The sequence below is a fragment of the Thermobia domestica genome, chromosome 1 (assembly GCF_964235325.1).
Source record: "Thermobia domestica chromosome 1, izTheDome1.hap1.1, whole genome shotgun sequence".
Classification (NCBI taxonomy): Eukaryota; Metazoa; Arthropoda; class Insecta; order Zygentoma; family Lepismatidae; genus Thermobia; species Thermobia domestica.
In genome coordinates, this window is record NC_137454.1 from 283,933,291 (window position 1) to 284,005,379 (window position 72,089).

The window sequence follows — 72,089 nt, forward strand, 5'->3', positions numbered from 1 at the left end:
TATGGCGATATTTAAGAAACAAAGCTTCTAATTACCAAAAATATATTACGGCAAACATAAAAGGTAAAAACTAGAAAAATCAAGGTTTAGAACATAAATACGAATTTTTCGTGCGCCCCCTAATTACTCCATTGTAACGATCTGTACTTGCGTTTGTTAAGTAAGGACAAATGTTCGATTGGCGTAAGTTGACTTGCACTCAGACGTATAGGTACGGATTTATAAACAAAAATCTCGAATTTTTTGCCCAAATTTAGGGAAGTTTTAATTTTCCTAATTAGCAACACTACGCGTAGGCGAGTCCAATTGACATCAACAGTTAGGTATCCATCCGAGGTATCTATCTGGTAAGTTTTAAGGAGGTCTTTCTACAATGAAGGAAGCTAGCGGGAAAAAGGAGTAAAGGAAATTCGAAATTAGAAAATTCTCGAATTTTTGACGGGTGAAATTTGAGATGGCAATTCGACACCAGAAGAAATTAATATGATAAACTATGGTCCAACCATATTTGACAAGAATAATATATTTTAATTAGTGTCCACACAGGAGCGGATTGAAAAAGTGACACACTCGTGTGTGCCACTTTGGCCACCTAGAGTACATTCGATTACATTTTTTTGTCTACTAACCCGTGTTGTTGTTGTAGTTATAGTCTCGACTAATAATAATATCGTTGTTGTAAACAATAACTTTATAAGGAAAATTTCTCTCCTTAGTTCCAACACTGTTGGTGAGAAATGCACGATGTTTCAAAATGAATATCGGGGTTTTAAGTCTTCGTAGTACTTATTACATTTTACGTACAATTACAAGCAATGCATCAAGTAAAAGAGCACCTCAAACAGTCTTTGCTACAAGTGTCCGATGTGAGATTCATTCATCACATGGTACACATCTAGTCGATAGACTAGAAAGACCCATAAACCTTCTGCCATATGGCACAAAACACATTCAATTTAGGGGAGTCTCGTTTCAACTGTACCATCTCCTGAGGATTTGCTGACGGCCAGATGCAAACATTATGAGTGTTCACATTAGCTCTTAGGTGAAATGTCGATTTATCACTGGAGACGACACGATCCAGAAAATCTTCATTGTTATGCAGCAATATTTCACTTGCGAAATTGGCACGTAAACCGTAGTCTGTAGGCTTTAGACTTGTAGCAACTGCAAACGATAAGGACGTAGTTGCAAGCGTCTCCTTAATATTCTTCACACAGACGGTTGCACTGTACAGATTCAGTCTTTATTAGAACACAAAAAGCTTTCTGCTCTCTAGTCTCAATCTTGCTCTTTCTCTCTTGCTACTTGCTCTTTCTAACGGCAGACAGAAGAAACAATGCATGTACATGCGTGCGTACATAACTGTTTGAGTTGCTCTTTCATTTTATATAATATTTATAATTGTAAGTTAATTGTAATAGATACTACAAAGTTTCAAAACCTTAATATTAATTTTGAAACACCCTGCATTACTTCAAATTCAGTCATCCTATATTCATGTCTTGTATATACATATACAAGAAGTGCCATTATTATCAACTACTAACTTTCATCATCATACACACGGCCGGCCCTAGGCAATTTGTCGTCCCGTGCAATGGCATAATTTGCCGCCTCCCCCTTTCTCCAGAAAGAACAAATCTTAAAAGTCATGATTTCAAGTATTCTACTCCAGCATGAACAACGAAGGGGAGGGTAAGTGTAGTCGCACTCAGAAAGGCTTAAATACTAAAAATGCAATCCCGTTGTGTCTGTTTTTTTTTTCCTTTAAATATTAATCTATTATGTTAGTGAAAGATAAAGCAAACACACCTGCAGAAGAAAGATGGTAATCCTTTATATAAAATTCAATATCGAGCTTCAATCTCAATGTATCGGTTTGCAATTCCAATGCAACTGGTTCTTTTATCTTTATTTCTTGATTTTTCTTCTACATCTGTTAACATTTTTTAATAAAAACAAACTTGTTTCTATCTTCAATGATAAGGAACTTGTTTCTGACAAAAACAAGACTAATTGTCATATCAAAACTGTGATAACTTACTAAATGGAACAGATATTCGCTACTATTCGAGAATTGAATTCTTGCATTTGAAAACAATCAAGCAATTTGTGCTCGGATTGATTCGACCATTTGCTTTAGCATTGTCCATGTAACCTTAAACTAATGCAACCTAAACATAATTTATGAATGTAGTATTCAAATAGGTCAGCTTAGTAAATGTAACTACCATCATCATGAAGTCTGTTTCCAACAAGAAATATTTAATTTAAATAATATACTTATAACTAGAGACCGGATGTTAGGCAAAATGCCTATTCTTTAATGCTAAAGATATGATCAAAAATAATGTTTTAAAGTTTATATCGGGGATTATAGTTTCGATTTAAGCCAACTTTATTTTGCCTATTTCGCCCCTCACTGCCTAAATAATTGCTTTAGTGCCTAATGTTGCGTATTGTATGCATTTTCCTTGAAATAAGATTTAATTGGGAAATATATATATTTTATATACTGTAAATAACACAAGCACATGGTACATTACAATATGAAATACATATCAAGCTTCGTTCTTTACATATAGAATGAAAGAAGACATTAACAAACAGAAGACATTAACAAACAGGTATGTTGCTATATTCTTTGAACACTATTTATGACAAATACTCAATACAATTTAAAAATAGATTAATCTTCATTATTTCGAGTTACCTTTTATTGCCTATTTTACTGCTTATTTTTTTTAAATTTTAAGTGTCTATTTGCCTGCCTATTTTTCAAGTTTTTAATGCCTTAACATCCGGTCTCTACTTACAACAGATTTTGCCGGACCCTCCAAACTTCCCGCTCCATGCAAATGCACGTGTTACAGGTATGGTAGAGCCGGCTCTGCATATCATATATATCTAGTCGAAAAATTATTTATATATGATATTTAGAAAACTACTATTAGACAAATTAGTATTAGTTTTTACCTTTACACAAGTTATTTGAATTTTATACTGTTTGTGACATTATTTTCGTGCATATTAAAGGCCTGCTTTCACGAAAAAAAAAAAACGAATTTCATTTCTACTTTTATTTCTTAGTTGATATTGATGAAAACTGCTGAAACCCGAATTGTTAATAGGCATGGTATTCATGTAAATTGTAAAATATTTGTAGCGTATTAGTATCTAGCGTTTAATTTATGTTGCATTTTATGGTGATTACACCTACATAAAAATATTTCATACTTAAATAGGCGTAAGATGCATTACAAATGACTATTTGAAAAAAAAAACGAAATTTAGAAAAAAACGAGAGGCAATGTTTTTTTCTAAAAAAACGTACATTTCTGAAAAAATACGAACGGTGTTTTTTTTTTCTATTTACAACACTAGTTGTTATCAACTGTTTTTCACACAAGGTAAATTTAACCCTCCAGAACTTGTTTAATGGTACCGGTAACACTGCATTACTAGAAGCACAAACAACAACGTCGCCATTTGTAATTTTAAGAATGAAAAGTTTTAACAATTGTGAATACATCCGAAGGAATAGGAAAACAGTTATTAAAATATGGATTCTACATGAAATAATAGAGAAATGTAAAGGAAAATTTATTTATGGAGGTTTATGCATTTTCTGACAATTAAATGAATATAATCGTAAGTTGATAGTACAAATAATCACACTAGATGGTAGCACTACTAATCCTGTAACCAGGCCCGTATCCAGGGGGGTCTAGGCCGGCCCTCCCTATATTTTTGCTGGACCCCCTAAAATTTTCACGGTAGGCCTGCAAATTAACTATAATATGGCGATGAACTATAACATGGATGGATCGGCCCCCCTACATTTTTGGGCTGGCTACCGGCCTGCCTGTAACTGCCATCAAATAATTCATACACTCATAACTAACACGTATCTATGCGTATCTAGATTATCCAAATGGGGCATAATACACATAATAATAATAGTAATTGTTAAAAGTAAAACACTGCATAAGTGCGTTTCGCATCCCAATTGGGTTTTTTTTTTTTTTTTTTTTGTTAGTGATGCTCTCTATTAGCAAAAACAAAAACTGCAGTGTTCGCTTAATACAGAAGTGTGTGTGTGTGCTTGTTGCATCGGTACTGCTCATATATTTTTGTGGTTATTTCTAGTGTAAAATACCTCACGCTGAGGTTTCCTGTGTTAATAAATATTCATGTAACAAAGACTGTATTCTTCCTTTTTTTTTATTTTAGAGGTTATGGGCCCAAGCCACGAAGTACATTGCGCATAGTTAACTGTTAACATCTTTGTGCTTTTCTTAACGTGAAAAATGACTTTTTCGAGTGAATTTAAATTAACTTCGGACAAACTTGAAGGACCTGATGATTAGGCTAAGTGGAAATGACAGATGAATATGGCATTACGTGCACACGAACTAACCATTGTTGATGGCACAAGGAAATGTATAGAATTAACAAATGATGCAACTCAAGCACAAAAGCTGGCGTTCACCGAGTGGCAGAAGGACGATGCAAGGGCAGCAAGCATTATCGCGAGTGCGTTAAGTAAACCTGTCGCGGAGTCGTGTTAACGTGCAATCATTCAAAAGAACTATGGGACAAATTGTGTACCCGTTTCGAGCGCAGTAGTACACAAAGGTTAAATATGCTGATTGAGTCATTTTTGCGGGTTCGGCGGGATGACAAAGAAGATATCAGCATGCATGTGGCAAAACTGCAAAAACTTTTTGTCGATTGACAAAACACGGTGAGAATACGTTATCAGAACGCATGCTAAACGGTCGGATCTTATCCACGTTGGGTAAGGAATATGACAATTTTAAAGATTTGTGGGACACTATTCCAGCTGATGAACAAAAACTTAATTTGCTGATTCAAAAGTTGTGTCCGATCGAGTTACGTGAGATGCAGAGTGACCAAACTGTAACCGACTCCAAAGCTTTTTTTTTTTTTGTGAGCAGTGAACGCGGTAAAACTAAGTTCTCAAACTCTAAGAAGGACAACTCGATTAAAACCGGTAAAAGTGACCTCAGTCGTGCAAAGAAGAAGTTCCCCTGTAAAAAGTGCAAGGAACTAGGGCACTGGGCAGCCGAATGTCCACAGAAGAGAACTGCACCTAGTAACGTTGCTTTCCTATGTGCTATGGGTGCGTCAGAGACAAATTACGTCAGTGCAGATAAGTGGGTTTGTGACAGCGGTGCATCAAAACATCTGACATCTAATAAACAATATTTTTCGTTATACACAAACTTTTCTGTTCCTGAAATAATTTCGTTGGGAAAACAAAATGTTGTTATGAAGGCTTATGGAAAAGAGACACTCAAGATTCAAATACTTAATGATGATGTGTGGTATGATGCTGAAATGACTGATGTGTTGTATGTTCCTGATGCTAGTGCGCATTTATTTTCTGTGAAAGCAGCTGCACAAAATGGGTATAGTACGACAATGGACAGTGAAGGTGTTACTATTCGTGATGTAAACACTGGCAATATTGTGATGAATGGATGTGTTGGCAACGGACTGTATTTTTTAAATATGCGTGTTATAAAGCCAGAACAAGCTGTTGAAGTGCATTTGGTTACCCGTAGTGACACACTACAGGTGTATCATGAGCGTTTTGCTCACTGAAATAAAAAAACATGTGAAACAGGTATTAAAACAAATGAACATTGATGTGGATGAGGACAGTGAACAATTTTGTGATGGGTGTGCTTTAGGTAAAATGCATCGGTTGCCATTTAAATCAAGAGTCTACAGAGCCGAGAAGGTTGGTGAAATTATTCATGCAGATGTTAATGGACCAATGAACATTACACCTATGGGCGGAGCACGGTATTATGTTTGTTTTAAAGATGACTTTATTCGATTTCGTAGACTGTTTTTTTCTAAAGCATAAAAACGAAGTTTCTGATGTTCTTGAAATTTTTTAAACGAAGCACGTACAAAAGGTCATGTCGTAAAATATTTCAGGTGTGATGGGGGAAAAGAGTTTGACAACAAAAAGGTTGCAGAATTATTGGCAAGTCATGGTATTGAGTGTCAGATTACTCCACCTTATGCGCCTGAACAAAATGGAGTTGCTGAACGGGAGAACCGTACAATTGTCGAAGCAGCTTGTTCTATGCTTAATACTACGAATCTACCGAAAGCACTGTGGGCTGAAGCTTGTAATACTGCAGCGTACATTTTAAATCGTACCAGTAAATCATTCATTAATGGTAAGGCACCGTACGAGTTGTGGTACGGAAGAGAAGTTGGCAAGCTTAACCATTTGCGAATTTTTGGAACACAATGTTTTGTTCATGTACCAAAAACCTTTCCTTCTAAGTTTGATAATAAAAGTATTTCCGGTTATCTAGTTGGCTATGTCAATGACAAGGATGGTTATCGTATTTGGGTACCGTCACAAAAGAAAGTAGTTCTTAGTCATGACGTGAAATTTAAATCCGAGGTTGTGTATAACCTGCGCAATGATGACCTAGTACTAGAAGGAACAATCGAAGCTGATAGCGATCAATACAAGAAGAGCATCGATGTTATAGTAACGGAGAATGTGGAAAAGAGAGGTCTGCAAACAAATGTTGATCAATATAATGAAGTAGGACGAGAAGCAAATAATCCTGCATCCACATTCGAAGGAAGAGAAGGCTTACCAGCACAGAACAATGAAGACAATCAACGGCGCAGAAGTCAGCGAGAGAAGAGAAAACCGAAGTGGTTGGAAAGTGGCGAGTTTGTATTAGAAAATGACGAATTTGTGTGCATGGCTGATTTTCAAACTAAGTATTGTTCAGATCCACAATCGTATTGTGATGCCATTCGATCTAGTGACAAACAAAAGTGGATGGAAGCTATGCGTGAGGAATTAGAATCACTGCAAGAAAATGAAACTTGGGACTTGGTTGATCCTCCATCTGGTGTACAAGTGTTGAAAAGCCGTTGAGTTTTCCGTCGGAAGACTTCAAACGACGGTACGATTCGGTTCAAAGCTAGGTTAGTAGCGAAAGGCTTCGTACAGAAGGAAGGAATAGATTACGGTGAAACCTTTAGTCCCGTTGTTCGCTATGACACAATCAGAATGTTGTTAGCATTGACCGCAACAAGACAAATGAAATTAAAACAGTTCGATGTAAAAACTGCATTTCTGAACGGTACTCTTGAAGAAGATGTATATTTGGAGCAACCGGCAGGTTTTGATGATGGTAGTGATCGTGCATATCACTTAAAAAGAAGACTGTATGGGTTAAAACAAGCCCCACGCTGCTGGAATAAACGGTTCATTAAAGTCATGACGGACGCCGGTTTTGAGAATAGTTCAGCTGATACGTGTCTTTTTTACCGGAAATAAGATGGATGTGAGTTGTATGTTGCACTTTATGTTGATGACGGACTTGTAATAGGAAGTAATGACAAGGATATTGACGGTTTCATCAATGAGTTACAACTTGAGTTCAGAATCTCGATTGGTTCCTTGGAGAATTTTCTGAGAATGGAAATAAAATGTGCGGATGACGGATCGATCACTGTAATTCAAGAAGCATATACCAACCGAATTTTGGCACAGTTTGGAATGTGACTGTAATCCTGTTTCAACACCAGTTGGTCGGGAGGAAGGCAACAGCTCTGAAGATTTTACAGGAAAGGTTCCTTACCGTGAAGCGGTAGGTTGTCTTATTTACTTATCAATGGCAACTCGTCCCGACATTGCATTTGCTGTAGGTAAGGTCGCAAGAAAAATGAACAAACCATCGGGATGTGATTGGGGTAATGTAAACGAATTTTCAGATATTTGAAAGGTACTACAGGTTTCGGTATTAAGTACAAGAAAGAACCTGCGGAACTGAAAGTTTTCAGTGATGCCGATTTTGCTGGGGATAAAAACACAAGACGTTCAACTACTGGTGTTATTGCTACATTTGCTAGTGGAGCCGTAACTTGGACAAGTCAGCTTCAAAAGGTAGTTGCGCTCTCTACTACAGAAGCAGAAATAAATGCTGCTAGTGAAGGGGCTAAGGAGCTGGTGTGGTTGAAGAGACTTTTAAGAGAACTGTAACAGCTTTCAAATTTGAAATCTTCGCCTACACTCTATGCGGACAATGCAAGTGCTGTGAAGTTGTCGAAAAATCCTGAATATCACAAACGGTCAAAGCATATTGAAGTCCGTCATTTTTATTACAAATTACGTGAACGAGTTTTGAACAATGATATTCAAGTCGAAACATTAGTGGGAATGATCAGTTAACTGACCTTCTTACAAAAACTCTTGAACGTGTGCGATTTAACAAGTTGCGTGTAAATATTGGTGTTCATTACATTAAATGTTTATAAATGCAATGCTTTGAAGGAAGTGTTGGAAGTAAAACACTGCATAAGTGCGTTTCGCACCTCAATTTTTTGTTAGTGCTGCTCTCTATTAGCAAAAACCTTATTCAGGGTGGTTTTACACTTTTTCGACCGAGTGCTCCCACCGGGAATCGAACCCGGGATCGCTCGCACTGAAGGCGAGAGCGTTAACGACTACGCTACGCGGAGCCACTTATCCAATTACGTGTGTGAGGGAGATCGGGGATTTTAATAGTTCTAGAGTAGTTCAATAATCACAATCATTCCTAGTCAAACAGTTTATTCTGACATATATACTAATAAGACAGAGTAGGCTAGATTGGTTCTCACAACAAATTCAGAATATAGACAATGATCCGAGACATGAGAGTCTGCATGAGAATTGAACCAATCAGCTCAGGAGATTACATGAACATCTACAGAAAGTTACATAAATCAATTAGAAATCAAAGTTACTTGTTAAATTCTGTCATTCGCAGTGAATTCTATATTGATTTAAGTGAAGTAATTATAACCATAATTAAACCAAGAGTTAACTTGTAACAACATATGTAAATATAAATAAACATAAGCATGAATATGAACCCTGGCACAAAGGCCTAAGGTGCGTGAGGAATATAAATCGGACCAATGCTACTACTGGTAATAATTTTATGCTTGGTAGAAAACAATAAAGAATGATTCCAACTTACATTATTGTATCCATACAGAAATCCAATAGTTATACAACAAGACTCACGACTTAACGGACTCGGTTAACGCGACTAGCAAGGTCTCGTCGATTCAAGGCAACTCATCCTCTGGTGGAATTTACCAGAGCTTATATACATATTTGTTCTTCACTTACATCTATCTGTTCTCTATTTCTGGACTATTCTACGACAAAAGGTTGTTTTCTGTTACGTCAATACGGAAGTCATTGTTACTATCGTCACAAATATTTTGACAAAGGTATACATTTCTGTTACATAAATAGTTTCTGTTTTCCCTTTCACTTCAAATGTTTGTTTCTAGAAGTGGTTTGTATCCTTGTTGTATCCGTGAACACACTTTCAATACTCTTTTTAAAATAAATTGTTTAATGAGAAACTAAAAATTTTGGTCTAGTATATATTCACGTAACATTACAATAATTTCGTGATGTTTACAGGGGCAAGCTTTACTTTGACTATTTCATTCAATTGAATCGTTCAATGAACCGATCCATAAAGAACCGGTTCCTTGGAACAGTTCGTTAAATATAACCAGGAAACAGTTCCTTACGAGTCCAATCGGTTAGAAATCATGGTGGTTCTGACTGCAATGATTCTACTATTATTTACAACCAACGGCGCCGATTTCTCTATAACTTTGGGGAGCCCATTCATAAAAAATACATACAACAATACATATAACAATAAAAATACATATTCATAAAAATACATGGGGGCCCACATGAGCTTTGGGAGATTCGGGCCCCCCAGGATCGGCGCCCTTGTTTACAACATTTCATATTTCAAGTATTAATACATATAGAATTAATCGAACTTCGTATCATATCAGTCCTAAATGTAGCAAAACTTGAAATACATCATGTATTAAATAATAGATGAAACTACAGCACAAACCACCACACTTCCATAATGAAAGAATACAGACGGGGAGCCCCCAATCCCTCCTCTTAGAAAGAGAAATTATATACATGAGGGGAGCACGCCCTCCTAACGCCATTACAGTTTTGAAAAGAGACAATTAACGTACAGTGAAAATTTCACAGAACTATATACTTCAAAAGAAACAACAGCAAACGAAACCAAATAAATATTTTACAACTACGGAAAAAATAATAAAAAGTAAATACCTGATATTTTAATGCTGCATGTACAATTCCACAGCGTGCCACATAAATAATACTTTTGCCCAATGCTGTAACCGGAACAAAATTTCCTATTCCATAAATAATATCGAAACTGCAACATCAAACTCACGTACTTCCAACCTAGATCTACTGATAAAGCTGCCAGTTCGCACAGACAACTGCTTCAAGTAGGCCTAATATGAACATTGCCGGTTATAACACAGAAAAGTACACTTTTAACGGATTATGTCGAACTGTGCTCAATAGCTTCTGCTCCTTTTCACAAACACTGAAACTTCCCTTAAGGTTCAATAATTTCACAGTGACACAAAATCTACAAGTATCAATATCACTTCTGCAAATTAATGTCGATAACTTATAAAAATTTAGATTTCCTATGACTTCGTCAAAAGGAACTCTATGGCATTTGACATGACAGAAAGACCACAGTAATGCAAACGAACAACCCGCACAACAAACCACCTCGCATCACATCTTGATCGAACAGAACCTCTATGGCATTTGACATCATACGAAGAGCACAGTAATACAAACGAACCACCCGCAACAAGCCATGTGAGACTGCAGACAATGACACAAGCTTACGTCACATTATATCCATAATTATCAGTTCAAACAAAACAGCATCAACATACCAACATCACGTACCACATCACTTGATACCAGCAATCAAGTTAGCGGAACAGGTAAATTCTCAAAACCGGAACCGAAAGATCAAATCAATGAATCAAAGAATCGAAAAAATGAATGAAATGGCCAAAGTAAAGACTTGCCTTTACAGGAAAATAACATTTTGTACACTGCTTTACGGTACAAATACCAAAAACATTGTACAGGTTTGCTTATAGGAAAGGGTAACATCCAAACAAATTCTCACTGTTAGTTGTTAAATACTTCTGATATGGGTAGCCTAAAAGGGTAATAGGCTAAAAGGGGAAAAGACTCTATAGGTAGCGACAATGTACAAATCATAGTCGAACTTCACTGTTCTCCTAACACTCAGCCTAAGCCCTCTTCTAAGAAGGTCTACTGCTACAACAAGGCAAATTGGAACCAATATCGCTCTGACTTAGACGATGCTGTAACTACGCTCACTATGCCTAGTACATAATACAAACTCGATAAAACAATAATTGCTCTTACTACAGCCATTCGGGAAGCAGCACAACGTTCAATTCCAACAATCGAAGTTCAGTTACATAAACCTAAAATACCTCCGCAACATTTACCATTTATTTCAGCCTCACGCAGAGCTTTCCGTGAATATATAGCTACGGGCAACCTTGAAGCGCTTCGACTACGTCGCCAATACCTGAGGATTACTCATAACTATATTGTTGCCTTTAAGAAATGTCACTGGATCGAAACTTGCAACACGCTTGCTAATGAAGTACATCCTACGAAATATTGACACAAATTTCATCAACTAACCGGCAAAGTTTCTCGTACGCCATACTCCATTGCTCATAACCATCAAGCAGTACTTACGGATACAGATAAGGCCAATATATTTGCTTCTTATTTTCAAGGTATTTTACACCACTACCCGGCTGTCATATTCCAGATCGCCTACAATCAGCTATCAACAGACATACTGATGCAGCTTCTGCTTCCTTTGGACCATCTGCTGATCATACTTTAGAACCAAATAATCCTCTAACCACGGCGATTCACCCCGAGACTATTAGTAATACACTTCTAGGCAAACGGAATACTGCACCAGGCTTTGACTCTGTTACATATGTTGTCGTCAGACAGGCGTCTCATTCTTTTCTCATCTTTCTTAGCAGCATCTATACTTTTATTCTCCGAACTGGATTTTTCCGCTCGACTGGAAATACTCTAAAGTTCTTCTTTTTTCCTAACCCAAAGAAACCTCCATCAGAAGTCATCCTGCCATCCTATTCACCTCACAAGTTGTCTCTGCAAAATCTTGGAACGAATCCTTGTTCGTCGCATGCACGATTATCTTAAGTCATATAACCTTCTTCCAATTCACCAAGCTGGGTTTAGACGACAATTTAGCGCTCTAGATCAATTATTCCGTCTCACCACAGCCATTTACAATCAGTTTAATACAGGCTTTCCTTCTTCCCTTGTAACATTAGATCTAGAAAAAGCCTTTGACAAGGTTTGGCATCCTTGCTTACTATACAAACTTCGTAACTACCTGCTACCACCTTCGTACATCCGATTCATACACTCCTTCTTACTAGGGCGACTAGCTTATATCTCGATCAATGGAACGCTATCTCATCCAATATTCTTGAGTTGAGTTGATTTTTAATTTAGCGTCCCGTTCAGCAGCGAGGCTATATGAGACGTGGACCTACTGATTAACGTGGAATCCGAACCACATGAGCTCCCACCGGGAATCGAACCCTGGTCTCCCTCCAATATTCTTACAATCTGGGATACCACAAGGCTCATCCTTGTCTCTTTTATTATACTTATTGTACGTCTCCGACCTAGTCGTTCCTAATACCACCACAATATTCCAGTTTGCGGACTTAACTGCTTTTTTCACAACAGCTCGCACAGTAAGATCTCTTAATAAAACCATACAAGCAGCCATTGATGCATTCGTGCGTTGGTGTCATATATGGAGGTTGAATATTAACTCTTCAAAAACACAAGCCATAGTTTTCTTGCCACGTAGACGCCGCTCTCGAATATATCGAAACTCAAATCAACTTCTCCTTCAGGTTAATCTTACGCCCGTTCCCGTGTCAACTACTATTACGTATCTCGGTGTCATTTTTGACACTCACCTGGACTCCACGTCTTACTAAACTCATAGGCCAAGCACAGAAAGCACTTAATCTTCTGAAAAGGTTATAGTTGGTACAACATGGGGGCTACGAGCACGTGCTGTAATCAATACATATAAAACATTCATGTACATTCAGAGTACATTAATATATGGACATATAGCTTGGATATCTGCATTCTACCAAAAACTCGCTATCCTTGAGCGTCATGCTATACGCTTAGCATATCATATAAACCTGCCACATCCAACGAGATTACTTTATGGGATGATCGACTTTCCACCATTACTAAATCATCTTGAACAACTTCGTATACGTTATATCTGCAAACGATTTGCTCTGCATCATCCTCTGATGCTTGAAATCCTCCGCTACGGCCGTGATAACGATGCACTGCCCAATTGCGTGAATACTCTCCTTCAGCACTTTATGATACTATGTCATTTACAATTAGATGACGATATGATGGACTCCGAAATCTTTGCAGTTTATCGCCTTCATGAACTTTCATCTCATATCTATCCATCATGTAAGTACTTATTAACAAGGGCCCCTCTGTCCTCAATCGCCCCAAGAACAGAAGATAACTACATTCGTCTGAACTAACATAACATTGTGATGTGACGTACAGAGCATTTCATTTCATACATTTCATTTATTCCATTAACTACATTCGTACCTTTATTTTGCATATTTACCTTTTATTCCACGCTTTGTGTTCATGTAATACCTGGTAATGTTACCATGTTCATTTATCGTACCTAAAAATATTACTGTTCATATATGGTGTTCTTTTTGTTTTGGATTCATATCACTTAATCCATGATTAAAATTAATATTGTAATGTCCCACGTGGTATTGTGTATAAACAACTATTCACGCTAATGTTTACAAACACCACCACATGGTTTAGCAAGAGGATTCTGCACACCAGATGGATCCACTATCACCTGCAGACGACGGACTCCTGGCTCCTCCCACGGAGAAGACGATGACAACGGAGCATCAGCGAACCTATATAAATTTGGTGGACGACAGCAACTTGGTACCAGTTTTCTGGTTTCCCTCCTACTGTTTGCCACGGAACATTAGGAGTAACCTAATCCCAGGGCCTCAAGTCTGCTTCTGAACTACGCCTATCCTTTCTCCTAGCTTAGCCTGCTTCGGGGCTCTGTCGGGAATCCCAACCACAGTGGCTTAGCCTGTTTCGGGGCTCTATTTGCCACCTAATCTCCTCTGCTTGCCACGGAGCATTGGATCCCTAATTCCACTCTGCTTATCCTACTTCGAGGCTCTGTAGAGATCCTGTCGGCGACCTTACGGTCAAAGACTACCTGTAACAAACCTTGCAAAACTTAGAGAAATTATTTGTATAGTATTTTTGTAAAATACTGTTTATAGTTGAGACATTTCTCTGCAAGTTCTTAGAAAAAAATTCGAAGAACTTTGGACATTTCCGATCAGCTGATTAGTTAAATAAACTTGTGTATGGAAACATTGACTCTGTAGGTCAATGCCAGGGTTTTGATATTCGTTTGTTCGAAGTGATTGAAACGCCATCTATCTTGTGTAATCTACCCGTAACTATTACGTTTCCATTAGAATGAAACGTGAGGTAAGCCGGAGTAGGAGCATATAAATTTTGTTCGTCAAATTGAAAATTAGTACAATGTAATTTCGGTATGGTTTTTGTCTTAAAGTGCTCCTAGACGTAAGGTAGACGAACGTATAGTGTAAGATTTTGTAAAGTGAACGGGGATATATTACTCGGCGAGAATTTGTAAGTACTAAATTTTAATCTATTATTTTTCTCTCTTTTTGGCCAACTACTGCAAGTTTTTGGTGAGTGGTATGTCTTTGGTCACTAGATTAATCATATGTTGTTAAATATTTGGGGAATTAAATTCACATTAAGAGTAATTTTGATATGAGAAATCTTCCAAAAAGAATAATTTGTAAATTCCATTTAGAATATTGGAAAGTAGAATGCTAATGTTGAATATCTTCTGGACTGCCAGTCAAAAATGGGAAAGGGTTAAATTTGGTTTGAATAATGTTGTTTGTGTCAGCACCTTTATTTTGTTACTGTTAAATTTATATTCATGTTGAATTATTTATATAATAAATTGTTCATGTTGAAGGAGAATTATAATTTATATGGAAAAAGATTACTTGCCCAAATTGTTCCCCATTAAGGGAAAGATAACTGACCCTTTCATAGGTAGTGGTTTACTTCGTTTCAAGATTGCCGCTACATAGTGAAGTTTTATAATAAAAGCCAGTAGTGGGAGTCGATTCCGGCGAAAATGAACCGATTCGTGCATATATTTTTTTTTTAAGGAAATTAAGAATTATCCGACAACTTCTGCGTCAGGCTACCGAGGAACAGAAAATAAATTATTTATCATTAGGATTAAAGAAAAACTTTTTACAAGCTGGAAAAAGCAAATGACCTAATGAAAAAACGTGATTATGTAGAGCTACAGCAAGCAATCTGTTCACTTTATGATCCACCAGTCAGTAATTTATATTCTTCGGCACTTGCTAGTGCTTCCTTACCCACACATCAACAACCAACTTATCCGTTATGTAATCAGACACCTAATTGGCATCAATACCAACAACCTACCCCACTATTTCCTGTACATTCAGCACCACAGCTACAGGGTGCTTTACAAAATCAATTACCTTCAAATCCTCCCTTTCAAGTTGGTAATACGCAACCCCCCCCGACCCCCCTGCGCCAAGCACATCTGGTACTTCTAGCGCCAATAATTCATTAGATTTTAGTAAGTTAGCTCATCAAATGGCCAAATTATCTTTCTAGTAGTCCAAAATGCTATTAAAAACTCACAATTTAGACGGGGCGGCCGTAATAATTACAAGAAATACGAATAATGGCAATCATAACCAACATAAGAATGGGAAGAAAAACAATTCTAAAAATAACAATAAAAATAATAATACGCCTAAACCAGAAACAGTCACAGTTTGCGGTACGTGCTATAAACAAGGACACTCTTCTAGCACATGTTATAAGAAAACCAAGCAGAGAAACATTTAGGGGGTCCCCAGGGCAATTTTTCTCAAGAACGTGTTCTGAGGGCCGAAAGTCAGGAAGTAAAGGGACAACAAAAAGTCGTAAGTATTAGCTCTAATAAACAGTTAATGACATCACTTTATACAATGGCTCCGGTAACCGATAGGAGAGAGAACAACTTGTTAAATCAAGAACACAAATGGTTAAGTAATGTAAGAATCAACTAAGAAAAATATCCTGTAATAATTGACACAGAAAGCTCGTTGAGCCAATGGCCTAAATCTTGGATTCCGCCAAACACAAAATTGATTCCTTTTAACACCAATCTACGAGGAATTGAGAATTCTATCGTAAATTTGCGTTACATAGCTCTAATTAAATTCAAAATTTACTCAACATTTTCTCACTACTTTCGAATTTTAGAACACGGAGAATTCTTGCCATTATTTGGAGAAGATATTCTAAATTGTTTACAGGCCAAAATTAACTTGCAAAGTAATACATTATCAGTATACAAGAAACTACGGCCACCTCCGTATCCAATTGAAGTTGACGCTCAGGAAGAATTATCAGCAAGTGCAATTCATTCAATAAAACAGCATAAATTGGCTGATGTATTTACTACTCGAAAGGTTACCATACCAGCCAGAACACATTTCTTTTTACCCATTAATGTCAAGAATCGAAAAATAGATACAGAGTATTTTATTATCTCTCCATTAGAGAATTTATTGGATAAATACGGGTTACAGTCTTTGCCTACTAAAGTATCTAGGAATAATTTCACACTATTAATATCAAATCTAACTAACAGGCCAGTCACATTAGCAAAAAAATACACCGATCGCATATGTTGAGGAGAACGTGCAAGAAGTTGATATACAGGGTGATCACCAAATAGACGAATTAAATGATGAACCTTTTTATAGATCTGAACAAGAAATTCAGGATAGGCTGGACAAAACCAAATCACTTTTTTGATATTAAATTATTTGACATAAGCTCGGACTTATCGGATGAACAGAAAAAGGCTGTACATAATTTGCATTTTAAATACATGTATGTCTTTTCATATTCGCCAACCGATATAGGATACTCTCCTGGCTATGTCCATAAAATAAGAATAGACAAAGGAGCTTCTTTATATCAGAGGTCACCTTCTATTCCTTTGACGGTAAGACCGCAAATTAATCTGCAAATTAAACAGCTTTTAGAAGCTAATATCATTAAAGAGACTAGTGACAGCTCTTTTTCGTCACCACTTCTCATAGTTCGCAAACCAAGTACTTCAGAATTCCTTTTAAGTTTTGAATCTACAGGCATGCAATAAGTTTACAAAATATTTGAGCATTCCATTCCAGTCCACATAAGACATTTTGCGTCTACTAAGAGGCAAATCTTGCATTACAACCATCGACATAAAGTCGTTATTTCCAGCTATTATTGCATCCTGAAAGCCAAAAGTACATGACTTTTGAACTTAATCGTACTAGAAAGGCATATCAATTTCAACGCTGCGTTATGGTTCATTCTACATCAGCTGGTGGGCTGACTATAGCAGTACGCCTACTTTTAGAGGGTTTACCGCATCATATAACTGCATTTACAGATGACCTCATTATAGGAAGCAAAAATTGGAAATAGCAGTTGCTAGGAGATGTGTCAATATTGTCATCTTAATTAATTTGTCATAACGGGCCCAGAGGCGTAACTAACGGCTCCGCAGACCGGGAGGGTCCATAAAGAGTAATAGAAAGATGGAAAGAGGGAATCCAAGAATTAGAAAAACAACATTTTCTAGAGGGCCCAAATACGCGTGTTAATGCTTGCTCCCCCTCAGCAAAAAATCTGAGTTACGGCGCTGAATACATACTTTTGTAAATTTCAGTGGTTGATTTAATTCCATTGAATGGGTAAAATATTGCTAAAATTATATTTTAGAAGTGTGTATTACAATTTATAATAAAAATGAAACGAAATTTAGTATTTCAGTTTAATGTCCCAAAATTATGCCCTTTAGACTAAAGGAGATCTGTAATTAAGGCAAGTGAATGGTGATGGAAGAATTGGTGAAATAATACTGTGGGAAGAAACAGGAATACTCCGATGAATCCACAGACACAACCTTGTCCACCACAAACTTACGTGGCCGGAATTCGAGTCAGGGAACATATGCACATAGGTAAGCGCTCTACCACTGAGTCATCATGCTCTATTATAATTCTTTTAATTTGGGAACTACGTAATAGTTTATGGTGCATTCAATGTTAGGTCCCTAGATGTATTTAAAAGTTAAGTATCCAACACAGGTCCATGGTACCAGATTCTACCCTTGAATAAGTACAAAATTGTCAAAAATAATAATTGAAAGAGAATTTTATGATTTATCGGAACTATATTATAACTAATGGTACATTTGATGTTATAAATGCATAGACTCATGGATGTATTTGAACAATAGCCATGCGTCACATTATCCAAAGTACCCTTTCCAAAATTTAGAAACCTAATTTAATCACTCTCTTAAATTTTACTTAAGTTGATAAGAGTTGTCACCACTAAAAAAGTTACAATATTTTATGGATCATCTATATGATCCATGAAACTTATTCGATTATGAAAGCAACAGGCGACCCAACAAAATCTTCATAATTTAAAGGCTAATAGAACAGGAAGTATTGCAGAATGAAAGCTATTTATTTAAAAATATAAAATGGTATTCAAAACATTTTGTAATTACTCTATTCTGTTCCGTATTGTCTTGACTTGTCTTGTCTGGAACCACAAATGTGGTTATAAGAAAAAAGTAGCAGCCTTGGTAACTAAGTCTACTATTGCACTGAAAATTGTTAGAAGAATCATTTTGAACATTGAAATTGTTTACACTGAAAAACATGGACATGACATAGCCACAATCAAAAGTGGCGCTGGTGGAAATCCAAATTCCCCCGTGTTATTCGATATTGTTATAAAGTGAAACCATTGTAGAAAAACAGCGACGCTAGGGATGTCCATGCACTATAAAAATTGAAACCAATTAAGAGTAATAAAAAAAACACTTGTATTAAACGAAATAAATGGTATGAAAAACTGAAGCTCTAGAAATCCTGTCCAAGCCGGACGCCGAAGGGCCTCGAATTCCTCTGTTGTGTGCTGAAATGACACAACTGACAATACAATTTTATAGGTAATATCCAATAAAACTTACTTTGATCGGATGTAGCGCTGTCTGTGGAGGGATGAGAGTAGTGTGGGTCATCGCTTACGCTCACCACTCTCACGCCATTTTCAGTCATCATTATGTTTAGTCAGGAGTTCATTGCGCGTACACAGTCGAAATGTTTTTCAAAAGCAGCAGTTCTGTTATTACAGTGCAAAGAGATTTCTGCTGGAAGTTTGCTATTCCATGTAATGAAAATGTGCAGTGGGTCGGAACACTATCTTACAGTGGGTCGAGAATTTCCGAACAATGGGTCTACCGATGAAAAAGAAATCATCTGGTAGATCAAAGTAATTACAAATTGTTTTCCATACCACTTTCTTTGTTTGTAAATGAACTACTTTTATTCTGCAATACTTTTTGTTTTATAGTCTTTAAAATGTTAGAAGTTTTATTGGATCATTCTGTAGTTATATAAATTGAACTATTCATGTGCTAAAACATATCATGTTGACCGTTCTAGCCAATTTATAAAGTTCGACAAATGTTGTCAGTGGTGTGTGATGTCACTTTCAGGCGGGGAACAGACCATGAAGATTAATATATCCCTTCTCTCAACCAATTGACTCTTATACAGTCAAATAGTTATCACCTTTCTTTGTTTTACAGGACTTAATGCCAGCTGAAGACAAAAAGTTTCAATGATGATTCAATATCATTATACAATTGAGAAAGTACTTCGTTCTTGAAAATAGGAAATAATAGCATTAGAATTTGGTTTACTGGTCTTACATTTCTATTCAACGTGCATCATATTGCCAGGCTATATTGACAGGCTTCTAGACTATATTGCCAGGAAGTTTCAAATGACCCTTTTTGAGAAAAGAACTAAAGCTGATAAGAAAAAGATAGTCATTTTTTTAGGTTTAAGCTTCTAATCGAAAACTTCTGCTCTACTGCAAAATTTTAAATTAACATACACAAACGTGTTCATACAGAAATGACGCTAATTATCTTAAAAATTTCATATTTGCTGGTTTGGAATGAAAAACGTTTAGATGCTAAATATGTACAACTGGCAACTCTGTTTAAGACAAAACCATAGGTTATGAATTGGGACAGCCAACATCTGTTCCATTATCTTTTTTAGGCAGATTTAAATGTAAAACTTTCCGATCTTTTATAATTGATAAAATGCCACACATATTTTTGTACAAATAAGAAATAAATTACTTATTGTTTATCAAACTATCATAGTATAGACAAACAAAACTGAGTAACTACAATATCCATTACATTGCAGGGAAGAGCGCAAAGACAGACCTGTGCTTGGCACGTTATTGCCGATTCAGTTCATACTTGGGTAAAAACATCTCTACTAGCTCAACAATCAGAAGTTGAACACGACTTTAGGCGACAAAAAGGAAGGCACTTGCTAGTAGTAGTAAGCTAATTTTCCAAACTTGAAGCCATTCTAAGAAGTTTTAAAGCAATATAAATCTTACAAGTTAAAGAAGCAGTAGGGAACAGCTTGATCTGTCTGTTCTATGAACGAATAGCTGCTGAATGCTATATATCGGTTCCAAGCTGAAGTAAACACGCAAAAAATATTTTTCTCCTCTTTAAGTATACTTTTTCAAAACACCAAGTACGTATGCCCCACTGCAATTATTTCTTATTCTTATTCTTATTCTTATTCTTATTCTTATTCTTCTTCTTATTATTATTATTATTATTAGTAGTAGTAGTAGTATATAAAGGCATATGAAATTAACGACCTCTATTGTTCTCAAATAATGAATGAGGATATTATATGATGATTTACACCGAAATCATTTTTAGTAAAGCACCAGAACACCTTTCAAAGATAAAAGTCTTTATTCCAAATTTTCTCAGACAAATCAACATCAATAACAACTAATCAGTTCAACCTTCTAGCTATAATCTGCGTATGTAGTGACATTTCCAAAGTTTGCCTTTTAAACTAATGTATTACTTTTCTTCAATAATAACCCACTTTAAAAACAAAATCTTTACACCAAGACTTCAAAAGCAGCATATTTTCTCAAGCTGCCACAGATGTAGGTTAATAAACAGTCGATGTATGTCACAAATAGCGATCTTACAGCTAACTTGATCAACTGCAGGAGTTAAATATCTTTAAATAATAATAATAATAATAATAATAATAATAATAATAATAATAATAATAATAATAATAATAATAATAATAAAAGATAATCCTGGCTACTGAATAAGCAGTGTGCACAACTCGTGACAACTTTAGTTTTCTGAAAGAACGAAAAAGTAACCTAATACGTTTTTGTCTTCTTTTTCTTTAACTTTTCCTTTCTGCTCTATTCTTTACACATATTTTTCTTAATGTTGTGCATTTACAAATATTTTTTCCTATACTTTTCATTTTTATATCATTTTTCCTTTTTTTTCTCATATTGGTTTATTAACCAACAAATGTCTTCTAACAGTAGTAACAGCTCGCTCTAAGGGTATAGTGTTCGTTCTTCTTTCGTACAACCCAGATTTTTAATATAGTTTAGAAGCAACATTGTTTTTTGGGGGGTGGGGGTGGGGGGACAGCAATTTAATGTAAATGTCGATGTCGAATGAAACACTGTGTTACGATGAGCATTATAAATGTGACCTGCAAAACAATAGTGAATAATTGAAGTAGTCACCCTACACGTATCTCAGATTCAGATATATGGTTTGTCCGGAAAGTAGTAGGGCTGATTTTTTCAATATATATATAATTTTATTATTATTATTATTATTATTATTATTATTATTATTATTATTATTATTATTATTATTATTACTTTTTTTAAAAAAAAGTCAGTCCTACTACTTTCCGGACAAACCATATATCTGAGATACGTTTAGGGTGACTACTTCAATTATTTACTATTGTTTTGCAGGTCACATTTATAATGCTCATCGTAACACAGTGTTTCATTCGACATCGACATTTACATTAAATTTCTGCCCCCCCCCCAAAAAAAAAACAATGTTGCTTCTAAACTATATTAAAAATCTGGGTTGTACGGAAGAAGAACGAACACTATACCCTTAGAGCAAACTGTTACTACTGTTACAAGACATTTGTTAGATAGATAGATAGATAGATAGATAGATAGATAGATAGATAGATAGATAGATAGATAGATAGATAGATAGATAGATAGATAGATAGATAGATAGATAGATAGATAGATAGATAGATAGATAGATAGATAGATAGATAGATATAAAGATATCGATATATCAATATGTGCGTATGTTCATATAAATTTAATAATAAAAATATACACAAATGCCTATCTACAATGTATTATATATATATTCACCGTATTTTACAGTATATATGATATGTACCTGAGTATAGGCCGTACCATTAAGATCGTAAAACCATAATTTAAAAGAAACAGCCTCACTGAAAACCATTATTTGTAGAAGTATATATATAGTAATAAAATGTACAATATAATAATTATGTTTGTTATATTTATTATTGATTTATTTATGATATTAATTATATTTATTATTAAATATCTATTATATTGTATATACTATTACGAACAATAATATAACAGTATTATTAAAAACAGTATAATTTCCTTAATGTAAACTATTGACAACAGTTCCAAGCAAATCTAAAGCTCTTTCCATGTATTATTTACAACTTAATAATAATAATAATAATAATAATAATAATAATAATAATAATAATAATAATAATAATAATAATAATAATAATAATGCAATTCCCAGTACATTAGTTTATAAAACGCCGAATTTTTAATAATTCTATTTACTGTTTCCTTAATATGGAATAAATCATACGGCTGTGCAATTTTAAGATAGAAATTACGTCAGTTAAGTCTCAAAAATTGTGATATAATTTTATAGCACATTATGTGCTACAATAATTCCTAGAATACACTAAGTAATTAAGAAAATAAACTAGTAAACCATTTTGTTATGTAAAATATATACGTCACCACATTGATTCATATCTAATTCTTACAAGTAGTAGTATCAGTTATAATAAATATTTAAATGTAATTCTGTATTGTGATTCTTTCCAGAATTCCTTCCATTGTAAGTATATGTATTTTTGTGATATGTAGATTGAATTTCTAAGTTCTATCCTTCTTTTATTTGATTACTCTATATTCGAATATGGCATAATTAATAATGTTTATTTTACAGTAATTATGTCCTTGGAAGAGGAGATGCTACATGGGAGAATTGGGGAGGTTTGAGATGGCAGATAGTACTATGCAATCTACTTGTATGGATCCTGATTGTTGGATGCCTTATTAAAGGTGTCCAATCATCAGGGAAAGCAGTTTACTTCACAGCTATATTTCCCTATGTAGTTCTTGTTGCATTACTTATACGAGGTAAGAGACTTTGTGTTCGTTATACATTCAAGAAAACTTTTACTTTTAGATTTCATTTACAGGTATCCATGGCGTAACAATTCTCCTCGGAATGTAAGAAATTTCGGTAAAAGACATTACATGACTTCACCAGTTAACTTTACACTTTTCCCTCTTAAACATTAAAAATTAATTTGTCACTCAAAGATAATTATATTGCTTTCTTTTAGATAGAGGAAACTACAAAGATTTGAAAATAACATACGAATTGTCCAATTAATTTCGAGTATACGTTGGAAGCTGACCTCTGATTAAAGCTGAATTTGTCTTTAATATAATAATCTATTACAAAGTAGGTACCCTAAACAGTTCTGTCGAACTCTTCGTGTGGTTCGACTGCACGTTTACTAGACTTTCGTTTCGAGGTTAAAGAAACAAAAAGGTAACATGTTAAAGAGTGTTATCTTTTGTAGCTTCCTAGTTGTGGTCGCCACAGTTAAAAGACTGATACCAGTGAAAGCAGGTCAAATATGAAAGTTCCAAACACTGAAGTGTGTGCATGTGTGCTTTACGAGTTTAAACGCTTGTATAAAGAAAGAAAAATGTATCAGGCATTCGATAAGAATGTGCTAAATGAACATATAGTACAGCAAACTTATGGTCAGCGATGAATCCTTCCAGTCCCTCTGCGACGTTCGGAAAGAGAGACACGCAATTCAGTTATTCAGTCCGATAATGACTAAACACATGGTTCACTTGGAAGAAGTATTGAATTCTAATACGGAAACCATTCGCCAACACTTCCATAAGCTAGAGAGAAACGAAAACCACCTGAACTGCTACCACATGTCCAGACAATCAATTCAATTATATACTCGCAACAACTGAAATGTGTTCACGAAAAATTTACAACCGTGAAGAGAGTACTTGTGAATTGCAGAGGTGTTACTTTGCTTCAAAACAACATAAAGTCACATGTTGTTAAGGGCAGTTCTAACACTGTCAGTCAGTTTGGTTGCAAAATGCTAGTATCTCCCGTATTTCGCTGACGTTGAACTGATAAATTATCATTCGTTCCATTTGGTATCTAGGAGCAATAGGACTTAAACTTTAACGAGATGACCTACACATGGAACGAAGCGTTCTACCACCGTACGATCCATAGCTTGCTTTCGAGCGTTGAAGTATCGTAGCTTATTGCTGACGATGAGGACTATTTCTTAATTTACAGGTACTCTAATTTCACGTTATTGTCTCTCTATAAGGCCAAAACTTTCATGATCTTGAAATATATTTTCTGAAGTGTGCGTGCTTAATAACTATTTTAAATTCGAAAATAATTGTTACTGGCAAAAAGATGGGTTATATATGGGGAGACCGCTATCTTAACTGTTAGCTAATATAGTAATTAATCACTTTGAAACCTATATTTTGGAGAATCCGGAATTAAAGTATATCAAGTACTTTCATTATGCTGATATACGTTGATATTTTATAGGATTGATGATCAACTATAATATCTTTGAGCCATCTAGAATTAATTAAGTCAAAAATTAAATTAGAATTAGGAGGAAATAATTCTATCAATTTCCTGGATCTTACTTTTATAGGCTTTGCAAAAAATTCCAGTCAAAAAATTATGGAAAACCTACCTCCAGTATCTGCTATGTCCACAAAAAACCTGGACATCCATGGAACGTTAAGGCGAATATATGGATCTACAATTCATTAGAGGGGCTGCAGTGTCTATGCACTAGAGCGTTCACTTCTGGAGCGTAAAATTCCTGATTTGATCCCAGCTCTCGCCAAGTGGAATTTATTGTGGACAAACATCGTGTGCATAGGTTTTCCCTGGATTCTCCTGTTTGCTTAAACTTTCTTTATTTCGCCATTATCATTCATCTCATCATCACCGTCTCCCTTAGCCTTGGTGCATAATTATGGGACGTTAAACTAAAGGAGAAAAATAATAAGCTCATATAGATAAGTTACTTTACCGGCTGATTTACACGATGAATTTGAACACAACACTAATTTAGATCTTACCAATGGTGATAGTGGAATAATAGTGAAAGGTTGCTAAGAACAGGCTAACAATATTGTCAACAATTTAAATAAGGGAAAAATTTAAAAAAAATAAATAAATAAAAAGCAGACAAACAAGTTGAGAAATGGGTTTCCTTTCCGAAAATCCCTAGTTTGTTGTTTAGGATATCAAAAATAGCAGTTTAACATAATTCATCTTAAAACTATCTAGGAATCTGGAAAAGTCTCTGAGCCAATACAAATGCTATACGCGAATATAAACTCTTTAAGTGGCGTTTACAAAACTTTGTGTTCCTGCCTAGATACCTATATCGGCATGACACAAAGGAATATCAATACTAGATAGAAAGAACACTTAAAAGAATCTCAGAATGGTAAAGAAGCTATTTCTGTGTTGCCTATACATTAAAACAATCTTTACTCTGCAAAATATCAACGTTTTACTATTACATCATTAAGTGAAAGGAACCTTTATGAAGGGTATTTCATTAGGACGAAAAATCCAAAAGTCAGTAGCGTAAAAGGAAATTTAGACAGAGAATGGGATAAAATTATTCGTAATTTCATAAATAAATATTAAATGATTTATTCTTATAAGCATACACCATTATTATTCCGAGATTTCTTCTTATTACAAATCTTGTTGTAAATATATATAATAAGGGAGTATTACAATTAACATTTATATCATATTATAAATTTGATTCTTTATTAACTAAATTTTCTTTATACAAGTTTTGACCATTTATTAAAAAATGCAAAACGTACAAATTTACTAATACGTATAAAAGTACGACTAGACAATACTGAACTTTGCATGGGTTCTGTAGTTGTTATTTGATGAATGTGGAAGACCACTTTAAGTAGGGTTTCAAATAAATAATAATCTCATATACCTGCAAGACAGAAATAACAAATTTAGGATTGAATAATTACTATTATGTAAGTATACTTTTCATCCTAATATAATTCTATAGGAGAGGGTATAGAATTATGAAGCCCCCACATGATAATTATTTTTCAAAATACGTTATTTCCTATCCAAATTAAAAAGTTCCACAGATGTTGAAGCTATAAACATGCATATCTGATTGCAAAATATGATTTAAGCTGAATCCTCTATGGTCTATATGAGAACTTTTTGAAAATAGATACTCGGTAAAGTATCTGAAATATCAGAAATTGGTGTCAGATACTGGGAATACAAAAAGGTTAGTATATTTTTTATCTTAAAACTAGGAATATGTTTTCAATAATAAAAGACGTAAACGAAGATAAATAAGTAAATTTAGGATTTTGAAATATGGTGTCAATTTTATGTTTTCTACGTATTTTCGATTAGCTGGAAATTACTTTTCAATGTTTAAAGTTGATTAAATTACAATATAAACTAAATAAGAGGCAAAGAATTTTGTAAACTTATAAAGAAAAATCTAATAGTAACTTGAACTGTTTGTTAGAAGAGAAAACTTACGGGAGAGAAAACTGACGGAAAAAATATTGTCGTTTCATACATGTATTACTGTAAATTCAAATATTATAAACTATTACATTACCAACTACGCGTATTACACTCATGAGTACAGTGCAGAAACAGGTACCCATAACGTCACTGCCAACACAATGAAACAACAATACAGAAGGTCAATTCATCTAAGGTAGCCAATTTTACAGAGCTGATGACGAGCACAGCGTAGGAGAAGGAACCAGAAGTCAGTAGTCCGTAAATCCAGTAGTGAGTCACGTGCAACACTGTGTGGAAGTTGTTGGGGTGAACAGCTATTATGTCTGTTAAAGTGACACCTTATTGGGAAGGGTACATATGTGCACTTTCCGGTGGACAATTCAGTGCGTCAGTGATTGTGAAAATGTGTGCGGCAAGAGGCAATAATATCAGCAGGCGTGCAGTAGCAAGGGTAAGCCAGCACTGTAAAAGCACCGGCCCTAAATATCATGTCGTAAGAGTGAAAAAGAAACGGGCATGTCCATCCAGAACACCACAGGTTGTGAGAAACATCAGGGTATCAGTTGTGAAGGAGAACTCACCCACACAAAGCAACCTTGCCACCTCATACAGAATATCACAGAGCACAGTGTGTCGTATCATAAAGGACAATTTGGGACTGAAAAAACGTCATAAGGCGATGGGCCGTAAGTTATCACCAAGGCACATTCAAGAGAGATTCACGAACGCAAGAAAGTTGTATGAACAGTACCTCTCAGGTGGCAAATGGCAGTGGATTGTCATTCTGGATGAAGCCTGGATCCACCTTGATGACACCAATAAGCCCAGGGCCATTTTTTATTCACCACATGATACGAAGGGCCGCGGCAAGTTCGTCCGTGAATGTCGCGAGAAGTTTTCGAAAGGCTTCGTGGTGATGGCAGGTTTCTGCGCCCGTGGGAAGTTGCCAATGCATCGTGTGGATTCGAAGACCAAGGTGAATGCAGCCTACTTTCAAACGAACATCATGGAACCCTTATACCCAATGCAATCCCACAGTTGTGTATCCGCATAGACAAAGCATTCAGTCACATTGCTCGCAGTTCTGTCGTGTATTATCGTCGTATGGTCAAGGAGATTTGTGTATCTATTACACCCTTCTCGTCCATACCTGTGAAGTCTCTAGATGCGTCACCGATGGATTTCTGCGCCTTTGGCCTTCTGGAACAAGGCCTCGCGCAAAGGCGTCCCACCACCATAGCGGGGCTCTGGAAAGCTTGTAAAGCGGTGTGGTCTACAATTTCCCTCACACACCTTCGACGCGCACTGCTTCAGTGAAAATTGCGTTGCAGGGTGATAATCCAAGCTCGTGGCTATCACATCGAGCACAACCGCTGGTAGAGGAAGGGATTGTCGTGAGCAGGTGAGAGCACATACTTAGGGAAATTGACCTTCTGTATTTTTTTCGTCATTTTTCTAGTGCTACATCCTATGATGATATGTGTGTTCATGTAACTTTCTGAATAACTTTTACATATGGAGTAATCTTCTATTTGCATATTTCAAACATTCTTTTAGTTATCATTTTCAAAAAAAAAAAAAAAAATAGTTACCATGATATTTGCGGTATATACTAGCAAAAGCCCCACGTATTACAGTGAGTAATATTTTATGTTTATTTTTCTGCATTTTTCATAGAACTCGTCAGAACTCAAAGTCTTCGACGAAGTTTGAAGTTTCGTGGCATTTTAAGAAGCACTCCCATCCCTTTTTCTTAAGGTGACCAGATTCTGACAAGCAAAAAGTAGGACACAAGTATAATAGTAAATGATAGCCTACTGCGTCAGCAGTACTCATGTACCTATGCCCTTATTTTATTTAACGTTAACTTTAAGTTAATCATTCATTTTTGGTGTTTTTTAAAGAAAAGATTCTCAGCAAAAATATTGAAAGAATTCAACCATCTCCAAATACATTCATAAATGATAAATACAAGATTGATGAAACAATTTAAAACAATTTGGACTAACATAAAGGAGTCACTTTAATGAAAAAGAAACCTTAAACATGTTGAAGCACAATATTTTAATGAAACAGAAAATTTTGATTCGTCTCAACGGTTATTTATCCACTACCTTGAAAACTTTTTCGAAAATTCTTTAAAAAAAATATTTTCATTCATATACTTCTACTCAACTTGGCATCATTGTTGTAACTTTAAATAAGAAACCTTTTCTACCTTACCAACATCTCAACCTACTCAGTAAAAATAATGTATTCCAAAGCAAACTTTATTGATTGTTTTCCTTTGGTAACAATAATCTTTTGAAGACACAGCGTTAAAAGACACAGCGCCTTATCATTCAGAAAAAGAGTGCCTGTGATTCGAAATGTTGTCAATAAAGAATAAAGCATTAAAGTACTGCAAATAAATTAAATCAGGACATTTTAAAATAGAAGGATATTTCTCGATTTTCTAGTTGTCTTCGCAACACGCAGGACAACTCTGAAAAACAATACTGTACTGCGAAAATCAGTACGTCTGGTCACTCTACTTTTCCTTCTATTTTAAGTCAAACATCTAAAAATGCTCAAATACAAGTTCTATTATTTTAGATGAAAAGTCTAAACATATTTTCATGTCTCTAATCTTAAGGGAATCCAAGATATGAACATCTTATAATAGTTGTAACGCCGGCCTCTCTTTCTTCCCAAATCTTTTCTTCCCTTCTATGACAAATATCACTGAAACACTGTTAAATCACTTTAAATAAAAAGTACAATTACCAAATTTCATGTCCCTAAAATTAAGGATACCTAAATATGCCAAATATACCATATTATTATAATAATTATAATTCCACCCTTTTTTCCAGCCCACCCCATTTTCCTCTCTTCTAGATCAAATAATAATAATAATAATAATAATAATAATAATAATAATAATAATAATAATAATAATAATAATAATAATAATAATAAATAAATAAATAAATAAATAAATAAATAAATAAAAAGCACTGAATCATGTTTCTTATTATTTTAAAGGAGAAGTCCAAATACGAAATTTATGTCTCTCACTTTAAGACCACATTGCCACGTTACATGAAACATTCGTTGATACAGTATATATTGGTTCTCAGTCTCGGTACAACTTGGAATCATTTAACATGAGTTTTGCGGGGGGGGGGGGGGGGGGAGACATCATTTGGAGCAAATTTATTAAAGTAACTTAAACTCCATCAGGTAAGAAAACGACCATACGAGCTCGTTGCGAAACGTGTAAGAAAGAAATGTTGGTTTAGTTTAAAAAATGAAAAACCATTATCAAAAATGCAATCCTATGAAAAACTGGAAACCCAAACAAATGGTACGTAAAAGTGTTGATCAGAAAATTGTTTCTGATGATTGTAACGTCGGTGATGTGGTTGGCATGCAACTTTGAACTTCAGGTAAGAATTTTGTATCAACAATATGGTTTCCATTATATTATGAAAATTGTATTTCGTCCCTCTTCCCCACCTCAGTTCTAAATTTTCTTCAAAACGTTACACCTTGGCATAGTTTGTATGAAGAGACCAGGTGAGAAAGCGCAAGTATGGCAGTCACCCGCGTAACTAACTATTAAAGCGTGATACTTATTGTAACATCAGTTCCTCAACCCGTTCTCGACACACAAGGATGGTAAAGAGTTTTGTTTTGCCATGTATATTGATAGATTGTGTGAAATCTCCATAGTGGGTAGATTTTAAAATCTACCTGAAAAGCTTATTACAAGCAAGCAAGTACTTATGAGAGTCACTGGCAAGAGGGTGTAATAAAAGGGGGTCATGGTATGAAATAAGTTGAGAATTACTGATCTATACTGAAATATTCTCTACCCAACACAGTGTGGTTTTAACCAGGATAAAATAAATGAAAAGATCGATTGCAAGAGCAAAAAAGTTTTAATAAATACGTTATTACACGATTTTGAAATATGTTTAAAATCATGTTTTAAACTGTTCCAAATGTTTAAAACCTGTATTTTTTCGTATGTGTTTTAGAACATGTTTAAAACATTTTGAACACCTTTTGCATGTTTTAAACACATGTTTTGTTCTTTTCGAAAAAAAAAACTGTATTTTTTCCAACCCTGGTTTCTAATCGCTTTAAATGAAAAGTTCATATATCAAATTTCATGTCTCTAACCTTCAGAGATTCCGAGATATGGGCTTTTTAATATAATAATTGTCACCCCTATTCCACCCCCCTCCCCTATTTCTCGTCGAATTTCCAAAAATCCTTCCTTAGTAGTACCTTATGTCACTAATCCTATGCACTAGTTTCTAGCTTAAGTGGCTTGGCTTGGGCGTTGATCAGTCGGTCACTCAGGACTTCTTTTATATATATATATATATATATATATATATATATATATATATATGATAGTTTTTTTACAGCGATGTTGCATTGCAGTTTGCTACACAAAATCATAGAATTGCATGCAAACAAATAAAATTGCATTGCAAAATGCGATGTGTCTATATCATTATTTATTACCAGTGTGGACTATTTTTCTCGTGGCTATAATGGTAAGTATACGCAACTTTTGGTGCTAGTAATCTGAATTGGATTCCTGGAGACAAGTCATGTTTTTTGAATCCCTTGTTAAGCTATAGGTCTCCATGTCATATTGTCTCGGTGATAAATGGGTTGCTGAACGTCAAATCAACCAACGAACTGAGTAAATTACGAGCATAGTATACAAGAAAACATCATAATATCGTTTTTCCTTCATGATAGAACTGTTTTCTTTTGATCTTGTATAGTTGTGATAAATCTACCCTCGAAAACACTACGTTTCCCTTGGATACCTCTCTGATACTCAGTAATACATACCAATCCACTATTGACTAAATACCATATTATTGGAGGCTAACCGTAGAACTGACAACAGAGACAGAGAGAGAGAAACTATATGCACATCGACATTTTATAACATATGGAGATAAAGTGCTCTGATGGGCTTTCGAAATGCAAGACTTCTCTTATTTTTCGGAAATTAAAAACACGGGATTTTAGCAGTATTCCTTTTTCTGTCCTTGTACGTAATGCCATTTCACTATTTCTTGACGACACTACGAATTCAGCAAGCTCCCTGTCGAAATATTCAAAACCAGATATCATCTGAGGCAATCTATAGAATGGCAAAGGTGGTAGTACAACATAACAAAACAAAAATATATTAGTTCTCCTGTATATTGCATTAGATTAAATTTAGATTAGATTAGATTTATTACTCATTCTGTGGACCATATTACATGCACATTTGTACATAATGGTATGGAACTCGTCAGTACATAAAGTAAATACAGTACTTAGAACAAACACACTGCTCTTGTTTTTAACAACTTGTAAAAATATATATAGGCTAAACCAATTCTATAATGTATATAACAATAATATACAGTATATAGGACTTAATTACAATTTTTATTACTGTATATATGTGTATATTTGTATTTACCATTTGATATATACAATAGACATTTAGTTATTTTTCGAAGTTTCACAATGAGCTGCTAAGGTGCTCATTTACTGTATAAAATGTAGTATTTAATAACACTTTGCGCACTGAGTTGATAAAGACACTCTTTTCATGAGTATTTTTTATGTACTCAGATAGTTTAATATACAGTTTTACACCCATATAGATACATGATGCAGATGTTCTATGATACGATACACAGTAGATAAGTTATCTTTTCCACGCGAAAGACAGTTGTGATTATCGTCGTTATGTACAGAAAACATTATTTTTCCTTATTTTATATGCACGAAAATAATAAATAAATTCCATTTTTATAAGTAAATAAGTAAATTATATAAATAATTTATATTTCCATTGCTACCGAAAATGTTATACAAAAATTATAAATTGCGATATAAATTTAAATTTGTTTTGCAAATTGTTACACAAAAAGCAAAATTTAAAACAAGAACTCTGATTATATAATTATACGTATAACTTCTTAGTGCAAATTGAATTTATAGATACTCGTCTTCTAGAACTTAGCTAATAGGCATTTGAATGTATTTTTGATAGTTGTTTTTTGTTTCTAAGTTGAAAAAAGAAGTCCTTCTAAGTTTAAGACTTAGAGGGCTATATGCCAAATATACGTATTTCAGATAAACTTCTTCTCGAGGATAAAATTACTGTTCACGAGTAAAATCTTTAGAAACATATTGGAACCACTTCCAGGCTCCAGCTGAGATTTCTCATTACATTCGGATGTCATACATTTCATGTTTAGAGAAAATACTCGAATATTATATTCATGTTATATTCATATTATACTCGAATATTATATAAATGTTCATCATTCGGTTCATTTAATTTCTACAGTTTTCAAGCTACAATATGCTGAAAAAAATAAACTAAACTAAAATAAAATAAAATAAAAGTAAACTAAAAAAATAAACTAATAACAATATTCTAAAAATAAGATAAAATTTTCACTTATTACACTAGAATCCCGTTTAACCGGGTTTGATTTGACCGATAGTGCTTCATTTGAACGAAAATTCGGTTAAACCGGAATAAAGGTTTTATATATATGTCAAACCGGAAAAAAAATTGCCTTCAAAACTAAACATTAAAACTAAACATTACTAAACTAAAGGAGTACGACTAAAACAATGAAGTTTAATTAAACACATTTTTAAAAAATGACATTTTCTTTTTTTCTTTTTTTCTTTTTCTTTTTTTCTTTTTTTTTTAAAGTAAAAGTTATTTTAGCGATTCGGTTAACCTGGAAATTCGGTGTAGTGTACTTCTAAGAGTTAGAAGTGAACCTCGTGCTTCAATGTTTCTGTATTTCAAAGTTCAGGAATAATTGAGAGGAAAGGTATAGATAACATTTCAAATTTAGGTGCAACATTTATGCAAACTAAATGCAAAGATCAAGTCAATTCTGATACATATGAGGAAATTTAGCAAGTTATTGATAACTTTTGTGCTTGATTTATTTAGGTTTTCTTCTTCCTTTATTTCGATGCATAAATCTTCCCTATTTTATTTCTTCCTTTTGTGTACTTGATCCCGTTTTCATCTTATTTGTTACTACTATGCAAATTTCAATGATAATAATGTTTATATAGTATTAAATTATACTTGTTAATTTATATGAGATATTTACATTATTATTTAATATCTTTATGAGTATTTACCGTAATATTCTTTTCTCGAAATAATGATAGTAATATGAAATTCTTTTTTTTCCTAGGCGTAACATTAGATGGTGCAATGGATGGCATTTATTTCTACATAACGCCTCAATGGGATATTCTTCTGGATGCTCAAGTATGGGCTGATGCTGCTTCACAAATATTTTATTCCCTTGGCATAGCCTGCGGCTCACTCATCACTCTTTCCAGTTACAATAAATTTGAAAATAATTGTCATAGGTATGTAAACGGAGTATTCTCAATGAGAACCAATTATATTTCTCTTAGAATGAGTTATATATTTGAGAGAATTAGTCTAACTCACATAAAAATGAAATTCTTCTTAATAATTTTATAGCATTTCTGATCTATTGATATTATTTTTGAGTACAATATTCAGCAATCGTAGCTTCTAATCACGTGATTTACACAAAGTTTTTTGCATTTTCTGCACAAAACTATTTTTAATGTTACTGTGAGTAATACTAATACTACTACTGCTACTACTACTACTACTACTACTACTACTACTACTACTACTACTACTACTAATAATAATAATAATAATAATAATAATAATAATAATAATAATAATAATAATAATAATAATAATAATAATAATAATAATAATAATAATAAACAACTTTGTAAGTGGATTTAATTTCGAAGATGAATTGAAGAAATATAAAGAGAATTAAAAATAAAAAGAGAACCACATATACAAGAACTGAATAGGGTTCGTTATATATTTATATAGAATATATTTCCAAACTCAGCATGCGAAGACAATTAAGATCATTAATAATGGAAAAATCACCAGGGTTTTTTTGAAAGTACTATCTCGGCATTTGCCTGATGGAACTACTTCAGTCGAGAAAATCGAGACTTACGATACCCAAAATTAGCGGGAAAGAATCATTACAAAAACAAAGTTCAACAAAGTATTAAGCATATATATATTAAGTATTAAGCAATGCCTCAGTAGAAGAGCGTTCACCTCGGGTGCTTGGGGTCTGGTTCGATCCTAACTCGCGCCAAGTGGGCCTTGTGATAGACAAACAGCGTATGTGTGGGTTTTCTTTGGGTTCTTCCATTTCCTTACACTTTATTTATTCTATAGTTTCATTCATTCTTATCATCACCTTATTTTTTAGCCTACATGGCATAACCATGGGATGAATTTTACTTTGTTGCTATGATCTAGATTGTTAAAGTAATATTTAGCTGATTTGATACTTACATCTTACATTAACATGCGCTATAAGACTAGTATGTAGTTTTTTAAAAAATGCTTTCTTTCGTACCTCATGTTCATAAGTGAAGGGGAGTGAAAAGAGATTTTTTTTCAGAAATCTTTTTCATTGAGGAAGAAAGCTACTAAGAGATATATATTCTCTTTTTAGTCTATGACAAACATATATTGTCATGTTTTATTATTATTGAAATATGTACGTAGTGGATTGTACTGCCCCTTAATGTGAGCATTAGCTCGTTGGGGTCAATGGAAAGTGAATAAATAAATAAATAAATAATAATCAACAGCTGAATGTCCAAAGAATATTGTAATACCTGTACGTATCAAATAAACTTAGCAATGTTTATCTTGAGCAGCACAAATTAAAATACTAACAAAATATCCTAAAAGTTTCGAATTAGTAATGTATCATCACCACGACGAAGAAAAGGTGAAAATGCAAAGTTGAAGGAAAATATCAAATTATTCTAATAATCCCACTATATTTGATGCTAGTACCAATATCCTCAGGTTGCTCTGATGTTTAATGTTCCCTATTTCTCTTTCATTTCCTCCTTGTTTTCTTATGCTGTGATAATTTTCATCATCACCGTCTCTCTTAGTCTCAATGCATAAACATATCATAAAATAAGTATCGCTATTCAGAGAACTCTGGAGACGTAACCACTTGACAGAATGCAACCAAATATAGTAGGAGTACATTTGGGAACGTGCAGAAACGATTGGTGTAGAAAACAAAATTAGTTTCAATTTTTCGCCACCAGAGGTAATTGTAACGCTGTACAACAACAAGTAAGTGCAGCGTGGAAGAAAAACGACACTAGTGATGCTAAACGATAAGAAAGGCTGTAATTCCCTCTCTTGTGGGTCTCGTGGCATTGTTTACCAATGCTATTAATAGCCCATGGTCAGTGGCGGATTTTCGGGAAGGAGCCTTTTGAGCTGAAGCGTCCCTTTAAAATTCTTGGATATCTTACAGAAACGAAGTTAAATGTTAATCTTTCCTGTGCTCATAAAATGCAAGCTCCCTCCAAAATGCTAGGGAAAGATTAGTGTCAAATCTCGCCTCCAGAGTCTATTGTGATTCTGTTCAGTGTTAAATACGGTGAGTATGGTATGGAAGACAAATTATATTATTGATATTCAATGAAAGAAAGGCCGTAATTATGCCCCCCATGCGACGCGTGGTATTGATTTGTATTCCTATTAATAACCCCGTGGTGTAGTAACGTGTTATGGGAGATGATGATGATGTGGGGTTCTGCCCAAAGACAGGTCTTTGACGTGAAGGTCCCTGGGCATGGTGACTAGTACCGTATGAGGTGATGATGATGTTCTAAGAACGGGACCTACAGGTTAACAGGGGCTCTGACTCACGTGCGTCTTCACCGGAAATCGAATCCGGAAAAAGAACCAAACATCGAATCACCATCAATTTACTTCTGGCACATAGTGACGCTCAAACCCATATCACTGAAACACATTCAGGCGTGAATAAGAATCTGGAGAGTAATTACAGCCTTTCTTATCATTTAGCATTACTAGTGTCCAGTGGCGTATTTACGATTTTGTTTCGAGGGAGTTTTGCTAACTTTAGTACTGGAAATGTGAAAATTCTGCAAAATATTTCATTTACTTTAATATAGTAAATAAAATTTCGGGCGGGGCTTAAGCCCGGAAACCCCCTTAAATACACTACTGCTAGTATCATTTTTTTCCCACGCTGGACTTACATGGCGTTGTACAGCGCCAGAATTACCTCTGGTAATGAAAATTGGAACTAATTTTGTTTCCTACACCAATCACTTCTGCATTTTCCCAAATGTGCTCTTACCAAGTTTGGTTGCATTCTGTCAAGTGGTTACGTCTTCAGAGTTCTCTGAACAGCAATACTTATTTTATGATAATCTGGTATATAAAATGTTAAATAAACTAAACTATTTAAGAAAATAGTATCCATTTATCTAATACTAATTGTTCAATTCAAAGTACTTTTATAAAAAAAATTAGAAGACGATATATATTGAAGAAGGTAAAATAGTTTTAAACAGAACTTTCTTTTTTTTTAAAAAAAAAAAAAAAGGAAGTTTAGAGAGAACAAAAAAAAATTAAATTTACATTAAACAAATCTGATAATAGTATGATTATGATTATTTGGAAAAATCAAATATCGAGTGGAATAGAACAATAAAAATCAATTTATTTTTTTTATTTCTGTATACGACATGGAGTTTTACGATAACGCTTATTCAGAAAGTTTTGATGTACGAAATGTAATTAACAGAATTTATAGGTAAAACGTATAAGTCTTAATAAATTATGCTATTGATGATCCACGTTTAGGTAAAAATAACAACAACAACAACAGCAAATGAGAAGTGCATTTATAAAATGTACTATAGTGCTGTCAAGATCTTTAAACATATCCATGTTGATATCCTATAATATATAAGTATGTGAATACAGGTCCGCCTTTCATTTCAATTATTAATATTTCTACTTAACACTTAATGTATTAGAGTTGATGCACAATTTAGGGAAAATTAAGGTATATTCTGGAAATACTGTAATTAGCTTTAGCATAATGACTCAATCATATAAATCTATTAAATATTTGTAAACTTTTTACTGCAACATTTGGACACTATACCCTGGCCGGTGAATGATGATTTCTGACAGCTCAGCTCGCGAGGACAACTGAGGAGTGCGGTGTTGCCATGTGCTTCTCGCGCAAGGGGAGAATCGTCTGCTTCCTCGGTTGAGGGCGACCGAACTATGCGGGCGGCGAGATTTTTAACATTTCGTACTAATTGTTAATGAAAAACGAATGAAAAGCACAATATGTTGTATAATATTAATTATGTATTAGTCGCTCGTATACGATAACAGCAATACGATAGAGTTGAAATCTACAGTGTATGTAAGAAAGAAAATAAATTTTAGTGTGAAAAACCCTACAGCGAACAGTGAATATAATATACACCAATGTAGCCTTTTTTTTTTTTTTTTGTACATAATGAAAAATGTTCCTACATACCTTTTACTGTCACTGCTCCTCTAGAGGGAAAACACCACAATCTTCGAATAATTCATTCTTGCCCGAGGGAACACTTTCCTCTTCAGATGTTTCAGCCTCAGAATCACTATCGCTGTCACTATCTCCAACGTTTATTATAAGTCTGCCTACTCTTTCTTGCAAAATACCTTCCGATTCCCACTCTCTTTTTATATCACCCCATGTATGATCAATTACTTTTCGCCACTGTTCGGGTGAAACTTTTTCTATAGCTTCTTCTACGAGGTTTCGCACAGATGTTAACGTGAACAACTTATTGTTTTCTGCTACAAAGTTCTTCACTTGGCCCCAAATCATTTCAATAGCATTAAAATGACAATGATACGGAGGAATCCTAATTACTTTGTGCCCATTATCCTTAGCTATTTTGTCTATTGTGCATTGTACATATCTGTGTTTATGAAGCTTTACTATTTGAATAAGTTCGATTTTTGTCATTGATGTGTTGAAATCTGGAATATTATTCTTTTGTAACCAATCTAAAATTTCTGCTTTTTTGTTGCTGAGTGTAGGGGCTTTGCATAGTTGTACTGAATGATAGGATGTCCATCAAACTGACATGGTTGGGTTTTATGTTTGGAAGGAGTGAATTGACAAGCCAATCATAAAATTTTTCCCCTGTCATCTCTTCATGATAGTCATTAGTTTTTTTGACTGAAACAGCAGTAAGGTGTTCGGTATGAAACCCTCATATGAACCTGCATGTAACAGAATAAGACGACACTCTCTGAACAACCTTAGAAAGTGGAAGTAATGGTCCTCCATTTTCCCTTTCTGCCTCAAAATATTCCCTCAAATTATACACAAGTCCCCGAGATTGACTATTTAAAACAACACGTTTCTCCTTTCTGCTTGCACTTGCCATTTTCTCTCAAGGTCCACGTTTATACGAATCAAAAAGAAAAATTAACTCACCCACACAATATTCACACAACACGCCAAAGCGAAGTTCTAAACAAAAGATAACCAAAGGGACTTGACTGAACGGGCGACAAAAGGGAGGGAGGGGGTGAGTGAAAGTTTGGGAATGTGCAGTGGTTACCATGGAGACGTGGACAGGTTCTGAGCCTAGGGTTGGTTGACCTGCTGTATTCTGCTCGCTCGCCGTGACCTTGTGCAGATCTGTCGGAAATCACCATTCACCGGCCAGAGTATAGAAGTTACAAGTGTAGTTTCTTAATACTTAGTTATCTAAATAGTCTTCTCTTGTATCTCGTGTAAAGTCATTCCAATATGTATCAGAGAGATATGTGACAGGATTTAATTCATAATTTTATGTTTATTCTGAGTTCCTGGATAATATTGTAAAGATGAAGATAATTTTTACAAAAGAAGAAAGTATGTTTTAAAATTTTATACATGTATTTTGTATAAAAATAAAAGTTGACCAAAGCAAAGATTTATTAATAATAACCTGTGTTACCATTTCGGCAATATATCATAACCTTCGTCAGTGACATTATCTGATGAACATAATGTGTCTAGTGAAGGCTGTGATATTGCCGAAACTGTAATACAGATTATTTATCAATAATAAGTATTTGCTTTGGTCAACTTTTTTTATATATACAAAATATATGTATAAAATTTTCAGTTATACAGTTTCGGCAATATATCATAGCCTTCATCAGTTACATTATCTGATGAACTTAATGTGTCTAGTGAAGGCTGTAATATTGCCGAAACTGTATTACAGATTATTAATAGTAACTGTTTGGTTTGGTAAGTTTATTTTTTTTAAAGATTTCAATTATACATAGTATAAAGCTAGTACCTAGGTATGAACAGTATTCAGATGTATTTTATGTAAAAATTATGTTTCTCTGTTCACATTATACTAATACTGACAGAAGTGAATGGGATGAAAAATATAGTAATGTTATTTTATGATGCGAAAACCTTCAGTTTGAAGATTTTCCAGCTCTGGAATTAATGAAGTTATCGTCACTAGAGTTGTCAACTTTCAGAAGTACCGTATTGAGGCATGCGATTTTTGATGTCACTTTATATGAGCGGCTCTTGGGAAGACAGTGGTATGTTATATTTTCTAACTTTTGAGTAAACTAGGAAATAAAGTTCAACAATCCTATGCAATGCAATGTAATGATATACACCAACCAAGCTTTCCCTACCATCTGCAGGTACATTTCCGAAATTAAACTATCTACATACTATTACGTGGTTTGATCCCAACCCCTTTCATCTAATAACTCAATTTTACCGGAAATAGCGCTTACCATTACCTTTCCCCGAGTCACTCATATACGGTACTACTTGTATATAGAGACAATATTGCAAGTAATTAGCTACAAGTCTACACCTTACTTTTTTCTAATTTCATTTCCAGAGATGCTGTTATTGTTGCCTTAGCCAATTGTTGTACATCTGTATTTGCTGGTTTTGTAATTTTTTCAATTATGGAATTTATGGCCAAACAAATGCAAGTTCCTGTACAAGAGGTTGTACAATCTGGACCAGGATTAGCTTTTATTGCTTATCCAGAAGCTGTGTTGCATATGCCTGTTCCTCAGCTTTGGGCTGTGCTGTTCTTCCTCATGTTATTTACGCTAGGACTTGGAAGTCAGGTATATATTTTAATTCAACTTTAAAAGTTTAAAATCAAATTAATTGATAATATTTGCAGAAAGAATTGAATTTTAAAAAACTTAATTCTTTAGCATTTAACTTGATATGATATAGTTAGAATTACACAACATTTTGAAAATAAGTTGCGTTTTCTTGATCTTTTCTAAAATATATTTGGTCCTTAAGGAAATGCGGCTTTTTACTAGGCTGCAAACTATTATACACCTTTCTTCGTATAAAATACTTTATCTATATTCACTAGGTTGTATTACATTTACCTTATCTAAGCATAATCGGCACATACGTCTTCCTTATCTTTCTTAGCCACATTACAATTCTATTTATAATTGGATCCAGGATTTCGAACATTATTATTAAAACAACCATGAGAGGCAAAACGAATTTATTCATGTGAAAAGTTGCAGAATCTCTCCAATATTCTTACATATCTTACAAGTACTCGATATAAGTACTCCTGGTAACTCGGCAAGCGTCACTCGTGTATCTTGAGGTTCTTGTCACACACGTTCTAATCAGTAAGGATGCTAGAGGAAACAAGTGGGGTGAGTACCCCAGTAACTTTGTCTGCTCACAAATACTCCCCAGACATGTTTTATTGTAATGTAGGTCAAGTAATTTAAAACTATTTTTGGTATAAAAAAAATAGCTGCCTCTCCGCTTGTTCCCCCTCCTTCAAGAAATTAAAGTTGTCGATATCACTGTTTCCAATGTATGTTACGGTCATTGTCCATGACTGCATGAACGATCCAATCTCCTCTGGTGTATTATGTATGAATAGTTTTATCTCCAGGTGCTACTGCTTGAAATTTATTACGAAATCTGCACCGTCACAACAGACTTTCATTTAACAAATTTAAGGAAAAAAAGATTATTTTTCACCAGTGATTTGTTAAAACTACCCTCTGGTGGTAAACTTTCCAACTATGCTGCGGTTCCTATTACACATTAAAACTTGGATAGTTTCTCCTTTTGGTTGATCGTTTCATTTCTGCTCTGTCTCAGTTTGTTACTGTGCTATCTCGGGAATTATGAATCACTATCTTTATTACATTTTCTACTCAAATATTTAATGCATGAACGAATCGGTTTAAATTCCATTGCTTAGCATATCAGCTTTACTTTAGACGTTTTCTTTCGAAACAAGTTTACCCTGCAATACATCCTTGAATCACAAAACAGTTAGTAGTAATTAGAAGTTAGTGATTAATTAAACAATATTACTAACAAACTCAATATGACAAACGATTTGTACAGAAATTTTATTCTTGGATCAGATTACATAAAATTCGATTAGTGTTGGTAATAGTGTTACGAGAAATATTTACATATTTTTACTTAGTATTTTATTATATTGGTTGAGCACATTTATACGATACAGAATCGGTAAAGACTAGATAGGAGTGCATATAATACACACTATAATATTAATCTTTGAAAATTAATTTTTAACATAAAATTAAAAATTTTTACTCTGCATACTCTCAATTCTGTAAGTGTAGAAAAACTTTACCATAAAAATATTGTATCTATTGGCTATGCTTCTGAATACAACATAAATAGTTTGTTATTAAGTACCGTATCAAAAGATTTTATAAGGATTTACCGCCTTTTTTTTAAATATTTTTCTTTACCCGTCGTTAAAATGTTTATGTCGTTAAAACAATATAATTGTTTATCAAGCAGCGACGCAACTAGGTTACTTGTTGTCCGGGCAAGAACTAGCCTTATCCCCCCGCCCCTACCCTGACCGAACAAATCAAAACTCTCCCCGACTATACCTAATATTGACATCACACAGTAATTTTCCTATTCCATCTTTTCCTAAAGTGATAAAGCTTGATTTCAAAATTGCAGTACATAATTTACTTTTTAGTAAAGATAAAACAGCAAACTAATTAGTATTTGATTGCCAAATAATCTGAGAATAGCATGTTTGACATATTCTTATAGTCTTATTATAACAACTGCAAATTACAATGTTTTTGGAATTATATCCTGATGTGAATATGTGTAGAATGAATCAATAGTTTGTTATTTAATTATGACAGTAAAGCTGTTGTCTCGAGTATTATACTCGAACAATTTACAAATCTCTTAAATTGATGTAAGTTAAATGAAAACACAAAAATATGGAACTAAAATTTAACTTTGCCGGCTCTTTTGGCTGAAAAGGTTTTTATAATGTGCTCAAAAGATAGCTTTGAAGCTAACTTATGCTCTATGGATATGATCCTAAGGTTGGTGAATCGTTGTTGTCCTAAGTTTATGAGGTATTTTATATGATCTTTAGTTTGCTAAAACTCCTTTCCTTGCGTTATAGTTAAAATAAATATTTACCCAGTTTTGCGCTCCCCCAATCCGGCATTCGAGGCAAAAGCCCCGTTTCTCCCATTAGTTACGTCACTGTTATCAAGTTGAAAAATGTTTGCCACCATGTTAGAATAGACTCAATGTTGTTTTCTCAAGAAGAAAAAGTTGCCTGTGGAATCAACTATCTATTTTTTTTAAACTAATATGGTAATAATGTTAGGAAACAATAGCTAAGAAGAAATTTTAGTAGCAACAACTAATTATAAAGAGATAAAATAATGATACAATACAGGGACTATAATCAACAATTGAAAACCTGTTACTATGTTAACAAATATCTTACAATATTTCTTTTGAACATACTTTAGTTTTGATATTTTGTCCTACAGTTTGCTGGTTTAGAAACTTTGGTGACAGCTGTCGAGGATCAATGGCCACAGCTCAGTGAACACAAGTACAAAATAGTTATAGGTATGGGATTTCTCTGTTTTGTCTGCGGACTTTCCATGTGTTTTGACGGTAGAATTTATATGTTCACACTTCTAGACTGGAATTCAGCATCATGGTCAATTCTGCTAATAGGACTAGCAGAGCTAGGCCTTGTAGCTTGGGTATATGGTAAGTGAATGAATTATAATCATTCTTCTAATGAATATTAAATATTTTTTTTCTATATTCCCAATTTGGTTTCCTTTGATCTATAAGTGTCATATATATTAGAACTCATAATTTGTTCATCGTCAAAGTTATTATGCGTTGGTAAGTTTATGCATTCCTTTTAAATCTATAGATATCTACTAGAGCCTTAATGAGAAATGTAAAATTCGATACTTTCCATTTATATGGTTTTTCTGTTTTTTGTATGTTCTTTTTTGCAATATTATTTAATCTCATTTAATGTTGACGTTTTCAAATATTATTTTTATTCTGTTGTTTTATCATGACTAGACCAAGGATTTTGGTATGCATTTTCTTCTTTTAGAGCAAAAGCGTGCTTTCCAAAAGAACTCGGTATATAAAATGTTACTTCCATTTGGTAATAGACATATTTTTTTAGCACCATTTCCTCCTTTATCCCTTTATTCTGTTAATCCGTACTCACTCCCCTTTTCTCCTCTTTCTTCTTTTACTAATACTTTTTAAAAAGTTTATTCCAAATTTCTGTGTCATCGTGGTTTGAATGTGGTTTCCTTGTCCAAGACTTTTCACAAGATCAAGCAATTTATACTTCCTCTAGGTCTAAAAATCGTAGATGTAATTTCCAAAGCACACAAACTTCTTCAGATAGAGATTAAGATTTGCAGGCAGAAGTTTTTTATTTATGGTTACAAATATGTGACGGTGCAGTTTGAAATATCTTCAAAGTTGCCACTCCAAGTAAATACGAAATTTGACCCATGGATATAGAGAAACCTTTAGCATCTATAAAGGCCTTTTTATCTCGAAACAAAAACACGTTTACGTGTAACAACTTAGATGTGATTAATATTTTTAATAGATCCTTCCTCAGGTTACAACTTATGTAAAAGTACGTGGTTCATTTTAAGCTCTTCTCAATCAGATATAAGAATAATTGTCAAAATAGTTGAGGGAAATAAAAACCTTATTGCCTTAGTTTAGCGCATTTTTTCCTTAATCTCTTCCTATAAAAACTGCACCTAAAATTTCTAGTCCAATCATGACTATATATTTTGTTGTCAGTTGTCCTGATTTGATCTAAGATTTTTTGAATTTAATATATACATATATAAGTTAGAAGAATGTAATTAATTACCCATTGGGTTCATACCTATAAGCTTTAACTCAAAATTTCATTTATAAAAATGTAATATATTTACGTAAAAATAAAATTATTTCAATAAATAATTAGTTGTGTTACTCTATTAGTTTAAATAAGAAATAAAAAAAATTATAACTTACAAGCATTAAGATGAAGTTTTATATAAATTGTCCAATGTTCAATAGAAAAAACGCTAATTCTCCGCTGTCGGTTACCCAACTATAATAGAAATAATTAGGTCGAGTGTCTAAATAGGAGAACCACGTGGCATATAAAATACGCACGGAATATTAGTTGGAAAGCCTCTAGAAGCAAGAGCTTTCGAGAGGCCAGGAATACGTCATCCCCTTGCGAAAACTCAAAACTAAGAAAAAAGAGGATGGAAAAAATAAGTAAGAAAAAAAAAGATTCAAGGAATACTATTGCGCTAGAAAGAAATATGATAAGTATTTAGAATTTACTAATAGACACATTAGTTTCAAAAGATTTATCTGATAGTATTATTTATTTACTATTGCTTTCACCACATATTACACATGCCTCATTGCTGATCTTCAGCGTCAGTTACTATCATTATCCCCCAAACATCAAGAAAGCATCTACATAAGTACTACTAATAGACATTGTATTGACAACAGGGTCATGATTTAGCACTAAAACACTTCAAAGCAGTCTAATGCTTAGCGACATACTTTTATGAAACTATTTAAATCATTTCCCACCAAAATAATTTCACACCAAAGTTCCATTTTCATCGATCTAGAAATTAAATTCGATAACCTGTTACTGAATCTTCTTAATGTTATTCCTTTGGTTTAAGCTTCTGTGTTATTTTGAGTATTGGGCTGTATACGTAGTCTAAATAGTACAGAACGTGTCAATGAAACACACACAAAGGATAGTGAATAAATAGTAACTATTATGTAAAGAACGGAACCTTATGAACTTACCAATTATACTAGATATAAGAAACATATTGTTTTATATGAATTCCTTTAATTAATTAAATATTTGCTTAAAATCAATAACTTCGAAAATCATGAAATTGATTTTGGTAAGCAGTTAAATAAAAGGTAATTATACATTTAGAAGTTTGATGTAATGAAAAAGAGCATTACATATTAAAAAAATATATACTTTGCAATTTTAGGTTGTCGTAAGTTCCTGGATAACATTGCAGAGATGAAAATGAAGCTCACAGGAATTGTAAGGATATATTGGCTTTTCTCATGGAGTTTCATCTCTCCGCTTGTTTTGTTGGTAAGTGAATTTGGAAATAATTATAATTAGAGAAAAATTATTATTACTAGTACTTTTAAATATATATAAAAACATATACGGTTTTGAACTGAAATTTCAAGTTTAGTTTTATATATTCAGTATCTGATAATTTCCAACACCATACTGGGAAAGAAAAATAAAATTATAAAATAAAGCAAATCGGATAATGACAAGAACATAAGGTAGAATATTTAAATACTCCAATGTTCAAAAATATTTTTGTATATACAAAGTTGTTTAACTCAGTTTCAGCGGCTTAACATGTTTCCGATAGCTTTCAATTTAATTTAGTTACTCAACAACTATATAAGCATCCCAATTTATGTGATCCCGAAAGTTATAATCAGACGATGTTGTAAAAGAAAAATGCAATTTTTAAAGATTTTTCTAAAAAGAATATTTTCTTCTGAAAAAGGGTATAAATTGACACATCAACAAATTTAGTTACTTAATTTATTTGATGTTCATCTCAAAATAAAGATTTCAGTAATTCTGGGATTCTATTTACAGATTTAATACTGTATAAACTTCATTCATTTTTATATGAACATGTCTATTTGTGTAGAATATGAAATAAAATTAACTAAATAAACATTGTTGATTTGATGACTTACAGTCTTTTCAAAACAAAAGTTTAATTTTTACCAAGAAAATTGTCATATCATGTATAGATCTTGTTTTATTACTTTTTCTGCGCAGTATTCACTTAAAGCATACTTATTCTTTAGATGTTTAGGATATCAGAAGCAAAATTACTACTACTACTATATATATATAGTACTTTTTCCCTCCTTTTGTGCTTCAAATTCCATTAAGTCGAGCACGAATAAGATTTTAGAAATAATGCATAACTTTCTATTTTTAGGCAATTCTCTCTATACATACTATGCTTCTTTCCTTTTCTCTAGGAACTGTTCCATGTACTTTATTCAACTATAGTGCACGTTATATTTATATCTTTGATTCAGAAGAACTTAAGAATATATAAATCAAATCTCAATTAATTAGGTCTTACATTGAGGAAACGATCGATTTAAACTTATTTTTTACACACCAAATCCTCTGTAGGTGCTAATTCAATAACATACAAAAAGTGAAAAAGTGATTGACTGCACCGAGACTCGAATTCACGATCTTCGGCATACCGTGCCGATGTGTTAACCACCCAGTCCGTTTCCCAGAACAGCCAACACCCTCTCTCGTCTGTAGTCGGTGTTCTTCACTCAGACCACGTGGTTTGCACCACAACCTAACTGCTGTGCTTGGATAATCCAGTGTCCATATATTGAGAACACCTTTTGACAGTTGTGAGTTCATATATTAATAAAAGAAGGAAACAACCGATTTAAACTTATTTCTACACAAATTGTTACTGTTAAATTAAAACGCATATTACAAAGATATAAAGAAATTTGAATACATATCTTATGAATGTTTTATATACATTGTTAATCAGTGCTTAATACAATTTTGACATTTCAATCCACATGTAATGCAAAGATTTTCAGTTACCTAACTTACAGCTTATTTATAGTCGGATAAATTGAGGTTGCAATGCATATTCTACCCGTCCACTGGGCATTATCGCCTATACAAAATCGTCATATGACTAATTAGATTAATCAAGTACATTAAATGCCTTACGTACATTATTACATATACTTGTAATATATTTTCGTGCATAAACCTGATTCATTTGTAGTACGATCTTCATCTTTGCGAGATGTAAAGGTTCTGAAATTTATATATATTTGTAGTATGCAAAGGTCACATTACAAGCAATATAGGCTTATGTACAAAAAATATATTTAATTATTAACAAGTCTATTTTATAATATACTTAAAAGAAAATTAATAGTATAAGTAACACTTGTTACAAAAATGTCTCTTATTTGTCTCTTTCAAGGTTTTACTGAAAACTTGTTTCATTTTTAAAATATGAGATATCATACCAAAGTGATTGTATATAATTTTCCTTATCGAAATCACGAAATGGTAATAAAACTTTAACTAATTAATGTACTTTGTTTTTCACAGGCAATATTAGTTTTCAACTTTTACCACTTTTCTCCAGCGTATTACGGAAAATACATATTTCCCGGTTGGGTGGATGGTTTAGGATGGCTTTTGGGTATAGCATCAGTCATCCTTATGCCTGTATTTGCAGTCTATCGATTTGCACGAGGAAAGCAGGTGAGAAACACTCCAACACATTTTTATCTGTATGTAACACATGAACTACAATTTTACGTTCATATGTGAAGATCTAGATGGATGCATGATGATTTTAAATTAAAATTTAAGGAAAAATTTCATTGTAAATATTTGATTATTTATCAATGTTTTTAGGGATTATTATAAACATAAATCAATGCAGCTAAGTACCTATAAAAGTTGAATATATGGTAGCACACAGAAAAATATTACTTTAATAATTCCCACATATGCATTTCCTTTTCTTAAAGATCTTATATTTTCTGAAAAATAGTAATTCATTGTGATTTTATTACATGCTTTCGTCGATCTGTCGTAATGTAAATTGCATATCACTATTTTGCCTAAAATGGTTCAAATTATTATTTAGTTTATCCTTCTAAAGATTTCTTTTCTAACATCAAATGTTCGGAAATCTTTAATCGAAAATGACTTCATGACGGATGGTACCTGTCACTTTTGAATTATTTGCTAGATATTGTTCCTAGAAACCTTTCAGTATTAGTTATACTATTAGCTGCTTCTGGAAAGCAATATTTCTTTTCGCTTAAACCTACTTACTAGAAAATAGATAAGTTAGTATTTATTTTCTTCTGTTATACTAGCCTCAAAAGAAACTTCTAGTAACATTAAAATATACAGTTACTAACAAATATTATATCGTATTCACATACAATTAACAAAAAATAAAAATATAAAAAGAAAAGAAAACAGCAAATCCTAAAACAATGTGAAGTAACTGGAAAGAAAACTAGCAAAAGGGTGGCCACAAAGACGTTATACATGTAATAAAAAATAAAAAATAAAAAGAAAGAAAGAACATAAAACTAGATGTTGAGTTGATATTAAGTTTAACGTACCTTTCAGCAGCGAGGCTATAGAGACGGATAAAGCTAGGAGTTATGATCCTTATTTTCAAAATACCCAATGATACTTCCATATTTATCAGTTTATAGTATACAAAGTGCACAAACCAATCAAATCAAAACAAAACCAGAAAAAAAAGAACTTAATATAGTTTCCTTTGTGAAGTATAGCCTGAATTCTGCAATGGATTTTTTTCCCTTTTAATAACCAACAGCAGGTTTACATTATGATTAACACTGACGAAAGGTCGGAAATAAACAAGGTAATCTCAAAATTTGGTTTCAGGAGACAGGAAGTAACAAGAAATCCAGCTCTTAATTTTTAACTTTTCTTGTAGTGATGTATGATGTACATAATATCAATTTTCAAGCACTTTGAGAGTAGCCTAAGGTACCTAAAATAATCTGAAGTAACACACAGTCTTCTATAAGCTCCATAGGAAGTGCAATTGATATTTTATTCCTTTTTCACGGGATAATTATTTTTTCTTGCTACTTTTATTTTTCATGATAAAATATTTCCATACTTGTTTGATGATACAATCATTTACGAGGTTTAGAAATAACACATGTATTCCTCTGTTCCATTAGTTGCAATTTTTCCAATTCCATTTAACCCTTAAATGCATCCTTCAATACTGCATCAACAACTCTAATTCTTCTTTCGATCCACATTAATAATTACCGATATTATTGCAACGGTCAAATTCATCATATTTCTGTCCCAGAATGCACAATACATCTCAAGAGTACATTTTTTTTCTTTTACACCTTCTGCGTACGTTTTCTCAAAAGCCTTCATCCAGACTTTTCCCACGTCCCTCAGAACGATATGGAAAGAGCCATTACTATTCTGTCCACTAACCGACCCCGATCTTAACCGTCTGTAATACAGTCCACTTCCTGTAATCCACTTCACTACATTCATTGTCAGTGGCGTATTTAGGGGGGGGGCTTCCGGGTTTAAGCCCCCTCCCCCCCGAAATCTTACTTACTAGAGTAAAGTATATGAAATATCTTGCTGAATTTTCACATTTTCAGGCAAAGCCCCCCCCCCCGAATGTTAGCAAAGCCCCCTCCTAAACAAAATCGTAAATACGCCACTGTTCATTGTATTTCCCGTACATCTATTTAGATCTTTACCATTCTCTTATGACTATTATTTTTTCTCATTCTTTTCATTTTCTACCATCTGTTATTATTGCCTTTATTTCTTTCATTATGACTTCATAATTTATATTTTTCAATTCTTTTTATTCCTTTTCTACCTTTTTAGATCACAAATTCCTCTCTCTGTTTATGATTTTTCTTTTCTTCTGAATTCTTTCGATAAAACCCTTTCCTTAGTTTTGTCTTATTAGACTAAACTCTTTATCTTTAACCTGGAAACACTATCACGTGACTCTGTATTTGAATATGACGCTCAATTGGCAGCTTCACAATTAGTGTTCTGTTCTTTAATTTTTCTTTTCTTTCTACTTATTATCCCTTCTATCTGATGAAGTTTTACTGAAAGCACTTTCCTTTACTGCGAGAAGCAAGATAGTGCCTGATGAAGCCAAAGTGCATATACTTTTTACAACAAGCGTATTGTTTTGCTCATCGTGTAATTTAAATCAGGTTGAAGAAATTCTATTTTATTTTTACTGAATTTATTTGTATACCACATTTTCAGAGTCAATCTAATGAGCAAAACTGAAATTTACGTTTATATATATATATATATATATATATATATATATATATATATATATATATATATATATATAAACGTAAATTTTAGTTTTATTTATTTATTTATTTAAATTTCAGTATTCGGTTCTTTCAGTAATCTTTTACCGTTTTTTAATTACAGAAAGGAATGGATCTTTTACGACCTACTCAAGAATGGGCACCAGAACACAGGCGCAAGCTAAAATCAGTTTCACCAATGAAAAGTAAAGACGTTCATATCAGTATTGGCAAATATAAACTTGGTAACCCAGAATTTGAATATGACGGTAAACCAATGAAACAATTACCCACGAATGGACACTATAATCAGACGTTTGAACTTGAAAAGGAAACAGAAAAAAGTAAAGATAATATTGAACTTCAAAATGGTGGAAAAGTCAACAAAGGGTTTGAGTAAGATTGAAGTGTAAATTGTGAATAATGGTCATAGGAAAGGAAACAGTTAAGTCGTCTGAAAGTGAGAATATGATTTTCTTTTATTTGAATAATACAACGAGTGATAAGTTAGTAACGTTGTATTTTATGTTCAAATAAGTGAAATGGAAATAATTACTTACAAAATGATACAGTATTCTTAGTAAAAATAAGTAATTAACTAATTTTAAAAACTGTTAGAAAATAGAAATATGTAGAAAGGTTTTTATTCATTACATCATAGCTCATTAATTTTATTTTTCTACATTTGTTTTGCAAACCATCACCTCGCACAGAAACTTCTTGAAAAAAAAGTTAATTTTGTATAACAGGAAGTGTAAAATTTCTTCGCACAATTAACTAGAAAGAGTGGTTTCCTATTTGACACAATAATTTAAGATTTATCTAATTTCGACCAAAATATTGGCCAAAAAGAAAGCATTCATGATATTATTTCATAAGAATTGTAAACATATTTTAATTGAAATAGACTATGGATATGTAGAAGCAATCTGACACAAACTTTAATCTAATGCGTTACCTTCACGCTACAACATTTTATGTCATTCTCTTCTTGGAAAATGTTCTGACAATCGAAAGCGCTAATTTCGTTCAGCTTTTCTTTTATTGCATATTTCTTTCATCTATCTGATTCACATGATTACATTTCATTTTAACATTTGTTAACTTAGTGGTAAAAGTGCATTGCATGAAGTTTTATTTCAATGAAGAGATATTTTGAATTTCACATAGTATTGGATTTTAATATAAAATATAACATCTGACAATCTTTAAGCAAAATTTTGCATAAGTACTCTAAGACTAAATGCTATATGTGCACTATTTTCTGCTAAAGAACTCTTTTAAATATCACATCGAACTATATTGAGATTTTTTTAATACTGTAATTTTGTACCAATAGGTTGTTTGACAAGTTTGGTGTTCATTTTTTTTCCTTTCCAAATTTCAAACAAAAATATTTTATCAAAACCGGCTCAAATACTCTCGGTTTGAACAAATTTAGGAATATTACAAATTTGAACAAATTGCCAAAATGTAGTACTTGATTACAATCTTTTCGTTTTAAGATCTTAAGTGTCCTAAATATGTCAAAATATGTTACTTGTCAAAATACTGATATTTTCAATATCATAAATAATTTGAAGTTTACTGTATTTTGTATAAATAAATGTATCTATGTACAGAGTGGCGCTTATCATACCTACAAATTTCAGGATTCAGTTAAAGATGGTGGAAACTTGTAATGACTTTTAGTTTTAGCTATAGAAGAGCAAGCTACACATTCGCATTTAATACAGTATTCAACCTCAGTGTCTTGAATATAATGTTCATGAATGTTCTTTGTCAGATTAGTTGAAGTGTCGAGGGGAGTTATTTGAAAGGAAAGTCTATGCTCATTGTTAGCACACGATCTAGGAGTTAGAGACATTAATCTGTTGTCAAGTATATGCAATTCAATGGGACGTGGTGCTAAGTACCATGACCTCCTCGCTTCGCCATCTTCAGTATTGCATCTGCATGAGCGGAGGATATTTAAGTGATATGCTGAAATCTGTACATTGTACGGTATTAAATTCAAATGATGAACTTTTCACATTATGCTCCAATAAAGTTGTAAGAGGTTTTTGTGATTCCTTAATTGTCTACTAACATTGGTAGATATAACAATACGCGCCTGCGTGAATGTAACATTGAATGTTTCCTTCTAGAAAGATCTCTGTTGTATATTATTTAATTATACTTCTTTATTTGCTCTTTTGAATTTAATATATATATATATATATATATATATATATATATATATATATATATATATATATATATACATATGTATATAGGGTGGACTATACGCCTTGTACTTTTTAAATTAATAGGCACAAAACGATGAAATTTTGTACCAATCAAATATTGGCAGGGATACATTATTTGTATACTATGTGATACTACCAGATTAACAATGCTGCCAACCCAATAGAATTTTTTTCTTTTCTTTTTTTTTTTTCTTTTTTTTAATGGCACAAGGTCGGGTTTTTACAAATTTCAGTTACACATGTCAAACAAAAACTTACAGTATCACATTTGTTATTCAGTGTTGCAAAACTAGGACTCTGTAATATCACGAACATCCAAATTTTGGTGGCCTCTACAGCAGTAATAATGCAAGTGAGACGGACGGATCAATGCACATATAAAATACTTCAATGTCTAATACTATGATCATGATATGATGGATTCGAATGAATAGGAACAAAGTTACAAGGGATTGAAAATTTGATGTTTTTTCAAAAGCCTTTATTTCGAAAAGCTTCTGAAGTACCTCATTCAATCGCAGAGATTGTTTTTCAATAGATGTGAAAATATCAGTGCGATTTACAGCAATTTGATATCTTAAGCAATTCTTGGATATGGTATTTATCTCGGTACTTTTTCGTAATAAAGTCCTTTGAAGAAAGTCAAATTTTCAATTTCTAGTAAATAATTTCTTTCTACTTGTTCGAAATGTATCATACAAGGCTCGTAGTATGCGACGCTAAGATAATTTGGATATGAGTTTCTCCATCTATCTCACTTGTGTTATTACTTTGTAGAACATCCCAAAGTTTGGTTGTTTTGGGATGTCTGTGATACTGTAACGTCTTTTGTTTGCATCGCTACATAAGAAGTATGCCATTGTAAGTTTTTATTTAATCGGAGATTTATATATATATATATATATATATATATATATATATATATATATATATATATATATATATATATATATATATATAGATAGATAGATAGATAGATAGATAGATAGATAGATAGTATGTAAATTTTCTCAAGTATCAAGTTTTGTTCTAAAATAATTAATATTAATATTAGCTGGATTGATGAGTGCAATACTATTCGTAATATTGTACTTATGTACTAGATATTCCCCTAATTAATGTTCTATTTTTAAGTTCAAATATCAATGAAAAGATCAAAATTGTCAATTATTTCACACAAGTATATAAAAGCATATATCAGTATAACAATTAACGTTTGTAAAATTTCCTTTAAAACCTTTTTTTCGTGACGCAATATTTATTGTTGTTAAAATATTTCATTTTGAGAAATATTTATACAAAGAGAATATTTGAAATATTATAAATATCGTGTTGAAATAGAGGTAACTATTAAAACTCCTAGATACTGAAAATTATATTTCCACAGTTATCTCATTTATAATGTTAGAATATACTATTTATATTTGAAGAAAACAAATATTGAATGTCTTTGATAGATTTTAACTGAAAGTAATTATTTTATGGATCAGTTGAACTTCAACAAACTTAGTATTGTTTAGTTAATTGTTATTTCCCCAAGGCTCCGTGAATATTTTGTGATTTTATTATGTAGTATCAGTTATTTACTTTCAGAACTGTGAGTGTCACAAAGTTGAAGAGAAGTCTGTATATGGACTTTGTATCGTATAGAAATGGCGAAGTATATAAGTTTAACTGTACCTCTGTGAACATGTCATGCTTCACTTCTAATTTTTCCATTATCAACAAATTTGGAAGACTTTTGATTTTAAAAGACTAAAAGTCGAATGATTATATACTTCATAGTACATACATTTAATAAGGATATATATATATATATTTCAGAAGTACAACCAACTTTGCCAACACTGAAATATTTAAGGTTAACTATTGTTGATCGTGTGCAATAATAAACATGTAAGAAAGCTAAAAAATGTATTTTGTATATATTAAGTCTATTTTACATGTACCAAGAATTGTTAATTTTTTATACCATGTTATGAGCAAGTGGAAGTGTTTTTAATAAAATGGAATTTTGATGTATATACTTGTAAATTCATATATATATATATATATATATATATATATATATATATAATGATTAAAATGAAATAAATGAATAAAGAATTTTGAAAATATATTTTTTGAAAGAAGAAACTTCAGTAATTGTATAGTGGGTGAATATGAACCAAGAATACCAAAAAATCTAATTTATATGTAGTTTTGTTTTTCGTTATCCCGAAATTGTTTATCTTTTTATCTTAATTTTTAACTGAAACTTGAAGACGAATGGATCATCTAAATGTGAACTATATATATATAGGAAAAACTTTTCTTGAAGTGGCTCAGTAGTTTGATAGCAAAATGGATAAGAAATAGGATTCAAGGTATTTTTAATATCTTGTGATATGCTGAATATTATAGGATACCTGCATTAACGAGATTTTCGATGATTCTACTTCAAAACTGTTGTTTTCAGTATATGTTCTGATTATCGACGGAGAATCGTTTCAAAGCAAACAAAATTTATCATCCTACAAGAACAAGAGTTTGAAATGTACCTAAAAACTGCATAAGCAACTTAATCATCTATTACCCAAAATAAGACATATTTGTAAACTATCAAATAATAATTTCAACAACATAGATAGTTTATTGTATAATAATACGTGGTCATGCTGGAAAGTAACTCCTGTTAGTTTTCCAGGATATAAACAAATATTTAATGTGCCAAATTGCATTATATTAATGACACTTTTCTCTTTATATGATGTGGGTTTCAAATTTGTCACCACTGGGTGTACAAAAAACATGGCAGGTTATAATAATACTATGTTGGTGAGGCTGAAGCAGCGTGCAGGATCTAATTTCTCACAGCAGAAATCCGTTCCCCTTTGACATGTATTGAGGAATGACGGCTGTTTACGAGGAAGGCTGTGTAAACATCAGTATGGTATGATGGTCGTGATCGTACAGAAAATCCAACGGGAGTAAACCTTTGTCTGTCGAAAAATAACGAAGTGGAAGACCACTCACTGCGATGGACGAATCACATCGCAATCATGTTGATATATTGAAGTGATTTGAGAGAACCGGCGCATCATACAGGCAGAGCTATTATGGCATATCATGGGAGTGGGTCTAGCGATATTCGTATATCTGTGATACCTGAGTTTAATGCACGATGGGTGCTACAAAGGCTGATCCCTGACAGGAATAGAAGAGAATGGACATTTGCAAACAGTTGTTTCAGCTTCATGAACTTGAAAGTAATGAATTCTTGAACATTGTTGCACGTAATAAAACTTGAATACACAATTTTGACCCTAAAAACAAAAGCACCTCCATGAATATCACCATAAAGGATACCCTTCACTAAAAAGTTTAAAATTGTGGCATCGGCAAACAATATTCTCATGATGACAATATTCTAGCACGTTCGTAGTATAGTGCATCTGGAATTCCTATCTAGGAGTACTACTACCAATTCTGATAGGCAATGTAACATTGTCACAAATTTGAAAGCAGAGATTTTACATAAATGTAGCCTCCCATTCGGTACTACAATGTTCCTCTTCACATTAGTGCAGTAAAAGATTCAGCGCTTTGGTTTCACTGGCATGTCTTATCCAAATCTAGCTTAATCAGATTTTTATCTTTTCTCCAAGCATATGGAACATCTGAGAGGACTTTACTTTGTTTCTGACGATGTAGTGAAGCAAGAAGTTAGGCTTGGCTTTGCCATCAACGTGAACAATTTCACAATAACAGGATAATGAAACTAGTTACAGGTTGGCAGACGTGTGTTTATGTATTAACTTTAAGACAATCTATTTTTACCTTCTTAGTTGTTGTTTGTTTTCAAGGCATAAATGGTTCCTGGTTTGTTGTATAAATCCCTTCTTTAAGATATTTCTAGGAAACATAATTAGGTGGCATCAGATTGGGTGAGCCCAGTGAACAAAATTCATTTGAAATGACACAGTCGCCAGAAAAGGACTACATTTTGGCCATTCATGTATGATATATCGCTATATTTTCTGCTGGGAAAATCCAATGAAGAGTTACTCGTCGCAACAATTGGTTTGAAGATTTCCATATATGGAGCTGTTGCTAACAAAATGACAGGACTAATTGTGGACTTCAGGGTATCCTGTACCAAATCCCTGTATTCCAATCTTTATTGAAAGAAAGGGCTTTTCATGTATGCATTAAGATTTTTACTTGTCTAAACACGGGAATTCTGAGAATTATCGTAACCCAACAGATGAAGCCGCGAATCCTCCGAGAAGGGGAACCAAGTGAAGTCTAGGTTGCACAGATATTCTGAAGAAATGTCTAAAACTATCGACAGTACAGTATACCACTCTTTCCATTTTGGTCAGCATCTTTTCATTCGTGGATTACGAAGATAACGATACGCATGAAGCTTCGGTTTTTTTTTTTTTTTTTTTTTTTTTTTTTTTTTTTTTTTTTAAATAGCACGACGAAAATAGCTTCTAGACAACCATTTTTCTGTGAAAGTCTGTGCATTGCCTTCTTAAGAGATACCAATAGACGGAACTTTTAACTCAGTGAATTGTTTCTTCTTTGACAATTTTCGACGACCTTGTATATGCTCGTCCAATAAAATCTCTTACCTTAATGTTATTTTCGAGAAGGTCCAAATACTAGATTTACTCAGGAATAAGTCCAGGAATAATAATAATAATAATAATAATAATAATAATAATAATAATAATAATAATAATAATAATAATAATAAGAAGAAGAAGAAGAAGAAGAAGAAGAAGAAACATGACAATATACTTCGTTTGACAATACGTGCGAACAACACTCACTCCAGATTATACCGATACATTTTTCTACAAATATTCTTGTGTACACCAACACACATAAACAATCACGAACAACGAACAACTTATGTAGAAACCCTCAGAAAAGTGACAGAAACAAAATTAAACTAGTAGATGGGGTGAAGCAGGGCACATCATGGCTGACTGAGATCATTACTTTATACCGCAACAATTTATAGCCATACTATGGACACATTTCATTTCTCATACAATGAACGTGCTCCAGTTCAAATGTCATTGCAATATCTTCATTAGTGTTAAAATTTTACCTATGAAATGACAAGTTCGTTAGTGAGTGGGACACCCTGTATAAAAATAAGGGTAGATAATGAAAAAAAATTCAGCGAAAGTTCTCTCGGGAGTTGGAGAATATCACAATCTTATGCTGGTGCTGGCTGAAGTACAATTCAACATTAGGGGAAAAAATGTAATAAATATATAAGTCGAAGGGAATTGTTAAACAATATAATGTTTAAATGTCAGTAATGAACAGATCGGGAACTTCGAAGCAAAATAGTGAAGTTGAAATAAAATAGAAACAGCTGGTGGTGAGAGCATTTTGAACTTTCCGCATCAGGCAATACTACGATATCGTGCAGGAAAAGCTAACAACATGGAATCACAGAAGAAATATTGAGGGAGGAAAAATGCTGAAAACTGAGTGTTGCATTAAAAAAAAAAAAAAAAAAAGAATATATTGTAATAATAAAAATAAATTAGAAAGGAAAGGAATTTTACTAGTGTATATGGATATAAGTTTAATGGAAATATAACGGAAGTAAAAGAGAACGGCTATTGTTTAGCTTTGGGGGCCAGGTTTTTAACCTACCTTTTTGCCATATTCTACTTGCATTGGTCAGGTTAGGTTAATAACATTTAATTCAGACAACATTGCCAAACGAGCGTTAGAGAGTGAAGGCGAGTTAGAGCCCCGCAGGACACTTGTTTTCTGTCTTCGTTAGTGTTGGCCGCCCATTACTAAACATTTACCAAGAAAACAATGAGAATATAGAAGCTAAGAATAGAAAGATCTTTTCTGAATAGAAAGATCTTTTCTGAGTGGAGATAAATTTTAGGCAACTGGACAAGCAGGGTACATTCCAAAGTTGTATGAGAGCAGAAATAACCCTGTATTTCAGGGATTGAAAAGCAAAATGAAGTAAACGAAGGATATACAGTACAGAGGGGTGAGTTCGAGAAATATTGTGTAGCGAAATAAATAAGGAAAAAGCAACTGGCGTAACAATATACTTTCTAGATTTAATAAGCATATAGGGGAAAGAAGGAATAAAAGAGAAATATTCAGAATTGTAATCAAACATACGAAAGGAGAGAATCTCTATAATATTCCTTAGAGACAGTTAAGGTTTCATTAGTTGAGAAATTAAATGTAGAACTATGTGAGAACTAATGACAGGAAAAACTCAGCATAGAGAAAAAAAGTTTACTTAAAATATTAGTGATGATTATATGAGTAAACAAGTGAGAAAGTTGATGAATAGTTTTGATTTTCGAGGAGACGAAACGGGATTAGATGCAATTTGCTTGCATTGAGTAATATTTGAGAGGTTATAAACAAAGGAAATGCGTGTAGTGTATCATTGATCCAGAAAACTGTTTTAACCGCCTGAACTTGGTAATTTTGATGTAAGTACTAAATACCTTTGGAGGATAAGCGGAAAGATCGAAGATATTTGTGTATGAACCAACCAATATGAGTCGAAATAGTGAAATAGTACACCCATTCTTCGACATTATTTAATTGTGATTTTTTGTTTGAATTATTTAATTTTGAAGAAATCTTCCCATGCCGTAGGCGTCGGAGGACCACCGATGGGCAACTAGAGATATCTCGCCAAAAATTGGCGGCCCCGCAGCGACGATCCGCGGTGGCACCATTTCCGTTTTGAAAATTATACCACCAGCGGCAGAGACGCGACGAAACGCCAATGAACAACAAAATTACTCCCCCAAAATATGTTAAATTGCTTTTATACGTAATTTGTTACATTAAGAAGAGTCTAAAAACACTTTAAAAAAGTAAAAAAAAAAATACGTGCCCCAGGGAAGGCGCGAACCACCCACCTTTGGATTACTAGGAGCGTGCTCTTCCGACTTAGCCACCGAGGCAATGGAGAAAAAGTCTCTTGTAGAGGCATAAATCGTTGAGGCGTTTCTAATTTAGCTAATGAGAGTGCTCCTATAACCGTGTATATTCGACGATAACCGTTTGAGATTAGATAAAATCTGTTCGCCATGTGATTTTATAACAAAATGGTGCGCGTCTATTTACTTTATTTCATGGTCCTCCCATATTCACTTTTAAATGATCGGCTACAGTTGTCATCTAAATTCATACAATTATACACACTCATCTCAAAATTTTTCACTTCATGATGTAGAGGCATGGGTTATTCTTGGCCTCCGTAGCTCACTTTAGGAACAATTCGTCATGAAAAATAATATATAACAATAACCGCATGCACATGACTCGCGATAGTTCGTGTTGGTTTCTTCGCGATTCTCTGCAACGAATCGAAGAAACGCGGACCAAAATGAAGTCTTCGCTGCTACGCGGTGGTAACTTCAATACTCCGACTCTAGATCTCTCTTTCGACTCGACGAAACCCTGCCGCCAGTGGCACACTAGCGGCAGTCCTTCGACGCATCGCTATAGCGACGATCGACATTTACCGGCAAGTGGGCCATTAGGTGTTGGCGACGTTTACGGCATGGGACTGGTAAGAGAAATTTGAATAAGAAAGAGGTTATTTCGATAGGAATTTAATACATCAAGTCTTTTACTCCTTTGAATATAATATTACTGTTCTTGCAAAATCTGAATGGATAATTAACATCATGCCAAAAAATAATAAATAAATAAATAAATAAATACAACTGTAAAATGAAAATAAATACAAAATGGACAAAAGCAATAGTGGTTGTCATAAAGGAAATTGTGACAACTAGAGAAGTCAGAGGGGAGTAAGTGGAACAAGGGACTAGTTTTCGTACCTAGGTAGGAATTTAATGGGGATCTGAAATGTGAACGGGTATGGAATACAAGGACAAAAATTTTGAAAGATTTTTAAGATAAAATGAAAAGAGAAGATGTTACATGGGTCGTTGAATGAGAAGTTACAAACAATACTTACAAATGCTGAGTATTGTATGCATGGAGCAGAAATACAAACCTTACAAACATTGTAAAACAACTGTTTATTTTGAAATTTACGTGTTGATAAGAATGGATAATTTAGCTGGATAATAAATAAATAAACATTAAATTAGAATTATTGAGAACAATTGGGGCTGACAGCATCATAATTTGAGATAGATAGAAATAAATTAAAGTATTAATGGAAAAGAAATTCTATTCAAATGTCGCGTAGAAGGTATAGGTAACGGTCGTAAATTTAGTTAGACCTATAGAATTCTATGCTCTTGTTCCTAATGAAAAATATGAATTTCTATGTATATCGGAGAGTCTTGTCTCCCAGAAGCAAACTCTGGAATAAAGCTACTGCTTTGAAGGCTTGAGTAAAGCTATTAGAAGTCTTACAACGACTCACCAAAGGTAGTCGTCAACCCTGGTTCGGCTAATAATATAAGTAAATCTTGAGTGGTAGTAATTGTTTACACATTAAAATATCTTCAATAATTATATCTACTAGTATTCTCACCTTTTCTATCGAAATTACAAGTCGATGATGAGTATTCAATGGTTTATTAGTTGATACTCTTTTAACGTATTTTCACACAAACTTCCTTGCAAACATACATGTTGATTAGGTATCTATAAACAACTACATAGCAACGAATTATACAATAATGTATATTTCCTACATATATTAAAAACATTCTTCTTTTGTTATTTTAAATTAACATTATATCAAGTATAGTACTTGAGTATGAGCACTTTCTGCCCAAGGTACAGGTAATTATTAAACGATACAAAGTATCTCGTTGTATAAAAATGTCGCTCGACGATGGGACTGAATATAAAAGTTACAAGCGAGCTTGGCTTTTATATTTAAGAACCACTGGTCCGTTTACAATAATGATGTTACATTACTTATGTCCTTTACATTTTGATAGCCCCTCGTATATATATCTTCATTAAGCTTCATATATATAAATACATTTATAATAAATCTTTTATTCCATTATCATTTATCTTTTATTACAAAAACGTCGTCGCTTAATAATATAATTAATGAAGGGTGCGAAGTCAAAATCGTAAGAGACAAATTACCTTTTAAAAACATAAGTCACAATGATTAGCAGTTTCAATCATTATTAAAACGGTGATGTTAAGAAAATAATAGTTGATCTTTCCAGGGCGCATTATATAATAACTACGTTAGATGATGTTTTAAAATATACATTGTATCAATAAGGCATCAGAATATAGAAGAATCTTATTCGGGTAATATATAAAGTAGCGCATAAAGACAGTCGTCGGATAAATAGCTTAATAGAATGAACCTTATTCTTAACATAATCTTTGACAACAAATTCTCAACACAAATCCATATAATATAAATAACCTTTGCCTTTAATCAATTATAAATCGAATTATAATTCTTCACATTAACAAGAGAGAATTAAAATCATTTGAAAATTATCATTGGTTAATGAGAATTAAAGAAAATTAAATTAAGTAAAAATAAGATAAATATTCATGGGAATCTATAGCTGATATGGGTTTAACCCTTACTTCATCAACTGTAGTCAGCTTAAATTCGTACTTGCATATGATTCTAATAAAGTACATTGTACTGCACAATCGTTATTATGTACTACACTATTTTGTACATGAATTGCGTCATGACTTTGATTTTGATATGAAGTGCCATCTCTTGCACTACGGTTATGTCTATCCATAGGATTGATAGCATTCCTAGAATTTCGCCATGTATTTTGACTGTTTTTAAGTCTACTTCGATTAGGTGATCTGACATAATTGTTGTCACGATTGGTTAGGTTAGGTTGATTACCAACATATCTTTGCCTATTTTGCTTGTTCTGATTGCTTAAATTCACTCGATTTAGGTTGTGTTCCGTATCGTTCGCATTACGGATATTTAGATTACGAACAGGTACAAAGTGATCTGAATTGTTTTTAATTTTGCCTAATCCTGCTTGATGATTCTGAGCGTGGTATTGAGTTTCATAACATTGTACAAGCATTAATAAGTGATTAAAACTCATACACTGGGTAGAAAACAGGATCTGTTGTAGTTTAAACGGTAGCAAATTTCGAATTGATGCAATTACTCTAGATTCCGATTGCAACGGATTTACGACTTTTAATTCGTTATATGTATTTACAACAAAATCAACAACAGATTTGTGCAAACGAGGATTGAAAGGTTGATTTCTAATCGTGGCATCTCTGTTTGCAAGCAAAAAGTCATTTTCGTAATTTGCAATCAGCGCTGCTTTAAATTCCTCATATGTATTGACGTGATCTCGTACTGCTTTAAACCATAAAGAACATGGTGGGAGTAATAAATGAGGGATTAGTTTCATATATTGCGATTTATCTATACACATTATATTGCACTCATCCTGAAATTTTTCTAGGAAAGAAGTAGCATTTTCGTTACATTTACCACTGAACTTACTCATAGCACGTATTTCACTCATCTTTACACTTAACTTCACCTTTCTTTCACCTTTCCGTGTTCGTATTGAGTGACAATTCCTACCTACTGCGTGATGTGTAGTTCCACCGTCTCTTTTCCGCTCATCTGTATTCCTTGGATGAATTCCTTCCAAAATAATGTCCTCATCGGATGGATTACTTGAAGATGATATAATGTGAGGTCCACGTTGATCTGCTACGGGTGAATGTGAGGTCATCTCCTGTGAACAAGGGAACTCCAGATGATCATTAACCATGTTGTTGTGGTATGTGTTGTCCTTAATCTGTAGCATCCTGATTTCCTCTTGTAATGCAGATATCAACTGAGTATTCGCACGTATTTTGGTGGAATTATCCGTGACCTGAATCTTTTGTTGCCGTACAGAAGATTCTATTACTTCCAAATCCTTTTTTACACAATTGACCTCTTGAATAACATGGTTGTAATTATCCTGGCAATCTTCAGATACCCTTCTTAGCTTTTCATCGAACTGTGATGTGATGTCATTCACCGCCTGGATAATAGATTGTTTCGTCTCTTCGGATGTCTGCTCCAATCGTTTACTTAATTCCTGATACTGTTTGCTGGATTCCTCGGATTTCTGCTCCATCGTCTTCTTTAATTTTTCCGACATATGGGCTAAACTTTGTTCCAATCGTTGTTCTTGTCTCTGTAAAGCCATTAAGATTTTGTCTTCTAACGTTAACATTTCGGGTACAACAGGAGCTGTATTTTGTTCTTCGTTACCACTGTCACCAGTTTCTTTCTCCATTGCCTCACCGATCATCATTTTTCTTGTGATTGTTCTACCACTCCTAAGTATAGTAAAGTTCGTAGTCATGAACCTTATTACTGAAGTAAATTCCCCCTTACTTTGTACTTCAGGATATGAATTTACAAAGTTCCCGGGTGAGGTAAACCAAAAATTTTACGACTCACCAAAGGTAGTCGTCAACCCTGGTTCGGCTAATAATATAAGTAAATCTTGAGTGGTAGTAATTGTTTACACATTAAAATATCTTCAATAATTATATCTACTAGTATTCTCACCTTTTCTATCGAAATTACAAGTCGATGATGAGTATTCAATGGTTTATTAGTTGATACTCTTTTAACGTATTTTCACACAAACTGCCTTGCAAACATACATGTTGATTAGGTATCTATAAACAACTACATAGCAACGAATTATACAATAATGTATATTTCCTACATATATTAAAAACATTCTTCTTTTGTTATTTTAAATTAACATTATATCAAGTATAGTACTTGAGTATGAGCACTTTCTGCCCAAGGTACAGGTAATTATTAAACGATACAAAGTATCTCGTTGTAGTCTGGAGTGCTATTAGAGCAGGAATATGGGACAAGAAGAGTTCGGAGAGTCAGTTTTGTTTTCTTGTATGTAAGAAGCAATCCCTTGCTAGATTACTTGCCAGGTTATAGAGAATCGCTACGTTTCTTTGGGGAATCCCTCGCACACATCTTGTGGAGGTTTGAAACATACATTTTTCAATCGAGCAGGTATGACTTCGAGTATCATGTTCTAAACCGCACTCTCTTCATTGCATTTTTTTTTTGAATTACAGTACCCTGAAGTTCATTTTCACATGCTTTCGGCACCTTATATCGCCGAAACTATCCCTCACTGACCAAGGTTCCAGAGGACTCTTTTGCTGGTTTCGGTGTCGGGAATCAGCTCCCGAAGTTTGTTCAGATAGCCTCTTACCACCCTGTACTTATCATGGTTAAATCACAGGTGCTCATGGGCAAAACTCTAATAATACAATGAGCACATTAATTTTTGTTAGATTGCAGTAGAAGCTACATACAACTATATATTTTTAATGCATGATATAATGTTAAACACAATTATACGAATTGACATTTTGCTGTGATGAACGCTTGCAATGTCATCTCTTAGAAATACCACTACTATGACCCAAAAAATGAAATTATCATTTTTTTATCAGCTTCATTATATTCCACTCTTTGTGCCTATGCAACTTAACACGGATTATGCTAGGGGTAGGAATGTTGCCTATTTGTTGAATATATCATGTCTCAGTGTAAGAATATTAGATTTGAGTTTTTTTTAAAAGTGCCGTATGGAGGCTCCAAGTATCACAGTTGTGTAAGGATATTGCCATAAATCTTCAAATTACAAAGCCACACACAAAAAATAAAAGGACTGTGCAGCGGATCCCAGATTATTATTATTATTATTATTATTATTATTATTATTATTATTATTATTATTATTATTATTATTATTATTATTAGGTTACTCTGCTATAAAATGAATAGAGATTATTACTCACGTAGTTATGAATACTGGTGTCAATTTTGGGGATTGCAGGCATTGAGCGACAGGAGAAAACTTATTGAAAGAGATTTTATTAAGAAACTACTAGACAATAGCTATCATAGTGAATATTGCTTGCATAATATAGGTATAAGGGTACCAATGTATAATATAAGAAATAGATCAACATTAGTTCCTTTGAATCCGAAATCTGTAATTTTAAGAAGATTGACCAATTCTTTTAATTTAGTTTAATTTATTTTTATCAGTATAAAAGCATGAATTTTAGAGCTTGACAAATATTATTTTTAGTATTTATGACGACTATTTTGAGACTAAAAAAATATTTGGTGTTAATTTGACAAGGAATTATTAATCAGATATTATTTTACTTTATTTTATCATTATGTTTTATTGTTTTAGTATGTAGCTTACATTGTATGTAATATGTGTTTATCTTGTCTGATAAAGTGCTGTATTTTTGCCGTTTGGCTGTTCATGGCACAGAAATAAACATTATTATTTTTATTATTATTATTATTATTATTATTATTATTATTATTATTATTATTATTATTATTATTATTATTATTATTATTATTATTATGTATGGCTGTGTTATCAACTGTTATAACATTATAAGCTTTTAACGGGAAAGAAAATTGTCAAAAGATATTCCAATCAATAGACTTCATTAAGCTGAACAAAATATGATATGTGTGCGTGTAAAAGCTTAGGCTATGTATAGTTTTCGAGAAAATAATAATAATAATAATAATAATAATAATAATAATAATAATAATAATAATAATAATAATAATAATAATAATAGTAATAATAATAATAATAATAATGTAAACCTAAAGTTGATACTGTACGACAACCATAGTTGAAACTGATACTGAAATATACTCACATTATGGTCTTCATTATGATCAGAGCCGTGTTTAATTTTTTTCCGCCTCGGGTAAATTAAAAAATACCATTCCTTAATATGAATGTATATCGATCTAGAAAATTTTAGACAGTGAAGTGAGTAATCAATACTTAAGTAGAAACGAAAAGAATAACACAAACAAAAAATATTCTACTTTCGGTTTCAGTTAACAAAATTACGGTTAATTTTGATTAAAGAAAACTGATTCTAGAAAATTTTCCTTCCCAAAACTTGCTGTCCCCGGACCATATCTCATATCCGAGCTATGCGTAAATATGATCTTGATTATGATACTAGCGAAATAACAATACAATAAGCTTAAACTTGTCATTATCTCTAAATTTTATAATTTCTGTTTTAACTAAAGTATTGTCCAAATGCAAGTTGATAGATCACATCGAACCAACGATTATCAGCTATAAATTGAACAGAATAAAATAACATACTTGTAGATAAAATCTCACACATAACTTGCTAGAAATTCAAAAAAGATGCTACGAACAAAGGCAAATGTTTCTAGATATGGGAATGTTTCTAGATTTATCCAAAGCTTTTGACTCTGTCCCTCATAACATTCTTGCCCAAAACTTAACAGTTACGATCTAAGAGGAATTGTTAACTCATGTATTAAATTTTACTTGCAAAATCGCACCCAAGCTGTTGAAATATCATTTTCGTCAGACACAGCTGAATCAGCAACTCATAAATCTAAATTTAGAAACATCTCTACCGGCGTCCCTCAGGGCTCGATACTAGAATCCATATTACATTCGTTATAGGTACATGATTTGCCACATGACGTATCAATAGCAAATACAACTATATACGCAGATGTCACAAGCCTAACAATAACAGGTACAGGTTATGATATTATCTGCAATAAAATTTATGAGACAACTCGTAGTTTAGAAAACTGGTTTGCCCAAAACAAACTAAAACTAAACACAGACAAATCTACAGCTCTAAATTTCCATCACATTCAAAATAGGCAGTGTGTAGAAACTCATAAAATAATGTACTCAAGCTCAACCAAATTTTTGGGACGCTGGTTAAATCACTATCTCTCCTGGGAACTCACATATTTTCACTGACCCAAAAGCTCAATAAAATGCTCTATGCATTAAAATCAATCAAACTTGTTTTACAATTAGACACGATTCGTAACTTGTATTCCGGGCTCTTTCAGTCTTTACTTGCATATGGTATAATCTTCTGGGGAAATTCCCGAAAAAGTAATATATTGTTTGTGATTCAAACAAAAGGTTTTAAGAACTATAGCAAGGGCCAAAATAAACGACTCGTGTAGGCCATATTTAAGGAACTTAAAATATTGCCTTCACCCTTACTTTACATATTTCGAATGTTGCTATTTCTTAAAAACAACATTTGCTTATTGAACACACCATCAACCCATAAATATGATACCAGGCGTTAGGATAAAATTCCCAGCAAACAGCACTGCACAAAGTTATTCGAAAGGAATCCAATGTTTATGGGTACCATATTATATAATAAACTTCCTCAATATATTCGAAAGACATAACAAAAAGGAGAATTGAAGAGATTACTGTTTTTATTTATGTACTGTATATATAGCAAAATATACTATTTACTAGCTGATTCTTGCTTGTTTTTTTTTCTAACGGTGATACATATACTCTACTCATGCAGGCCTACTACTTATAATAATTAATAATATGCTATTAGAAGATTTTCAAAATTAAACGTTTAATGTACCGCACATTGCAGAAAAATATATGAATGGATAAAATCTTTGATAATCCAAAACTATCCCGTTATGAATTGGTGCTGTTAACTATTGTGAATATTTATTTTGAGAAAAGGAAGAAGAAATGAAACTCATAAATTCCATAATACTGTAAAGCTCCTATACTCAAGACTGCCTATTTATATACACTGATACATTAAAATATCCAAATGCTAATGTCGGAGCAGCAAATTACATAGTTGATGATGCGATTACTCAGAAATATCAATTACCTCCGAAAATGTCGATTTTTGATGAGGAAGCCTTTGCTATTAGACAAGCTCTGCTCTATATTAAGAAACGAAATTTACAAGGCTCTTATATGCATCAACTCCTTAAGTGTACTAACTGCTCTTTCTACAACTCATTGAACTAATATGGCTACCTGGACTCTATTAAATATTAAACATCTTTACTCTATTATGACTAAACAGAATTACTTTATTTTTGCACTCATGAAAGCTCATGTAAACAGAAAATAGCAATATCATTGGCATGGCTGCTGAAAGCGCATGCACTGAAAGAATTAAAGTCTCGTTTAAATTATCTCCTCAAAATTTCTATTGTGACATAACTAAATAGTCCAGTCAAAATATGGTTTGACCCGGAACGAATTGTAACAGAAACTTTGTTTCGATTTTATCCTACAGAAAAGCAATCTAAACAACATATCAAAAGTGTAGCAAAATCTCACATGTATTTTCCCGCCATTTTGAGCCTCCATATTGGATATTGGAACTGAACACTTTACTTTTAAACAGCAGGTATATCTTCTTACAGAATTAAGATAGAAAATTATTCCTGTATCAAATTAATGGTAATAGATCATAGAAGTAAGGAAAGCTGGTAAATTCCCGCAATGACACCATCATATTGAAATATGGTGGCTGTTTTCCCCGAAATTACGTTACATTCGGTTTGTTATTTATAGTAATTGACACATAACTATGAAACCGTTGAAGATACCGAAAACTCATCCGTAGTAAAAGTTATAGAGTAGAATCTACTCTTTCCAATGATATTAAAATGGTTTCGTTGTCTTAGAAACTAAGTAAGCTAGGCCATGTTATGTGGCGAGAGTGTCACTGTAATGAAAAGTAGCGATAAATATAGTAAAAATCGTAATTTTATTTTTCACAGCATTCTTCTGTACGTTTCAAATCAAATCAACAAGTTAAGAATTTCACAACACAATTAAATGTACAGTATGCGCCAAAACAAACAGTACTGAAATTCGCGTACGGATGGCGCTCAGATGCTATGTGGTATGAGCTGTGAGTGCCACGTGTGCTCAGTTGTGTGTGGACTAGCGTAGTGTTCAGTTGGTACGAAGATAATGTTACTCACAACAGAGGAGGAGGTACTTATTGTCGAGCAATATTTCCGCTCATACGGTGTGGGGCAGCGTCTCACTGCAGGAGATTAGCTGGACGTCTACTGTATTGCTCTGGAGTGTTAAGCATGGCATATGAAAATGAAGATTTCATCAGTAACATATGGTTCAGTGATGAAAAGCCATGTGTACTTTGATCGCCACATCAATCGACAGTTGATTATTGACCCTGTCTTGCATGATTTGTGCGGCTTTTACCGCACGAAAAATCTGTCGTTATAACAACAATGGATGCAGCAAGATGGAGCTATTGCCCACATTGCAAGTGAGTCACTTACCCTTCTGTTCACAAGAGTTTGGACATCGCTTGATTTGCTGTGGAACGGATTTTCCATATCCTTCCCACTCCCCTCACCTCATGACTCCAGATGCCTACATACGGGGTATGCCGAAGGAAGCAATTTTTCGAACAGATAACTAACTTCCTACCAGTATACTGAAGTTAAGAGAAAAGATTCGGTCATTTGCTTTGTCATCCTAGCAAACCGTGTTCACTAACATGTTCGTCGATCTACAGGACCGCTATGAAGAATATGTGCGACATAATTTTCAACATTGTGAACACATGATGTACAGGAATGATTCCTCGTAAATTTACAATATGTGTTGAGTAACATTTAGTTGACATCCATTTGACAATCTTTCTTATGTTTCGTTATGTTGTACAACAAATAAATAAATGTCAACGATGTGATTTCAGTACTGTTTGTTTTGCCGCATACTGTATATAGAGTATCGAATCAACGGAATCTACTGAATGCCAATGAGATTAACAAAAAAGAAAGAGATACCAGGAATAAATGAGTGATCAGTTGGTGTATATATAGTAGTATATGATTATAATATTATCAGTCAATAATAAACGTTCATATTTAATATGTTATATTTGCTGGAAACCATCGTCCTTTTGATCTTCATCTTCGAACTCATGCGGTATGTCGTACTCATGTGGGCTGTTCGAGCGCGCTGAACCCGGACATTCTCCACATGCAGATGAACAGTCCAGATTATGGCTTCGGCAAAATCAACGACCTGATTGACAGTCTGTGTTAAAGTTACAACTTATCATTTCCAATACATCTTTAGGTGCAGGAGATAAATCTGTTAGTACTAGGAATGGTTGTCCATCGTCAATAGACCATTCCCATTTTGTTGGTAGCAGCTGATCATTTCCCCTCCACACTTGAGTTTGGTAGTAAGTTCTCATACTGTGGAACTTCGCTGCTGCTGATGTTGGTAGAAGGGACTGCAGTTTAATTGAAAAAGTATTTCTTACAACTCTTTCGCTGAAACGTCAAATCGAAGCACATCAAGAGTGTCTGATTCTGAACCGTTGTATATTGTAACTGTTGCTTTCTTACCCGTTGCTACAACATCTTCGGTAGTTGACGATGGATCACCTAAACGTCTGCACATTTGCATAAAGCTGTCTTTTTCATTAGCATTTTCAGATCTTTCCCTCTGCCTACGCCGAAAATCTGAGACGTAGAGCCACAACCTTGAAAGATATGTACAAACAGAAGAATTTGAATGACGTTGATTCCCAAG

General features: G+C 33.3%; 2 protein-coding genes across 2 annotated transcripts; both read left to right on the plus strand.

Annotated features, from left to right (window-relative positions):
• Nucleotides 1-7,084: 7,084 nt before the first annotated feature.
• On the plus strand, nucleotides 7,085-45,148 carry LOC145680191 (sodium- and chloride-dependent glycine transporter 2-like). The gene is made up of 7 exons (XM_081750446.1): nucleotides 7,085-7,242; nucleotides 7,792-8,055; nucleotides 23,409-23,602; nucleotides 34,340-34,520; nucleotides 40,959-41,196; nucleotides 43,918-44,146; nucleotides 45,027-45,148. The coding sequence occupies exons 1-7, from the start codon at nucleotides 7,085-7,087 to the stop codon at nucleotides 45,146-45,148; spliced, it is 1,386 nt and encodes a 461-aa protein (XP_081606572.1).
• Nucleotides 45,149-46,463: 1,315 nt separating this feature from the next.
• On the plus strand, nucleotides 46,464-52,123 carry LOC145667642 (sodium- and chloride-dependent GABA transporter 1-like). The gene is made up of 3 exons (XM_081735104.1): nucleotides 46,464-46,568; nucleotides 48,627-48,782; nucleotides 51,525-52,123. Exons 1-3 carry the CDS (start codon nucleotides 46,491-46,493, stop codon nucleotides 51,798-51,800), a joined length of 510 nt encoding a protein of 169 aa, XP_081591230.1. The 5' UTR covers nucleotides 46,464-46,490; the 3' UTR covers nucleotides 51,801-52,123.
• Nucleotides 52,124-72,089: the final 19,966 nt, after the last annotated feature.

Excerpts from the sequence above, each read along its gene's own strand:
- LOC145667642 (XM_081735104.1), top strand. The coding sequence starts at position 46,491 with ATGAAAATGAAGCTCACAGGAATTGTAAGGATATATTGGCTTTTCTCA. Across the intron at positions 46,569-48,626 it reads TCTCTCCGCTTGTTTTGTTG|GCAATATTAGTTTTCAACTT; the intron begins GTAAGTGAATTT and ends TGTTTTTCACAG. Across the intron at positions 48,783-51,524 it reads GATTTGCACGAGGAAAGCAG|AAAGGAATGGATCTTTTACG; the intron begins GTGAGAAACACT and ends TTTTAATTACAG.
- LOC145680191 (XM_081750446.1), top strand. The coding sequence starts at position 7,085 with ATGTTGTTAGCATTGACCGCAACAAGACAAATGAAATTAAAACAGTTC. Across the intron at positions 41,197-43,917 it reads CGCTAGGACTTGGAAGTCAG|TTTGCTGGTTTAGAAACTTT; the intron begins GTATATATTTTA and ends TTTGTCCTACAG. Across the intron at positions 44,147-45,026 it reads CCTTGTAGCTTGGGTATATG|ATCCTTCCTCAGGTTACAAC; the intron begins GTAAGTGAATGA and ends TATTTTTAATAG.